This window comes from Cloeon dipterum, chromosome 2 (genome assembly GCF_949628265.1).
Source record: "Cloeon dipterum chromosome 2, ieCloDipt1.1, whole genome shotgun sequence".
In the NCBI taxonomy this organism is placed as follows: domain Eukaryota; kingdom Metazoa; phylum Arthropoda; class Insecta; order Ephemeroptera; family Baetidae; genus Cloeon; species Cloeon dipterum.
In genome coordinates this window covers 1,796,287-1,868,375 of record NC_088787.1, presented here as the reverse complement: position 1 = coordinate 1,868,375, position 72,089 = coordinate 1,796,287, and the positions used below count along the sequence as shown (strand labels likewise).

The following is a 72,089-nucleotide window of genomic DNA, read 5'->3' as shown; positions in this document are numbered from 1 at the left end:
ACAAATCATGATTGTTGTTCCTGATATTGTTAATGAATATTCAAAATTGTACCATTCTTCAATTGGCAAGTCAGTTTAACAGACGTTAATAATTAACGGACCAAAAAAAAGAATTTGGGGTAAGTGTCGTTAATGTGAAAACTATAAATTTAATTGTAATTCATTGAATTGTATTACAGTCGTATTGATGAATTAAACAAAGTCTGTCTAAAGAGAAGAATTATTATTTGGCCAACCCTTCCCCTGCGACTAAATTTGGTGACCCCGACGTGACGCAGGGGAAGGGTTGACCAATTTTAATCGGAAATAAGCAGTGTGCACTTCATTTAATTGACAGCATGGTTGAAACTGAAATATTTTTTAACACAACTTGCGTGTTTACATGTTGAATGCGTTAAGACCGCTACACATATTCAAAATTTACTATTTTACACAACCCGCGCGCGCTATAATCCTCTTACCCTGATTTCTGGCTCTCCCCATTCACATATTATTTCCTCTCTTCTCAAGCCGTGTTTATCCCACGCATTCCTACACTTCTCCCGCAGAGAGCCAACCGCGCCCGCCGTCTGTGGCACACAAACCTGCGGCTACTGTTGTGTAATGTATTTGCGGCCAAGAGTTAATTCAAATAATAAATAATGCTTCCAGTGACTATCAGGAAGGCGCAAAATGCCATAAATTGAATGATTACGATTAGTTTTTGCGAAACAATTGCAAAAATACCATAAAAAGGAGTTAATTTTGATTTTAATCAAAAATTTAACAAGATTATTAATAAAAATCCTCCAAAATGTTCCTCATTGGATGCTTGTCCGGGGTGATTGTAGCCGCTAATGGCCATTCGATAGCGTTCAAACTTAATTACTCCAAATACACGTCTTACAATTATTCGCTGGTACTGTTTTTAAATTTTTAGCAGTGAGAAATTAAGGAAGAAAACACAAAACTTCTTACCAGTTGCGCAGAGGGAGAGAACACACGTAGTGAGCGAGCGAGCGCGAAAACACGACTGCGGTCTCCCTTACGCTTTTAGGGGAGAATCTGGGTGGCCTTTGTCCAGTGCGCATTCTGAGTTGACAAAGGTGATACATCTGGCGGCGGCCTCAAACGCTTCCGCATGAATGGTGAAATATCTTCCCTTGTCCCCATTGAAAAGCGGCGAGAATAAAGCGAGCGTGCGTGGGAAAACGATCGAGTATTTAAAAGAAGGCCGGTCAATGGTGAATGGATAGAGAGCGAGCCAGAAACCGGGTAACAGGATTATAGCGCGCCAGGGTTGTGTAAAATAATAATTTTTGAATAATTGTATTTTTAACTATAAAATGGGTGCATTTATTTCGGAGAACTCTGAATTAATCAGCTCTTGAAGGGCCAGCCTATTCCTCTCCAAGGTAAAGCTAAATAAATGCGTGTGCAGAAAGTTTACCACAAAATGAATCCGATCGGAAACTCTTCAAGCTCCTCAATGTTGTCCTGAAGGCGAAAGGTGAAAACAAATAAGGCTGAAACCTGTACTTGAAAAACGCCTCAAAATTATGAACAGGCACGGTTTTTCAATTTCTGTTGATGTGCTGCGGCCCGGGAGAGAGAACAGAAACACACGCGGCGAGAAACACAACTATGCGAGTCTCCTCGCTTTTAGGGGAGAATTCAGGGGCCTCTTTTCAATGCGCGCAGGGCGAATGCAAGAATTATTTGTTGCCGCAGGTAGTAAATGTGGATGTCGCGTTAAATTGTGAAATCTTCCATTCTTTATCGCTCGACACTTAAATTGCTTTTGACGTAATTTTAACAACATTTTCAGCATAGCTCAAACGATAAATAATATTTTTACACCGCACAGAATTTTTAAGCTCTGTAACAACGCAGGCTCCAAACTCTTGCGGGGAGCAACAGGCTAAATGAACTGCTGAGTAAAATTCCTAAATATTTTTAATTTTAGGTAATACTATAAGATGCTTCTTTATTAAACAATAATTATCCTTTTGATTGAGCGAGCCTTTTTTCCAGATGTGCCGCATCTCGCTGCTTTAATAAAGGCTAGTGCCATCTATTTGTTCTCTTTTCCTTGCTTGGGGCGTGCGCAAACGCATTAATCACAAAATTTGGTCCGGCGGCTACAGCGACGCAGCAATGAAGAAAATCAGTGGCACGGAGAATAGAAAGACGGACCGCGCGATGCAATTTTTTAATTTTTTCTTGCGGGAGTGAGTTATTGAGCATCTTAATAAAATTATCTAAAATGACTTGTAAAAAAGCTGCAAATTATGATCGCAGGTATGCCTATATATTTATCAATTTTTTCAGGAAAGAAGATTTAATATCATTGTATTTAATCATCAAATTGCCACAAAAGTTTAATTTATCTCTATTTTTTATTTTTGCTAAACTGGGTGGTCTTTTGCAGCTCAGAGAGAGATTTCCGAGACATTAAATACGCTCTCATTCCATCTGCTGGCAACGGGATCGATGCAAGTAGGTCAGTTTCGAGGGAAATAAAAGGTCGTTGTTCGTTGAATGAACGGCGAGGGCGAGAATGAAGCGCAGAAGAGGGAAAAGAGGCTGGTGAATGGAGAGAGCGAGCCGGAAATCGGGTAACAGGATTAGAGCGCGCGCGGGTTTAGTAAAATAATAATTTTTGAAGAATTTTATAAACAATATTTTAATCGTGACACAGATTAGATAGTAATTGGCCAGTTGCATAAACCCTTAGTTATTGAAGCCGCCAACAGATGGCGCAACCACAGACTTTCTTAAAAATTTTGTTTTAAGCGGTTTTAAGGCATTTCCGCTGCGATTTCAGACTCAATCTAGCTATTTTGTTTTTTTTTAATTAATTTGCTAATTTTTGACGTGCTGAAAACCAAAATCGGTTCAGCCATTCGCCGTAGAAACGTTGGAAAATATTTTTTTATTTCAAAAAATAGTTTTTCACGATTCTACGGCGATTGGCTGAACCGATTTTGGTTTTCAGCACGTCAAAACATAGAAAATTAATTGAAGAATGCACGGTAGCTAGATTGAGTCTGAAATTAAATCACGTATGATCATAATGTATGATTGAAATATTTTTTTCAAATTTAACCGAAATTCTCAATCTTTATATTAGTTTGAACGTTCTGCAAAAAATCTGCCGCCAGAGCTGCAATAAGATGATCCCTGTTTTATCCTCCAAATTAAAATATTTCCTCCAGTGAAATTAAGTAAATCACAATAGAGAATGTCAACTAAAAACAAAATCTGTATGAAAGGAAACGACTACTTTCCGCAATTTTGGATTATTTGCCAAAAAATTGTCTGATTAACGACATTATCAAGTCACTAATATTTCCATTTAATGAAATTCACATTTGTTATTTATGAATGAAGGAAACAGATTACAAGAAAAGAAAAGGACCTTGCCAACTTTGTTTATATTTTGGACTCTCTCGCCTTGGCAGTTCATCGAGAATTTCAATCCTCCGAGATAACTGCTCTGTTTTGACCTTTGCTATGGATCCTCTTTGTCCTGAACCTTCTCCTTCTCCATTTTCTCCATATCGGCCGCGACTTCAACAAAATTCTCAACGCCTGCTGAGGAAATTGGCTCATTCTGAGACAGAGAAGAGGAAAAGTTCCAATCCTCAAAACTCCAGCGAGTCCAGAGGCTAATGTCCGATTTTCGTGACAACCACGATGACGTCAGCCCCACGGAACGGGTTTTGAAGGAAGTCAAATACAACCAGCAACGCCCCCTTCTTGAAATCTCTAGGAGCAGCTGAAGGGTCTCAGTCCACACGGCTGGCGAAAGTGAATGCCTGAACCTCTTCATATAAAACCAAATAATTTAAAAACATGTCATAATTCTTTAACGTTGCATTTCTTTGTATTGGAAATAAATTTGGTTTTTCACCCTCCTATTTCTATTTTTGTTTAGATCATTCCACCAATTTTTTCTTGTAAAACTGGGCATTTTGCAGCAAAATATGTGTAGCATTGAATATTGAAACAAATTAGATTGCACGTGCTTTCCAACCTGCTGAACACCGAAGCAAAGCAGGTTGCGTTTTGTATTTTTTAGGCTTCACCATGCGATGAAATTCGGGATCTCTGCGGCATTGCGGTGGGACGCAGCCAGCAAATTCTTTTATTTAAAGGCATCTACTGACCTGAAATCTACTTTAAATAAATGTAAATCACTCGGGTTTTAGGAACATAAATTATTTTTTGGCTGTTCAATACTAATTGCATATTTTCATTTAATTATTAATCCAGAGAATGTGCTATTTAATGAGGTTTTTCATTCAAACCGAAATCTTATTTGTTATAATTCAATATTGATCACTCAAAATAGGCTCTTTGGAATGTTAATATTTTCCATTGGGTGACTTTTATTTGTAACTAAATAAGCATGAACTGATATCCCTGCTCACTTGAGAGTTATTCTTCCAAGCGTTAACATCGGGCAGTTTGGTAGAGATAGTGTGAAACAATATTTCACTTACTTAGCTTATTTCGTTACTTCTCTAATAGTTAATTTGGAAGAAAAGTCAATTTCAATTCTTTTTGTTAACATTTGGAAAAGCCTGGAAGAATGTATCCGTTTCTGTGTGCCATTTTCTTGCTCCACCTTTCATCCCTGTCCACCGCTGCCAACTTCACCCTGGTCTACGAATGGCAGGATGAAATTGACTACGAGTGGCCCTCAGAGGCCAGCAGGACAAAGGCCTTAGGAGACGGAACTTTCGAACCAAAGTATATTGAGCCTCGTTTCATGGCTGTCTACGGAACGAGGATTTTCCTCAGCCTTGAGAAGTTGGATGGCATTCCGGCGACCCTGGTGTCCTTGCCTACGAGCAGCGTGGCCTCTGAACCTCCAAAACTCAATCCATTTCCTTCGTGGGACTCGCATGATTATGTAAGAATAAACAATAAATTTTCCCTGTATATTTGAATGTTTGTTAATAATCTGCAAAGAGAAGAATTTATACTTTAAATCCAATTCTTGAGATTACTTTTTCCCGTGGCTCAAGAAACACTAATGTGCTCAGCGTCATTCGTTAAACAGGACACAAATTTAAATTTTTGTCCAAGTATAAAGCCATTGGAAAAGTCAAAATCTTCAGCTGCTTGAATCTGTTTTAAACAAAACCAATAAATTAAACTTTTTGCAGGAAAACTGCGACAAAATTGAATGGGCAGTAGGGCTGCAAGTGGACTCCGTTGGAAGGCTGTGGGTGCTCGACAGCGGTAGCGAGTATTGCAAAGCCAAACTTTGGACCATCGACCTGATCAACAACGATCAAACCAAACTAATTCACCGGTTCCCTTTTTACAACCACTTGTACGACTTGGTGCTCGAAGAAACAGCCGACGGAACCTTTGCCTACATCACTCGGTGGCTTCAGCTACACATTTTCGTATATAGTTTGAAAAGAAATGAATTTTGGAAGGTGAACACGCCCCAAACACGTGCTAGTTCCATTGCTCTTTCCCCTAAGATGGAACCGAGGGAACTCTACCTTAGCAAATACGCATCCAATGAACTGTTTTCAATTTCCGTCGCCTCACTCCGCAGTGGCATAACTCGAAGAGTGAATCCGAAACCAATTGGAAAGTGGAATACAACTGCTTCATATAAAATGCTGATGGACCACCATGGTACAATATATTCCGCTTTTCTCTCCGATAACAACATGCAATCTTGGAACACATCCCAACCATTTAAGGCGCAGCGTTTTCATGAGGTAGGTCACCCAATTTAAAATAACATTTGAGAACAGAATAATTTTTTTCGTTCTAATTTCCCCTGGGTTTTTAAAACGATTATTTGGGTTCCTCTTTTCATTTGTTCTCACTGCAAATAAAAAATATTTTACTCCAATCAGCCAATTCATTAAAAAAGAACATAATTTAATTATTTTAAAATAAAATGAAAGGGAAAATAGTAAAATTCCTTAGTTAGGAAATTGATGTGAATTAAAAACCCACCTACTTTTCAATCCTAAATTTTTTTTCTTAGAAATTCTTGATCATCTTGATTGTGCTTTGCTCTGTTTTAGGCCGTTGGACTGGATTCTTTTTGGCCATTTACTTTTGCCTTGGATCAAAATGGAACATTTTGGATAGTAGTGTTTGATGAAAAAAGAAAACCAAAATACAGGCTTTATAAGTCTTCTCAGTCTAATCAAAATCATCCGAAGGCCTTGCCAGGTAAGAATCCTTTAGTTTATTTTTTTTAATATTTGGGAGGAAACATTATTATTTACCTAAAAATATGTTAATAATTTTAACAACTGGTCAATTACGTTCCGTGGGCCCAGAGGGGTTAATAGAGCATTGCTTTAACTTCGATTAAATGATGGTTGGATTAACTATATTGATGCTAGAATATACGCAACATAATGTTGATTTATTATTTTGTTTCAGTTATGCCATAGTCATTCGAGCTACGACTACTAAAATCTCATCTGTCCGCGATCAGTAAAGAAAATAAATTAAGCGATGCTGCGCTAAGTATAAAAAATGACCCATTTAACATGTAATAATTCTTATATGCATTTCTTTGAAATGGAAATAAATTTAGTGTTTCACCCAACCTTTTTCTATTTTTAATAAAATCCTTCCGTTTATTCTTTATTTTAAAAATAGCCATTTTGCAGCAAAATATGTTTAGTATAATCAGAAAAGGCTTTCATAAAAGTGAGAGATTGTTGTTCTGCAGTAAATATTCACAGAACATGGCGAAAATATAATCAAGAAGCCGACAGGATCGATTTTTTCAAGTATAGACAAATTATTTTAAGGTCGTTGCCAATACTTGAAATAAAATTTCATCTAGAATGTACTATTTTTTGTTCTCCTGATTGTTATGACCCAATTTATTTTTATTTAAATGTTAACAGTTTTTGGACTTCTTTGCTATTCATGTCATAAAATTATTGAAAATATGTATGAACAAATTTTCCTAATTTGTGCTGGAGCAAGCGAGAAATTGTAGCAGCAGGAATGGGCGGCTGTGGGTCATGGACAATGTGTCCATCCAAACTGTGCAGGATGTTACTTGTAACAATACGTTATATTATTTGTCATTCGCACAAACAAATATGGCGAGTCTATTTTTAAATCAAATATGCTCTTTGGAATGAATGTGTTTTCCATCGGGCAACTAGTATATTGTACACATAAGTATAGTGAAACTTATTACTGGCTCAAATTGCTCTTTGGAATGTAAATATTTTCTATCGGGTGACACTTTTTTATATATATGTATAAGCATGGACTAAATAGCCCCACTCCAGTCACTTGAGAGTTATATTCTTCCAAGCGTTAACAACGTGCCAGTGTCGGACTCCGTAGACACATCTTCACAATTTCGGCAGTTAGTGGTAAGAAAAAATATATCGCTGAGCTCTCTCTAAGAATTTATTTTGAAGAAAAAGTCATTTATTACAATTCTGTTACTCCGATCCAAGTTGCATTGCAATTAATTCTCTAAAGTGGTCCAAATGGGGTCTCTATAAATATGTATTAATAAAATTGAAACTCGTTTCGACTTCCTATAGTTGCACGTCCCGTTCAGAATTTTCTCAAAAAATCTGGTGCCTCTTTTTTATTCCTATGCCTTTTGTAAACAGTTGGAAGAGAACAGAAGCATGTCTCCGTTCTTGGTCGCCATTTTCTTGCTCGGCATTTCATCCCCGGCCGCCGCCACCTACGTCACTCGTGTCCTCGAGTTCACTAATTTGGACTTCGAGTGGCCGTCGGAGGCCAGCGGGGCAAAGGCTATGCTAATTAAAATTTTCAAAAAAGGAGAGAATGTTTATCCTCGTTACATGGCTGTCTACGAAGAAAGGATTTTTCTCAGCCTTGAAAATTATAGTGGCATTCCGGCAACTCTGGTGTCTTTCCGATCGAGCAGCGGGTCCTCTACACCTCCAAATCTCACTCCATTTCCTTCTCGGAACATGCATTTTTATGTAAGTATAAAAAAATGTTATTCATTGTGATTTTGAATGAATAAAATCGTTATTAATCTGCAAAGAGAAGCATTCACTATGCTCACATCGAGGTGGCAATGTTCTCCAATAATTGGACAAATGTTCTTTCCTTTTGGCGAAGATATTCATTTGAAGGAAATCATTTGATCTGAAAACCAGATTAATTGGGATATTTGTAATCGACAGACAAAGAAATCCCTGATATATTGAGCGTCATTCATAAAACAGGAAACAAATTGTTGCAATGAAGCCACTGCATGCGGTTGAAGTCACATAAAAATAAAACAATTGTCAGTTTTACACTGATTTAAAACAGTCAACTAATTACACTATTTTACAGGGAGATTGCAACAAAATTGAAGAAGCAAGAGGGCTGCAAGTGGACTCGGTTGGAAGGTTGTGGGTGCTCGACATCGGTAGCTTGAAATGCAATTCCAAAATATCAATCATCGACTTAAACAACAATAAAACCGAATTCATTCATCGGTTTTCTTTTCACGACTACATACACGACTTGGCAATCGATGAAACGCCCAACGGAACTTTTGCCTACATCTCACTGTTAAGTAAAAATTACAAAATTGTCGTGTTTAGTTTGGATAGAAACCAATCTTGGACTGTGGACACGCCAGGAATCAATGGTATTTCCATTGCCATATCTCCTAAGGATCGGGAACCAAGACAGCTCTACCTTTGCCAATCCAACTCCAATGAACTGTATTCAATTTCCGTTGCTGCTCTCCGAAACGGAACTCAAACTGCACAACCAAAGCTAATCGGAGAATGGACTACAACTGATTCGTATAGAATGCTGATGGACAACCAGGGGGCCATATATTCCGCTTTTTTGTTCACAAACTACATACTTTCTTCGGACAGTGTGGTGCCATTTCAGGAGTACCGTTATCATCAGGTAGGTCACCAATTTAAAATAATATTTGAGAACAGGATAATTGATTCCGTTCGGCTTTCGAAACGAGTATTTGGATCCCTCATTTAATTTTTCCCCAATGTAATATAATCCTCAATCTGGCCGTCAAAATGACTAAATATAAAATAATTTCGCTACAACCAGCCGATTAGAAAAAACCATTATTAATTTATTTTAAATTAAACTGCAGAGAAAAATAGGAAAGTTGCATTTCATTAATAAATTGCATCACAGAAATTCTCAGTCATCGAGATCGTGCTTTGCTTTTTGTTCTAGTCTACACTGTATTCTTTTTGGCCATTTACTTTTGCCTTGGACCAAAATGAAACTCTTTGGATTACAGTAAAGTATGGAAAAGCCGAGGTACAGGCTTTTGAAGGCCGCAGTCGGAGCAACTTTCGTACATCTTCGGGATTTTGCTACGTAAGTTTCATTTAGTTTATTTTTTTAATGTTAGGGAAGAAACAAACCAGTAATCAGCCTACCTGTTATATGTACTTAGCTAATATTTTCATTTTTTGAACATCTGGCCAGAGGTGCCAATGGAGCATTTGAAGAGTCTCTCAACTAACCACCTTTGCATTGGGCAGCCAGTATATATTACATCCCAGATCTGCTCCATTGCATTTACCATGATATCCTGTCGAGTTTGTTCATTGTTTGGTGCATCCTATGACAGAAGAAATTTTCCCTGCCGCTAAACAAAAACGAGATGAGCCTGCCATCGAAAACCACTAAGACGTCAATCCCAGGGCCTTCATCTCCTGATCCACAAGCAGCCGAAAACTCCCAGAAATATCTGAAATTCTTGTCAAACTGCAGTTATTAAATAAAATTTTGCTTACTTCCACAATTTTCATAGACTATTCGAATATTAAGTGTCAGAACAAAACAAAACCTTTCTAGGTGAATGAAATTGGGATTTTTTTATTGTAAAATACATAAAAAAATAAAACTCGGGATGTATTCATAAAAATACTTCCCCGATTTTATAAAAATAATTTAAAACATTTTTCTTGCAGCAAAAAGCAAATATTGCCATTTTATACGAACGGTACCAAAGGAATTAGATAAATGCGATAATCAAGAGCGTGCCAAAAGCGGCCATTGGCGTCCAATTATCCCAGCGGGAGGTTGAGGGGGAGTTTGCGTCATTTTCGTGGTTGGGCAGCGAGCACGTGCCGTTCGTCTGAACGGAGTTGCCCTGCTCGTCTTGCAGCCTGAAGGCGAATTCACGGCCGGGTTCGCACGGAGAAAAGTCCCACCTGAGCGTCGGTTCAAACACCCTAAGGTTTATAAGGGTCTTTTCACCCGAGGTCACCGTTATCCTGTCCCAGTGGCACAACTCTCCCAACTGATCCAGAGCATTTGGCCGCCAATTTGCCACTGCGGTTAATGGCGCCTCGAATTTCACCTCCACCGTGTTTTCATCTGTAAAAAATAAGTAATAATTAAGGAATTATTATTGTTTTAAAGAAAGATATTTGTTTATTAAGATTGGGCTGGTTTAATACAGAATGGTTTCTGTATTTTTACTTGGTAAAAATTGGACACAAGTGAAAATTTAAAAACAGTCAAAATATTTTTACCTATTGCGATGCAGAGGCTCGTCTGCTGCTCTATGGCTTCTCCCTGGATTGAGGGGTGGTTTGGCGAACTCCACTCAAAACGGATTAGGTAAGACGTTCCGGGCTTGAGCGAATTCACAGTGAGATATCTGCCCATAGATTTCTCGTAAGTCACGCTCTTCCACTTGCCACTATTTTCCTAGAATAATGTTCTCAACCTACTCGTTCTATTTGCGAAATAAAATAAAATACCTTCTCAAGGAAGTGCACTTGGATTTCTTCGTAATGGACGATTCCACTGAGACTCTGCTCCATATCCAGCTCGATTTTCCTGGCTCCAACTTTCCCAATTATCGGGAGAACATGTCGAAAGGCTAAATCATTGGATATAATTTAGTTTAATTTGTAAAATCAAATTTTAAAACTTACCCCTGTGCTCAAGTGTCCAGCACGCGTGTTTGACCGTTAACTTGTTTCCTTCCTGGTCAACCAGCGTGACGTCATAGGTGGAGCCAATGATGCAATCTCCGAAATCTACTTCGGACCCGAAAGCGTCCATTTGCTTTGTTAAAAGAATTTTTCTAGACGCGGCGAGTGAAATTCTCATTAATATGGGCGCACATACTTTTATTCTGTCCGTGGCGCTTGTGTTAGTGCTGATGAACACTTTAAATGGGTCCTTGATGGTGATGTTAACCAACGACTCATCTAATCAGATTGTTTAAAATAAATATCACATTTTAAACGTTCAACTTACTGATCGGTCTGCATCGGTTAGGAACAAGGGGATCTGCAAAAATAAAATAACAAAAATATATTTATTGTAAAATAACTCATTCTGAGAATACTTGTGGGCGGTGATGAAACTTCTAAATGGTCTTGAGACGTGCAGTTGAGTCTGGCGTTGACTTCGTTTTTGTTTACATCCAAGAGCGTCACGTCGTAGTAGGATCCGGATACGCATGAATTCAATTTATGCTTGTAGTGCGTTTTGTTCACGATGGGTAACGTTTCCAGGAACTGTTCCCCTCTTATTTCAATATCAGTTTTAAGAAATATGTTTAAAGTGTCCAGCTGGCAGTAATCCTCTTCAATTGCAGCAGAAATCAGAGCTGCACCCGAGTCGTCAATTTGGATCTCGACATTTGAGCCATCTAGGGAAATCCGACAACAGAATAAACGCCATGTTTTTAAATTTGCTACTCACCAATTGGCCTGCAAGTTCTAACTGCGACAAATTCGCTAGGTATCAAATTTTGGAGGTACATTTTCAAATCGTGTTCGTAGACAACACAAGCGATCTCGTAGTCCGTGTTGGGTGAAAGATTATCAAGCGTAACAAATTCACCGTCCGTCTCTTTATGAACCTTGGTGTGCAAAAATGGTCCTCCATTAATCTACAAGAAGAGGTTTTATAAATATGCGAGTAATAGTTCATAAAGGTTTTACTATTCTGTACTGCACGGCGATGTGGTCATAACCAGTGAGCTGGCTGCTGTCCGGCATCCTCAATTTAATGGCTGTTCTTGAAACGCTCGCAACAACAGGGTTGACCTTTCTAATTGCTGCATTTAGATTATTAGTAAGGTGATAACCAAATTTTAGATATTCCCCTACGATCGATGCAGAGAGGAAAGGTAAACGTCCCATTTCCACAAGCAACATAGCACGATCCGTCTTTCCGGCTGTATTTGTCGTTGACACAACGGCCAGCTGGGTAATTTTCAGCACAGTCTATTCCATAATTATTTCCGGAACAGGCTGTTGAGGGAAAATTGTTAGAAGATTGTTTTTGAAGGCGTTTATAATATTACGTGTCTCGCAATTTTCTCCTGAATAGCCTGCAAAGCAATGCTGTCTCACTCTCAACTCTGAACAGTCTTTTTTGCCCAGTCGTTCACAAATTTTCCAACTAGCAGCCACTAAAATTTAAAAATTCCAAAAGTCTATTTAAAAATTAATTATTAAATGTATTTTGGTGCACAGAAGATTTCTGTATTCAGAAAAAGAAATCATATACGTGCGGTCTTCTTACTTTCAACAAATCATTACCTTTTTCAACATCATCTCTAGTTGTTTTTGGGCGTTGATCAGACAATATCTGACATTTATAGTGATCGCTGTGATCCTTTGGAACAACCATTAAGTCTCCTGAATATAGAGAAAAATATAAAACAGATATCGTGAGAAAATGATAAAAACACACCTCCTGTGCAGAATTTAACTCCGCCAATTTCCAGGTCTTTCGATCCAACGCTCAACCTGATCGTCACCTTTCCCATAAATCGAGGTTGCGGGTTTTCAAACCTAGCGACTTGCCAGGTGCCAGCAGATTTGCTTGAAGCTTCGTTATGAGTGAAATGCTCCGTTAGGCCGTTCTGCATCGTCAAAGTGACGTTCAAAGGACTTTCTGAACTGTTCAGTTTGTTTTTCAAAATGTAAACAACGTCAACGCAGAATGGACTAACTTCCTTGAAGTCTATTTCTCGCTCCATCCAAGTATTGGAATTTTCGGGCACGAGCACATTGTCTGGAATTTGAATAAATTAAAACCAGGAAAATTATTTTTGACATTGCAAGAGAATTCCAAAGGGCCGTTTTAGGCTAGGCAACAATATCAATTCAATTGGACGAGATTAAAATAAGTTAAAACGCAGTTATATATAGCAGTTATCATCACAACTTAGCAAGTATAGCTTCAAGAACGCCGAGGACCAATAAGCCGTCAATAATATACTCGCTTTTTTTTAAAGACATATGACAATTTGGCAGTTGGTCATAAGAAAATCTTACAAGCATGATGCTTCACCAGACCAGGTCTTCGAAGCAAGATTGTTGGGAAGAAAACATCCACATTCCTAAAGGCATATTTCATATTTGATTAAATTACAAGTACATTCAAATCTCTTTACTTACATTAATGAACTAGCAATTAAAGAACTATGGAATTCCTCGTGAACGATCAATTCTAAATTTTCAGTGTCTGCCGAGTAATTAAGCGTCATGATATGCCATTCATCTTGATTGGGGAAATCTACAGGCTGGTAAACAAATGTCAGACAAATTTTAATTGTAAATTTTTCTTACGTACGCCAAAATTATTAAGTTTATAAAAGAAGTCACGAGAATTCGGAAAATCCCGAACGCTCCGATTACGGATTTCATTGACTTCATCCCCGGGATTACGTTTTGTTAGGAATTTCTGATCCAACAAACTCTCTTGGCCAATAAGAAATTCGTAGCCACCTAAAGTTAGCATTGAATAATGTGAGTTGATTGATTTGTTCTTCCTGATTTCCTCCGTCAGCAGCAAAGTATATTCATCTCCGGAATATACTGGTAGGTCTGTAAAATCCCTAATTATTTCCAATAATTTGGAAAAAAACTCATCAAAACGAACCGTGCCAACGAAAGTCGGTGACAGGCGGGTAATTTCCGTATTTGTTCGATTTCATTGAGAAATTTTGTGTCTGCCACTGTTCACAGCCACCTTTCTTCACCAAATTGCAGTAGAATTCCCCCAGTTCGTTGGAACTTCCGTCCAGGCCAAAGATTTCCACATCGGTGTTGCTAACTTTACATACAGGATTGATATGTTAAACAGAACAAAATGCCGAAATGTAATATGTTAGAAAAAAAACCAGGAGGATAGCTTTGATTATGAAACAGCAATCTTACAAAATAAACGGTGTAGAAATATAATTTGTAACATCAATATAAAAAACAATTAAATAGTTATTGTGTCAGGCTTTTACGAAACTATGACGAAATAGCCTTACATAATTTTTCTCAGCATCTAAATAGTCATCGTCAAATGTTTTTGAATATCGATATATATATCGATTTTTATCGTCTGAAAAACATCGATGGTAAATTATCGTCCTATATAACCAATGTAAAGCCACAAAAAATATCGATAAAAATCGATAAATACCTTCAGAAAAAACATCGATATAAAAAATCGATTTTTATTTGACCATGTCTAAATCTAATAATCAATTATTATGTCTAAATAATCATCAAACATAATACCTTGTGGATTCCATAAATCGACGAAAGCTATCGCGTGTTGGTGATCATCAGTGACGCATGCTTTGATTCCGGCATCAGAGTTAACTTTGACCAAGTATCCAAAAGTATATTGGAACCCTAAATATACGTACATCACGTTTGAATGGTTAAAAAATTTTATTGTCAGGCGGAGTTATAATTACTCACCCAGAAGGAACAGAAGAAACGTCATAAACGTTGGGATCTCCCACACCATGGTGAATCCTTGGCATAAACATTTGTCCAATCAAGATTAAAAATTAATTGTTATCGGGGTTTATTTGTGCTAAGTATGTTTGATTAATTGATTTCATCTTTATTGACTTTTGGCGAGGTCATATTAATCAGATGTGTTTCATTTTAATAATATGCCCCAATTGCAAAAAAATAAATATAAATCAGTTACATATCATATTTTAATGATTAAAATTCTTTCAAGCCAATTAATTAAAACTGTTGGGATATTTTCCAGAATATTCTATTCAAATCATATTTTTCTCTAAAATTATGTCGATTTTAATACAAATTATTTTCATTTTGGAACACCCTATATGATCACGAAAGTTAAAAAATGCGCGGTATACACGTCGTGTTTTGCTCGCATGTGCGCGGCTGTATCTTACGTTTTTGTTTCATTTGGTCGAGGAAGAATGAAGTCTTTGAATGCTACCAAATTCATTCAAGTTCTAACACCCATAGCCGACCAATAACAGACAATTTGACACCTTAGACTCATAGGTACGCGCGCAAGGGAGGCAAATGTTCCTCGCCCATTTCGCCGTCTCTTTCTCAACGCGGAAAAAGGCTAATAAATAATAGAAATCAATATTTTCAATGGAATGGTTGCACATGCAGATGAAAATAGATATTAAAGAAGATCGACTTCAACCACCTAAATACATATATCTAAATATAGTCCAATATATTATCCCGAAAATACCCGTATATAACTCACAGCTTTAATTATAAAAGAAAAGTGTTACCTTTGTCGCTTTATTATTAGAAGCTTCAATGATCGATCAACCTTCTTCGTCCAAGCACAACTAAAGCACTACTGCTCACTGCATATAGAGTAATTTGGTTTTCTTTTCCTCCTCACTTCTTGTCATTTCCCAACGCTCAACGCACGCGTTTGTTAATACTTGAGAAATAATCGTGACGCAATTAGCTTGAGTGTAACTAAAGTTGCGTCTTAATTACGCAACGAAATTTATCGCAAATTTTGGGGTAATTGACCAGTTGCATAAATCCTTAGTGTTCGAAGCCACCAACAGATGGCGCAACCAGACTTTCTTAAAAAATTTTGTTTTAAGCGGTTTTAAGGCATTTCCGCTGCGATTTCTGACCCAGTCTATAGCTACTGTGCATTCTTCAATTAATTTCCTTTTTTTGACGTATTGAAAACCAAAACCGGTTCAGCCATTCGCCGTAGAAACGTTGGAATTTTTTTTTTATTTAAAAAAATTGTCTTTTTACGATTCTACTGCGATTGGTTGAACCGATTTTGGTTTTCAGATCGTAAAAAGAGAGCATATTTAATTAAGAATACACGGTAGCAGGATTGAGTCTGCAATCGCAGCAGAATGTAATATAATCCTCGATCTGGCCGTCCAAATGACTAAATATAAAATAATTTCGCTACAACCAGCCAATTAAAAAATAACACTATTAATTTATTTTAAATTAAAATGCAGAGTAAAATAGGAAAGTTGCATTTCATTAATAAATTGCATCAAAGAAATTCTCAATCATCGAGATCGTGCTTTGCTTTTTGTTCTAGTCTACACTGTATTCCTTTCGGCCATTTACTTTTGCCTTGGACCAAAATGAAACTCTTTGGATTACAGTAAAGTATGGAAGGGGCCGCAAAAGCCGTGGTACAGGCTTTTGAAGGCCGCAGTCGGAGCCACTTTCGTACATCTTCGGGATCTAGCTACGTAAGTTTCATTTAGTTTATTTTTTTAATATTAGGGAAGAATAACAAACCAGTAATCAGCCTACCTGTTATATGTACTTAGCTAATATTTTCATTTTTTGAACATCTGGCCAGAGGTGCCAATGGATTCGAGCATTTGAAGAGTCTCTCAACTAACCACCTTTGCATTGGGCAGCCAGTATATTACATCCCAGATCTGCTCCATTGCATTTACCATGACATCTTGTCGAGTTTGATCATTTTTTGGCGCATCCAATGTCAGAAGAAATTTTCCAGCCGCAAAACAACAAACGAGATGAGCCTGCCATCGAAAATCACTAAGTCCACGAAAACGTCAATCCAAGGGCCTTATCTCCTGTGATCAACAAGCAACCGAAAACTCCCAGAAATATCTGAAATTCTTGTCAAACTGCAGTCATTAAATAAAATTTTGCTCACTTCCACAATTTTCATAGATTATTCGAATATTATAAATTATAAAGTGTCAGAATAAAACAAAAACCTTTCTAGGTGAATGAAATTGGGATTTTTTATTGAAAAATACATTCATAAAAATAAACTCGGGGATATATTCATAAAATTACTTCCCCGCTTAAAAAAAAATAAATTAAAATATTTTTCTTGCAGCAAAAAGCAAATATTCCATTTTATACGAACGGTAGTAAAGGAATTAGATAAGTGCGATAATCAAGAGCGTGCCAAAAGTGGCCATTGGCGTCCAATTATCCCAGCGGGAGGTTGAGGGGGAGTTTGCGTCTTTTTCGTGGTTGGGCAGCGAGCATGTAGCGTTCGTCTGAACGGAGTTGCCCTGCTCGTCTTGCAGCCTGAAGACGAATTCATGGCCGTTTTCGCACGGAGAAAGGTCCCACCTGAGCGTCGATTCAAACACCCTGATGTTTAGAAGGGTCTTTTTACCCGAGGTCACCATTATCCTCTCCCAGTGGCACAACTCCTCCAACTGATCCAGAGCATTTGGCCGCCAATTTGCCACTGCGGTTAATGGCGCCTCGAATTTCACCTCCACCGTGTTTTCATCTGTAAAAAAATATTTATAATTAAGGAATTTTCACTGTTTTTAGGAATGATATTTGTTTATTAAGGTTTGGTTGGTTTAATACAGAATGGTTTCTGTATTTTTACGCGGCAAAAATTGGATTCAAGTGAAAATTTAAAAACAATCAAAATATTTTTACCTATTGCGATGCAGAGGCTTGTCTGCTTCTCTATGGCTTCTCCCTGGATTGAGGGGTGGTTTGGCGAACTCCACTCAAAACGGATTAAGTAAGACGTTCCAGGCTTGAGCGAATTCACAGTGAGATATCTGCCCATGGATTTCTCGTAAGTGACGCTCTTCCAATTGCCACTATTTTCCTAAAATATTGTTCTCAACCTACTCGTTCTATTTGCGAAATAAAATAAAATACCTTCTCAAGGAAATTGACTTGGATTTCTTCGTAATGGACGATTCCACTGAGACTCTGCTCCATATCCAGCTCGATTTTCCTTGCTCCAACTTTCCCAATTATCGGGAGAACATGTCGAAAGGCTAAATTATTGGATATAATTCAGTTTAATTTGTAAAATCCAATTTTAAAACCTTACCCCTGTGCTCAGCTGTCCAGCATGCGTGTTTGACCGTTAACTTGTTTCCTTCCTGGTCAACCAGCGTGACGTCATAGGTGGAGCCAATGTTGCAATCTCCGAAATCTACTTCGGACCCGAAAGCGTCCACTTGCTTTGTGATAAGGATTTTTCTTGATGCGGCGCGTGAAATTCTCATTAATTTGGGCGCGCATACTTTTATTCTGTCCGTGTCGCTAGTGTTAGTGCCGATGAACACTTTAAATGTGTCCTTGATGGTGATTTGAACCAACGACTCATCTAACCAAATTCTTTAAAATAAATAACACATTTTAAACGTTCAACTTACTGATCGGTCTGCATCGGTTAGGAACAAGGGGATCTGCAAAAATAAAATAACAAAAAGATATTTTTTGTAAAATAACTATTTCTGAGAATACTTTTGGGCGGTGATAAAAGTGCCAAATGGTCTTCAGACGTGCAGTTGAGTCTGGCGTTGACTTTGTTTTTGTTAACATCGAGGAGCATCACGTCATAGTAGGAACCGGGAATGCATGAATGTATATCAAGCATGCAGTGTGTTTTGTTCTTGTTTGGAAACGTTTCCTGCAACTGTCCCCTGCTGTTTTTAATGTCAGTTGTAAGGAATAGGCTTAAACTATCCAGCTGGCAGTAATCATTATCAATTGCAGCAGAAATCTGAGCGGCACCTAATTTGTTGATTTGGATCTCGACATTTGAGCCATCTAGAGAAATCCGACAACAGAATAAACGCCATGTTTTTAAATTGGCAACTCACCAATCGGCCTGCAAGTTCTAACTGCGACAAAGTCGCTAGGTATCAAATTTTGGAGGTACATTTCCAAATCGTGTTCGTAGACAACACAAGCGATCTCGTAGTCCGTGTTGGGTGAAAGATTATCAAGCGTAACAAATTCACCGTCCGTCTCTTTATGAACCTTGGTGTGCAAAAATGGTCCTCCATTAATCTACAAGAAGAGGTTTTATAAATATGCGAGTAATAGTTCATAAAGGTTTTACTATTCTGTACTGCACGGCGATTTGGTCATAACCAGTGAGCTGGCTGCTGTCCGGCATCCTCAATTTAATGGCTGTTCTTGAAACGCTCGCAACAACAGGGTTGACCTTTCTAATTGCTGCATTTAGATTATTAGTAAGGTGATAACCAAATTTTAGATATTCCCCTACGATCGATGCAGAGAGGAAAGGTAAACGTCCCATTTCCGCAAGCAACATAGCACGATCCGTCTTTCCGGCTGTATTTGTCGTTGACACAACGGCCTGCTGGGTAATTTTCTGCACAATCCATTCCAAAACTATTTCCGGAACAGCCTGGCGAGGTAAATTGATAAAATATTGTTTTAAAAGGCGTTCACAATATTACGTCTCTCGCATTTTTCTCCTGTATAGCCTGCAAAGCAATGCTGTCTCACTCTCAACTCTGAACAGTCGTTTTTGCCCAGTCGTTCACAAATTTTCCAACTAGCAGCCACTAAAATTTAAAAATTATAAAAAGTCTATTTAAAAATTAATTATCAGATGTATTTTGGTGCACAGACGATTTCTGTATTCATGCAAGATTAAAAAAAAGATGACAAGTGATACAATTGGAGAAATCATATACTTCTTACTTTCAACAAATCATTACCTTTTTTAAAACTTTCTCTAAGTGTGTTTGGGGGTTGATCAGACAATAACTGACATTCATACTGTTCGCTGTGGTCCTTGGGAATGACCATCAAGTCGCCTGAATATAGAGAAAAATATAAAACAATTATCGTGAATAAATCATAAAAACACACCTCCTGTGCAGAATTTGACTCCGCCAATTTCAAGGTCTTTCGATCCAACGCTCAACCTGATCGTCACCTTCCCCTTGAATCGACGTTGCAGATTTTCAAACCTAGTGACTTGCCAGGTGCCAGCAGCTTTGCTTGAAGCTTCGTTATGAGTGAAATGCTCCGTTCGGCCGTCCTGCATCGTCAATGTGACGTTCAAAGGGCTTTCCAGACTGACGAGTTTGTTTTTCAAAAGGTAAACAACGTCAACGCAGAATAGACTTGCTTCTTTGATGTCTATTTCTCGTTCCATCCAAGCATTTAATTTTTCGGGCACGAGCACATTATCTAGAAATAATTTGAATATATCCACAAGAGGAAATTTATTTTTGACAGTGCAATAAGACAATTACAAAGGGCTAATTCAATGGGGTTGATTATGGCAACGCAACATTGACAGAAAATGGCAACGCTGGGCATATTGTTTCAAGTTCGAGCTAAAAAACGGTGCCGTAATCCGCGCCCTTATAACTATGACTTTTGATCTACAAAAATATGTACTGATGGACACCAACATATTAACTTTTACCACCTCATTCAATGACGTCACAGAATGCTGGAAAAACAGCGCTGGCAGTCTGTGATGTCATTGAATGAGGAGCTTGAAGTTTCCCGTATGTATCCGCCAGTCCTACTTACACCGTCCGTTAAATCTACAACATTAAGTCGGGATAATGACCGCGAAAGGGAAGAATGGAGGGAGTGGCAGAAGCCCAGAGATTCACGACTCATGCGTGCCTACTCTCTTGGCCAATGAGATGACGGAATTGAGTCACGTGACTGCTCAGCTTCACTATTGTTGCTGGGTATGAGCAGATCTGTCTCGGTCGCCTGCACACACGCTTTAGAGGTTTCTTCCCAGACATATTTGAACGTAGAGATCTCAGTTGTTTCATTGAGTGCGGTCATGGTTTCGACTTATGACGTAGTTCAACTCGTGCGCCGTTGTTTGACACCTTTTAGGCGTGTATGGATTCATTAATTGTGACATAAAGCCCCTGACGAAAACTAATTTAACATGATGAAATTTAGGGAAATAGATAAAAAGATTGGGTTATTGGACAATTGAAAATCTTACAAGCATGTTGCTTCACCAGAGCAGATCCAGACAGCAAGATGGTTGGGATGAAAACATCCATATTTCTAAAGGCATATTATTTTTTATTTGATTAAATTGTAAGTAAATTCAAATCTTTTTACTTACATTACGTTACTAGCAATTAATGAACGTTGGCCTTCCTTATGAAGAATCATTTCTAATTTTGCAGTGTTTGCCGAGTAATTCAGAGTCATGACATGCCACAGAGCTCGCATGGGGGATCCTCCAGGCTGGCAAACAAATGTCAGAATAATTGTACTGCGTAAATTTTTCATACGTACGTGATAAAAATAATGTCGATTTAGATCAAAGAAGTGACCCAAGTCCGGATAATCCCGAATATTCCGAATAAGAATTTCATTGACCTCATCCTCCGGGATTTTTCTTGTTAGGTTTAACGCATCCACCAAACTCTTTTTGCCAAAGGTCACTTCGTAGCCTGCATCAGTTAGCACTGAGTAATGAGAGTTGGTTGATTTGTTTTTTCTAATTTCCTCCGTGATCATTAAAGTGTATTTTGCTCCGGAATAAACTGGCAGGTCTGTAAAAAAACACATTATTTTCCAATTATTTGGAAAATCTTATGTAAACGAACCGTGCCAACGAAAGTCGGTGACAGGTGGATAACTTCCGTGGTTGCTAGATTTCATCGAGAATTTGCTTGTCTGCCATTGTTCGCAGCCGCCTTTTTTCACCAAATTGCAGTCGAATTGTCCCAGTTCGTTGGAAGTTCCGTCCAGGCCAAAGATTTCCACATCGGTGTTGTTATCAGGCTGTCTTCTTGCATCTTTACAGGAAGTTTAAATAAATGTTGTAGTTCAATATGGTAAAATTCCGAAATTTAACTTCAAAAATACCAGGAAGAAGTTTTGATTAACAAACGGCAATCTTACAAAATTATCAGTTTAGAGAAAAAATGTGTAAATTGCGTAATTTGACTTTCAAAACAAATTTCCAACTTCTGATTAATATGTCAAGGTTTTGCGATATTATGATATAATCATATTTCTTAATATTTCGATCAACATTATCAAACTTAAAAACCTCTTGAGTTCCAGGACTTGACGAAAGCTACCGCATGTTGGTGGTCATCAGTGACGCAGGCTTTGACACTGGCCTCAGAGTTAACTTGGACCAAGTATCCAATGGCAAAGTGGGATCCTGCTTCAAATTTGATAGGTTAAACAATGGTCAATCACAGTGATAATTACTCACGGAGAAGGAAGAGAAGAAATGTCAAGGACGTTTGGATCTTCCACAGCATGGTGATTCCTTAGAATTTTTCCAGTGTGTTTAGTTACAGGATATAATAAAAAAATATGAACGCATCAAATTTAGAAGGTTAAAATTAATTAGAGTAAATGAATGAAAATTGTTGGTTTGTTTTCCTAAAAGTCTAAAACATATTTTTCTCTTAATTGAAATGGATTTTAAAACAGATAATTTCCTATTTGGAAAACTCCGTACAACAAAACGAAAAGAAATTTTGCATCTATAACGTAACACAATACAATAATTATTTAAAGGCGGTGAATTTTAGACGGTGCACCATTTTTCTGAGCTTCAAATCATCAAATGATCTCAATTTACAAAAATCGGTAAATTCATCTAAATACAGCCGACTTATTTCCTGAGAACCACCGTCTAAAACTCACAGCCTTAATTATGAAAAGTGTTACCTTTTTCGCTCCAATTTGAAGCTTCGCAATGATCGATAAACCCTCTTTGTCCAAGCACAACAAGAGCACTACTGCTCACTGAAGAGAGTAATTGGTTTTTTTCCTCCCACTTCTTGGCATTTGCCAACGTTTAAGTTTGTTAAAAATTGACAAATATAATCATGCCGCAATTAGCTTCAGTGTAATAAACTTGCGTCTTAATTACGCAACGAAATTAATTTCAACTTTGGGGATAATTATGAAATTATCATTACACAAATCACTTTCTGGTTTCAATGTGTTTGTATGTAATCGATCTTGGTTTTTTATTTCAAAACCAATTTATTTCATCCATGCGCAAACTAATAATTTATGAATGTGATAATAATTTTATACATGTGTGTTCATTCTTTTCAAAAAATTTGCGCTGCTCTTAAGAAATATTAAAAACATTTCGAATGTTATAGTTTTAATATTTTAGCCAAAATGCTGGTTTTATGTTACATTTTATTTCTCTAGTTCTCAATCATCATTTATCAAAATGTTCGGACTTTTTAATTTTGTTTATGCAATAAAATGTTTGAAAAGATTTTAGAACAAAATTTTCCAATTAATTGTCGCAGAAAGAGTAAAATTTTAGCAGCATCAGGATTGGAAGATGGAAGAGTACACCGGTTGGGCGGCTGTGAGTCTTGGACAACGGAAACGACGTTTTGTCCTCCAAACTGTGCACTACGTTAATTGTAAGAATGTTTATTTATTCACTGTTCATACAAATATAGCGTTCACTCAAATATGCTCTTTGGAATGTTTTCTGTTTGGCGATTGTAGCACTGATCAATAAACAAGCATGGATTTTGAATAGCCCTGGAGTCAGTTGAGTTTTATTCACCCACGCGTTATTAGCGAAGCATTTTGTGACCAGAACCATGTCGTTTTTGTGCGCCATTTTTTTGCTCGGACTTTCATCGCTGACAACCACCGCCAATTTCAATCAAGTCTACAAGTGGACAGAATTAGAATACGAGTGGCCGTCCGAGACGAACAGGACACAGGCCTTGAAAGCTGGAAATTTTCAAGCAGAGAAAATTGAACCACTGTACATGGCTGTACATAGAAAATGGATATTCATGAGCCTTCAGAAAAATAGTATTACTCCGGTGACTTTGGTCTCTTTACCGACTAGTAGCGTGACCCATGCACCCCCGAAGCTCACTTCATTTCCTTCGTGGGACATGCCTGTAAGTAGAAAAAAATGCTATTCTTTGTTAACAGCTTTCTCACTTAGCAAAATATTTCCTGAAATACAAGTAATTTAAATGCCACAAAAACCATCAGCTATTGTCCTGATTTTTCTAAATTTAAATTAAGATTTTTGAGCGAGAGTAAGTTTGGTTCCTCCTTTTTACAGGAATACGACAAATGGGAAAAGTGCAACAAAATTGAAGAAGCAAAAGGGCTGGAAGTGGACTCCATTGGCAGGCTGTGGGTGCTCGATGAGGCCAGCTCCAAATCCAATTGCAGAGCCAAATTATGGATGTTCGATTTAAACTCGAATAAAACCGAACTCGTTCATCATTTCTCTTTTCACGACCCGTTACACGACTTGGTGCTGGATGAAACGCCCAACGGAACCTTCGCCTACATCTCGCAGTGGGAACAACAGCACATTGTCGTGTTTAGTTTGGATCAAAATGAATCTTGGAATGTTTATATGTTGGGAATAGATTTAAAATCCATTGCATTGTCCCCAAAAAACAAGGAGCCGAGAGAGCTCTACCTTGACAAATGGAACTCGACTAATCTGTATACGATTTCCGTTGCCGCTCTTCGCAATGGAACTCGAACTGCAAATCCGGAATTAATCGGAAAATGGACTGGAGTGCCATATAGGATGCTGATGGACAACCAAAGAACCATGTACGCCGCATTTTTGGGAAGCTACATATCCTCGTGGAACACTTCCCAGCCATTTGAGGAGCAGCGTTTTTATGAGGTAAAGTCACCAATTTAAAATAATTAAGTTAAATATATTTATTTATTCCTCTTACACCATATTATACATATCATCAAAATATACATTAAAAAAAGAGTGAAAAGGCATTTGAAAAAGCGATCAGGTCGCTAAAACGCCGGCAATTAAGGGATAGCCGAGCCAAACAAGCAGGCCTATGAAAACACTTTGAGCAGAAAAAAATCATTATGTTTACTTATTATCATGAGAAGTGGAATTTAAATATAAACATTAGAGAACTAAGTTATTTGTTGTATGAAATAGAATCATGATTTTATACATTTCCTAGCTCATGATATATAAAAAAATTTAACAAGATAAAAAATTAGAAAATTTCTCCAAATTATTAATCGTTGGGTCGGTACTTTACTTTTGGTTTTAGGTCGCTGGTCTGGGTTCTTTTACTGCTGCACTGGACAAAACCGGAACTTTCTGGATAATGGTGTTTGATGAACATCGAGAAACAATAAGACTTTTGAACATAGGCGATCGGTGGATTTGGATACACCTCAAGTGGCAGTGGCCAATATCGTGGAAAAAACCGGAAAAAACCATATATATACACACCGTAAATGCTATATACAACAACCTCCCGACCAAATTGTAAAGCAAAAGTACTTATTATATATAACAATTTAATTATTTTAGTTTTGTTTATATTTAAAAGGTAAAAGTGATTTCTTTATTCAAGATCCAAAACTAGATAGTAATAAGAGCGCACAAATTTTATTATTGGAGAAGATCTACTTTTTGACTAAAATAGTAAAATATCCACTTTGTAACTCAATCACTTTTATAAAATAATAGCTCAGCAAATAAAATCAAATTTAATTTTTGTCACAATTGATTAATCAATTGGAGAGTAAAAATTTAGATGTTTGTCGAGCGCGGTGCGCATTTTAAACTCGACGACCACGACAATTTCCCTAACCAAAATGTCTTTGTGCACCATATTTTTATAATATTCAATTCAGCATTTTGACAGACGTGCTTGTTTTGTTTATTCTCAATCACTAATCAGCTTTTCCAATCAATAATTGCACCAAAACAAGTAAAAAATTGAAGTCGCTGTCACATTCACGTGCTCTCCCACCACTTTTAAGTGACTTTGGCTACCACTTGCTGCTTATGGGATTTTACGTGTTAAATTTGGAGGTCGCTGATTGGTCCCAATTTCCCATTTGATTTAACCCGTGGATTCGTGTGGCACTAGCCTAGCACACGGGTCGCTAGTACGCATGCGCTCGTGTGCTTGCGCTCTAGAGCGAGCAGGCGGCAAGCCTGCAGACTCAAATATATAGCGACTAAAGGGAAATTTGGCCAGGAAAATTGAAATTTAGGAATTTTTCCTTCCTCCCTCCTTTGGACACCTCAAGTGACCCTTGACCCACTTACATGCACCGATCGCCTATGCTTTTGAAGGCTGCAGTCGGAGCAACTTCGTACAACTTCAAAGACTCGCCAGGTAATTTTCCTCTAGTGTGTTTATTTAATATAAAGGGCAGTCCAAATAATCAGTCCTGTTAATATTTTTCCGTAAGAGAATATTTGTTTTAGGGCTATTTTTAATTGGGTTAAATGACGGCTAGAAAATCTTTTGGCGCTAGAAAAGTAGCGACATCGTGTATTTTATTTTAGTTATTCCAATTCAAATCACCAATTCCCAAAAATAAAAACCAACGTACGTTATCCCATTCACAGCTCAATCAAGCCAATCACATGAATTTGAAGTGATTCTGATCGTCTCCATGGTATGTACCGCGTGCGTGTTGAGTGTTATCATGTTCTTGTCCATCGTGAAAAAGAAGATATTGAAAGTCAAACCGCTAAATAACAACGAGGACCAGGAAATGTCCATTTTCTGTGGTGTGTGCAACCTGCCGGCTAAAAGTCCGTCTCCGCAACCGGCCAGTAAAGCGAAAGTGATGCCGCGTGGTGTTTGATGATTGTTAACCGTGTTTTATTTGAATCGAAAATAAATAGCGTTTCACCCTACTAATTCTATATCATTAATAAAATCATTGCACCTATTTTTCTTTTAAAGTTGTGTATTTTTGCTGTAATATAAATTTGGTATTAATAAAAGGCTTATAATAATAAAATTTAATAGACTGTTTGAATTAAAATTCCCAGAAAAGAGATTAATAGGAAATTGAATTCAAATTAAATTTTTATCCAATACTGGCAATTTTTCTTTCAGTAATATAGAGGGAGAGAAAGCAGTGTGTTGTGTGGTTCTGCAGTAAATACTCTCAGAAAAACAAGTCGCGCAGCGACTCAGCTATAACAAGCGCTCCACTTGTCAATTTCAAACAAAAAAAGCACGAGTTGACCAAGCCCCTCCTACAATGACGTCAGAGAATGCCAGCAAATCAGCACTGGCAGTCTGTGACATCATTTATGGTAAAGAATCACGTGTGTAAATATGTGTCGGTGTCTACCAGTCCTGCTTACACCGACTATACAATCTACAAAATAAGTCCGGGACATTGGTCGCGAACAGGAAGAATAATGACAAATACATCCAAGAAATTGACGTTTGAAAATTGCCTATTTTGTCTGGTTAAAACCACGAGAGCAGAGAAAAACGCTGATGAGCGTTCACGTGAATCAATCCCGCCACCTCATTTATCCAAGCACAACAAAAGCACGACTGCTCATGCTCACTGAATAAAACAATTATTTTATTTTTCTCCTCACTATACTGGAATTTCCAGCGATCCCATTTGTTAAATCTTGAGAAATAATCGTGCCGCAGCTGGCATGAGTGGAAGTAAACTTAATTTCGCAAAGAAAGGAAATACATATTCGGAGGTATAATTGTGAAACTATCATTACAGAAATCACTTTTTGGTTTGTGTTTTTGAGTAATCCTTAGCGGTACAGAAAATATATATTTACTCAAAGCAAATTAATTTAATGTACATAATATGTGGACTGCGTTTTACATGTTTATGTTTGTGATCGATAAATTATGCGCTGCATATTGAAACATTTAAAGAAATATACAAAACTGTTTTGGAGAATGACAGGTTTTTCGGGAGTTTTAAGATACCGTATAAATAGGGAACGCCCCCTTCTCCGAGCTTGAATTTTGAAATTTTATCATCAATACTTAAAGTGAATATAATAATTGTCACCTAAAAATTTCAACGCTAAAAAATTGCGTCCAATCGACCTCCAAATTCGTGGAAAATTATTCCTTTTTGTTTTTAATTAACACAAATAGCTCTGCCCGACTGTCTCTTCAATGATTACTATCGATATCTTATTGCACCAATAAAACGCTCTTTGTGTCAGAACATTTTTCATCGCACAAGTATATAATCTTTTGGGTAACAAAACAAGACCGCTGCCTAAAGCACTTAACTCTCGACTACCTGGACTGCATTGTGTAAGGATGTTTTATTTGTTCATTGTAAAGGTGTGGTGATATCATCGTTCATTCACATATACTCTCTGCAAAGTATTATCCATCGGGCGGAGCACCCGCGGCTTCTCACAAAACCGTTGATGAAATTTCCCTTGCGCCTCGGGATCAATGGAAAGTTATTTCTCCGCACGATAACACACGGGCAAGTGTGGGAGACGTTCGCAGCGTTGTATATTTTTATTCCTTTTGTGGGCAGTTGGAAGTGGCCAGCAGCGGGCATGACTCCGTATTTCGTCACCATTTTCTTGCTCTGCCTTTTATCCCTGGCCACTGCTGCCAACTTCAATCTAGTCTACGAATGGCCCGATAAATGGGACTGCGAGTGCCCGTCCGAGGCGAACAGCACAAAAGTCCTGAGTATTGAAAGTGCCAATCCAGTGTGCATCGATCCTCAATTCATGGCTGTCTACGGATCAAGGATCTTCTTCATCCTTGAGAAACATGTTGGCATTCCTGTGAGTCTGGTGACTTTGCCGACGAGCAGCGCGTCCCCTGCACCCCCGAAGCTCACCCCATTTCCATCGTGGGAAATGCATGTAAGTAAATAAATTAATAAATATAATTGTGTACATTTAAATGGGGAGAGTTATTGTGAATCTGCAAAGAGAGGAAATCATCTCAATCAATTTATTTTTTAACAAGGACATTTCACTCTTGACAAGCCCAACTGCAAACGTGTTTTGGCTTGATTAATATACAATAATTATATTTAATGTGGCGGCAGAGAACTTAAAATATTTTGGCGATTTCTAGGAATTGAAAAATTAGCCGAAGATTGTCCTTTTGATTGTGAAACCAGATTTATTATGTTCAATGCAATCAACTGACGGAGAAACCCCTGATTTATTGAGCGTCATTCATAAAACAGGACACAAATAAATTGGTACCGAGACGGCACATCAAAATCCCAAATTATCAGTTTGAAAATGCCAATAAATTTCTCTTTTTGTAGGGAAACGATGGAGACTGCGACAAAATTGAAAGCTCAAGAGGACTGGAAGTGGACTCCGTTGGAAAACTGTGGGTGCTGGACAACGGAAGCGACAAATGCAATAATTCCAAAATATGGAGCATTGATTTGGCCAACAAGGATCAAACCAAACTCATTCATCGGTTTCCTTTTTACGGCCACTTGAACGACTTGGTGCTCGACGAAACGCCAAACGGAACCTTTGCCTACATCTCGCGGTGGTTTGAACAAAACATTGTCGTGTTTAGTTTGGAGAGAAACCAATCTTGGACAGTGCACACGCCAAGAATTGATGTTTCTTCCATTGCCCTTTCTCCTAAGGACCAGGAACCTAGACAGCTCTACTTTGGCGGATGGAACTCCAATGGGCTGTATTCAATTTCCGTCGCCGTTCTCCGCAACGGAACTCGAACTGCAAATCCAAAGCTAATTGGAAACTGGACTTCATCTCAATCGTATAGAATGGTGATGGACAAACACGGGACCTTGTATTCCGCCTTTTTCTACAAAGACTACGTACATTCTTGGAACACTTCCCAGCCATTTCTGGAGCAGCGTTTTTTTGAGGTAGGTCACCAATATAAAATGCCGTTTTCTCTTAATATCCAAATGGAAATTATAAACCACTTGAGCCCGTGCCTTGCTTGGTTTTAGGTCGCTGGGCTGAATACTAATACACCGTTTACTATTGCCTCGGACCAAAATGAAACTCTTTGGATGACGGTGTTTGATAACAAAAAGAAGCCAAGATACAGGCTTTTGAAGGCTTCAGGCACAGCAAAATCCTTTGAGGTCTTGTCAGGTGAGATTCCTTAAATCTATATTTTAAAATGTAAGGGGGGAAACCAAACTAAAACAGTCATATTAATATTTACTTAACATATATTAATTGCAATTGTTAAAATTTGTTGAATTCACTTTGATTAATAGATCCTTATGCTAGAATCATAGTAACACTATACCTTGTTGGTGTATTCTTGTTTCAGTTACACCCGCCCCTCCATCCCCTACAACGCCTGCTGAGATGCAGGAGAACAGTTTCCTGACAGAAAAATTGCACCATCATCAGCTGATTAACGTCATTCTTATCTGCTCCATTGTGTTTACCGTGATTCTTTTTTGGTTCATCCTGAGAAAAAAGAGGAACGATAATTCTCTTTCACCAAACACCATTGAGGCCCTCCAAATTACCTTTTTCAGTAACAATCCGGTTGAATACAATGAATTCCAAAATGACGCTATTTAGAGGTCTCCTTTCTCCTGCCGAAAATTCCCAGGACAATGACCTGTTGAACTTATAAATCCAATAATTAAAAAATGTTACAATTGTATTTGAAATAAATAGAGTTTCACCCTACTAATTCTATTTTTATCTAAATTATTGATCCGACCTATTTTTCTTGTAAAACTGGGCATTTTGCAGCAAAAAAAAATTTAGAATTAGAGAAAAGGCTGCCTTAAAAGAGAAAGATATAAAGCATTGTTGTTCTCATTGTTATGATTCATTTATTAATTAATATTCTTTTCCTTCATGCGCAACTTGAATCCCTAATTGTTTTAATTAATTGTTGAAAATTCAATCGCAACCTGCGTTACTTTACTGTCCGAGAGGTTGTATACTTTTATCCTTTATTCAAGCACAGAATATTAAAAAGACGTAGGCATGATTTGTCTGCGCTTTCTTCGGATAAGAATGAAACTTCAAAATCTAAATATATTCTAGAAAATAAAAAATTATTTGAAAATTCTGATCTAGATTTTATTTAAACCAATGCCATGTCATTTCCATTATTTGGATTGTTCTGTTGTTGGATAGCATTTTCTGCTCTTCTAGTTTTGTAGATACTCCGTATGAGGGCGCAGAGTAGTCCCACCAGACCACCTGAAAACAGATATCGAGTGTTATCGTTAGAGCAGACTAATTACTGGAAAAACACTTACTGTTCAAAACACAATCAAAAAATAAATGAAAGTCTTCCTCGGACAAATTATACATAGCAAACGGCCACAGGAGAAAGTCAGAAATAATTACGCCTAAAAATGTAGCCAAAAGGTTCAGGTGGGACCAGCTCATGAACCCGATTACCAGAGCAAATCCTAAAACGTGGTAAATAGAGCAGACTACATGGCCAGCAATTAAATTACAATCAAGGTTTAAGATAATAGTTTCAAATGTACTTATCAACACAAAGATGAAAACGCAGATCTTTTTCAACACCGAATCGCTTTCTGCATGCTGCGAGTTATCCTATATGACGTTAAAGAATCTTGTATTAGCAAACATCGCAAAATATATTTAATAAGAACTCACCGCAGCAACCAGTGGATCGAATTTAAGCTGTATTTTCGTAGCAAATTCCGTAGATTCAGGGTTTGTTCCAGGAGTGTTTGGAACAGCTGGTTGCTGTTTAAATTTAGAAAAATAAATCTAGAGGATATTTTTGCTTTGAATACAAACCATTGGAATGACGCAAGTTGCAGCGTTCGTCCGAGGTTGCTCCATATTTTGTCTGATCAAAAAAAAGTATAAACGATTCAATGGAGGAACGGAATAGTTATAACTAAAATGTTTTCGGTATTTTACGCTACTGCTATAGATTTTAAAAATAGTGGGGAGAAAAAGTTACTAATATTTTAGAGTTTGTCTATTTTCTAAAAAAAGAAAAATAGAGCTTCGAATTATGAGAAACATGAAAAGGCTTCCGCTCCCTGCAGTGTGTTTTGTTGTTTTGTAAAGTAAATTTTTACAGAAAGCGAATGGAATAAATTAATAATTTCACTCACGCGAATTTTGTTTTGGTTTTTATAATTTTAAATTTACTCCATCAAAATAAAAAATTCCTATTGGTCACCTTATTTATCTTACTGAGAAGTTTAAATATCCAAATGCACGCGTACCTTGAACCGAAAACCTTCTGCGAAGCCTCACTCTGGGTTTTAAGGTGCTTAAATTAACTTTTTAATAGTTGTTTAGAAATTCGCCTATTTTGAGCTGCGCAGTAAAATTGGTGCGCATCTTAAGCACGTGCAGAATGTTAAGATCGCTTCTTAATCTAACAGGGAGGCTGCAACTCATTACTGCGCATGCGTGACCCTAATTAAATACTTTTTGATTCAACCAAAAAAACGGAACGCCCCCTTTTCTGAGCTTGAATTTTGGACTTTATCCAATTTATTAACAAATACTGAAAGCGAATATATTTTTAATTGTCACCCAAATATTTCAAGGCCAAAATATTGTATCCAATTGAACCCCAAATTCGTGGAGAACTGGTCTTTTTAAGTTACATCACATCTGTTGTTTTCCTTCAATCACTACTGTGTTTTACCAATACAATAACGTACGCTCTTTGTATCAGAATATTTTCATTGCATAAGTAATCTTTTTCAGTAAAAAAAAGAACCCATTCTAAAGCACTTAATCCTCGACTACATAGACTGCATTGTGCAAGGATGTTTTATTTGTTCATTGTAAAGCTATCGTTAACTCACATGCTCCCTGCAATTAAGGAAGTTAATTTTTTCCTCGAACTCTTGTCATGCAGAGGAAATCAAAATGAGTAAGTCGAAACCAGTCAAAAAAAAAAAAAAAAAAAATCGAAATGCGTGTATTTTCAAAACAATGCGAGTGCAACCTGCGATACTCTATAGTCCGGCAGGTTGCATACTAATCTCCAATTTACAGCACAGATTAAATGTTAAAAAGGCGCGAACGTAATTTATCTGCTTTTCCCGATAAGTAAGGAACTTCAAAACATTTTGTGCATGATTCTACACAATACATTTTCTTAAAAATAAAAAGATTATTCGAAAATCTTGATCTAGATTTTATTGAAGCGAATGCTATATATTATTTCCGTTATTTACATCATTTGGATGGTTCTGTTGTTGGATAGCATTTTCTGCACTAGTTTTGTAGATAAACCACACGAGGAAGCAGATTACTCCCATCAATCCACCTGAAAACAGATAAAAAGTGTTATCGTAAGAGCAGGGACAGATGAGAAATTATCACGCTAGATACTAAAGCCCAAGGGTTCAGGTGAGACTTGCTGATGGGCAAGTAGGTAACATCTACAAAGCTGACAATCAAGCAGGCTAAATAACAAGTAATTAAATTACAATCAAGAAAGTGTACGATATTTTCAAATGTACCTGTGAACAAAAAGATGAAAACACTGATCTTTTTAAACACCGATTTCCTTTTGAATGCGGCACGCTGTGAGTTATCCTAAAATAATATTTTATTAGGAAACACCGCAATATATATATTTAATAAGAACTCACCGCAGCAACCAGTGGATCGAATTTAAGCAGTATTTTCGTGGCAAATTCCGTAGATTCAGGGTTTGGCTCCGATCCAGGAGTGCCTGGAACAGCCGGTTCCTGTTTAAATTAAGAAAAATAAATGTTAAGGATATTTTTGCTCTGAATACAAACCATTGGAATGACGCAAGTCGCAGCGTTCGTCCGAGGTTGCTCCATAATTTTGCCAGATCAAAATATAGAAATGATTCAATGGCGGAATGAAATAACTAAAATGTTTTCGGTATTTTACGCTACTAGCTGCTATAGATTTTAAAAACAGTGGGGAAAAAGGTTTCTAATGTTCCTCTGTTTTCTGAAAACAGAGAAATAGAGTTTCGAACTATGAGAAACATGAAAAGCAAGGCTTCCGCTCCCTGCAGTGTGTTTTGTTGTTTTGTAAAGTAAATTTTTACAGAAAGCGAATGGGATAAATTAATAATTTCGAGTCACTAAACTAACCACTTTTTGCCATCTCTGCGACGCATTATTGGTTAGCCAGTATTAGATCTCCCAACTGCTCAAATACCTTCCATTGCTTTCACACTCCTGAGAGTGCCGCTGAACAATGCGAGCCAACGGGCTATGGCTGAAATCAGAAAATTAGAGTAACACGCATAACTTTTACTTTGGGAATTTTGAGAAACATGTTGATGTTATTCAATGGTAAGGTTACAAATATGCTTTTATTGTATGTAATGTTTGTTTTTGCACCAAGCTTGAACATAAACATAGGAAGAGTTTTATTTATTTTGAATGATTGTCCTCGATTTTTACTTAAATTTTTTTTGCTCTTTTTATCCCTGTCCGAGGACCGGAGGACCGGGAAGGGCGCGCACTGCACTAGCACGAATGCTGAAACCCGGGTCCCAATAACACCGCGAACGGATTGAATGGGCGCACCAGGCCGCACATTTCAGGGACCCAGCCCACTCAAGGGCCACTTGCCTCTGCACCGAGGACTGCATTGAAACGCTAGACATTTGTCCCGTGAAGCCAAATCACGCATGCTGCAAAGGTGCAAACCAGCCCGTTGAGCAATTTGAGCAATTCGAGTCACTAAACTAACCACTTTTTGGCATCTCTGACATTGGGTAGCCAGTATTAGATCTCGGAACTGCTCAAATACCTCTCATTGCTTTGACACTCCTGAGAGTGCCTTAACAATGCGAGCCAACGGGCTGCAAAATACAATGTTTCATTTGACAAGATCCGATGGGATTTCAAACTAGAAGGACCAAACTTTTCCTCAAAATAAAAGAAAAAAATGCTTATATATAACACTCTACTACTTCTGAATATCCGGAAAAATACCCATGCTTTGTCTGTGAACAACGACTTCCAATTTTGTATTTATTTGGCATTTTATAAACAATGCGAGCGCAACATGAGGTACTCTACTGTGTGCATGGCAGGTTGCATAGTATTCTCCCTATATTCAAGCGATAGAATATTAAAATTGCGCATATATAATTTATTTTATTTGACCGCCGGAAAAGAAAGAAATTTCAAAACATATTTGTTCAGAATCCAACATATTTTCTTGAAAATGAAAATTATTTGAAAATCTTGATCTAGATTTTATTGAAGCGAATGCTATAATTTATTTCCGTTATTTGCATCATTATTTGGCTTGTACTGTTGTTGGATAGCATTTTCTGCTCTTCTAGTTTTGTTGATAATCCACACGACACCGCAGAGTGTTCCAATCACTCCACCTGAAAACAGATAAAGAGTGTTATCGTAAGAGTAGGAACAGCTGCGAAATTATCACGCCAGTTACTGCACCCCAAAGGCTCGTCAGGGGATACTCGCTGATGGGAAAGTAGGTAAACTTTACATAGCTTAAAATCGAGCAGGCTAAATAACAAGTAATTAAATTACAATCAAGAAGGCATATTTTCAAATGTACTTATCAACACAAAGATGAAAACACAGGTCTGTTGAAACTCCGATTTCCTTTTGAATGCGGCACGCTGTGAGTTATCCTAAAATAGTATTTTATTAGCAAACACCGCAATATATATTTAATAAGAATTCATCCGCAACAACCAGTGGATCGAATTTAAGTGGTATTTTCGTGGCAAATTCCGTAGATTCAGGGCTTGACTTCGATTCTGGAGAGTGTGGAATAACCTCGGACTCCTGTTTAAATTAAGAAAAATAAATCTAGAGGATACTTTTGCTCCGAATACAAACCATTGGAATGACGCAAGTCGCAGCGTTCGCTTGAGGTTGCTCCATATTTTGCCTGATCAAAAAGTAGAAACGATTCAATGGAGGAACGAAATAGCTATGAATTAAATGTTTTCGGTTTGTTACGCTAGTGTGCTATAGATTTTAAAAACAGTGGGGAAAAAGGTTTCTAATGTTCCTCTGTTTTCTGAAAACAGAGAAATATAGTTTCGAATTATGAGAAACACGAAAAGGCTTCCCTGCAGTGTGTTTTGTTGTTTTGTAAAGTAAATTTTTACAGAAAGCGAATGGGATAAATTAATAATTTCACTCCCACGATTTTTTTTTGCTCTTTAGATTTGTGTCCGAGGACGAGGAGCGGGAAGGGTGCGCACTGCACTAGCACGAATGCTGAAACCCGGGTCCCAATAACACCGCGAACGGATTGAATGGGCACACCAGGCCGCACAGGGACCCAGCCCACTGAAGTGCCACTTGCCTCCGCACCGAGGACTTTTTTTGAAACGCTAGACATTCGTCCCGTGAAGCCAAATCACGCATGCTGGAAAGGTGCAAAGCAGCCCGTTGAGCAATTTGAGCATTTGGAATTCTACATATTTTCTTGAAAATGAAAAATTATTTGAAAATCTTGATCTAGATTTTATTGAAGTGAATGCTATATATTATTTCCGTTATTTGCATCATTGGGATTGTTTTGTTGTTGGATAGCATTTTCTGCACTTTCAATTTTGTAGATAAACCGTATGAGGGCGCAGAGTACTCCCACCAATCCACCTAAAAACAAATAGCATCGTTGTTATCGTTCGAGCGAGTAGACTAATTATTGGAAAGAACACTTACTGTACAAGATGCAATTAAAAAATAAATAAAAGTCTTCCTCGGACAAATTGCTCATTGCAATTGGCCACAGAAACAACTGAGAAATTATTACGCCAAAATATGCTGCCAAAATGTTCAGGTGGGACCAGCTGATGAGCACGATGAAGAAAAACCCTAAAACGTTGTAAATAGAGCAGGCTAGATAACAAGCAATTGAATTACAATCAAGAAGGTATTAGATATTTTCACATGTACTTATCAACACCAAGAGGAAAACGTAGATCTTTTTCAACACCGATTCGCTTTCTGCATGCTGCGAGTTATCCTGTGACAGTAAAAAAACTTTTTATTAGCAAACACCGCGATACATATTTAATAAGAATTAATTCACCGCAACAACGAGTGGATCGAATTTGAGTGTTATTTTCGTGGCAAATTCCAAAGATTCAGGGCTTGTCTTCGATTCCGGAGAGTGTGGAATAACCTCGGACTCCTGTTTAAATTTAGAAAAATAAATCTTGAGGATATTTTTGCTCTGAATATACAAACCATTGGAATGACGTAAGTTGCAGCGTTCGTCCGAGGTTGCTCCATATTTCGCCTGATCAAAAAGTAGAAACGATTCAATGAAGGAAAGAAATAGTTGTGACTAAAGTGTTTTCGGTTTTTTACACTAGTGCTATAGATTTTTAAAATAGTGGGGAAAAAAAGTTACTAATATTCTAGAGTTTGCCTATTTTCTGAAATCAGAAAATTAGAGTTTCGAATTATAAGAAACATGATATATGCAATGTTAAAAATATGCTTTTATTGAATGTAATGTTTTAGTTATTCCGGTGACCGTTGGGAAACTTGAATGAGGCATTGTTTTAGAAGTAATAAGCGACAGTTTATCAGATGATGAAACAAGGAAACAGAAAAAATGGAAAATATAGTACTCCAAATAGACGTGGAGTAGCCGAAGAAAGTTTTATAACAAAACAATTGTTTTTCACTAATCAATCCAAATTAAAAAGGACATTAGAGAACTGCGCGACTTAACATTGTTGGCATTTTCAGACTTCTGCACCATTCTATTTTATTTTAATACTTGAACAACATTGATTTTTCATTCTCTTTGCTCAATTTTGGTATTTTACCCCAGAGAAACATTACTGATACCAAAATTATCCAATTTCACCCTTACACTGATATTCGCTCTCATTTGTTTTAAATTTAATTGAATTTATAGGATTGTTTTTTAAATTTTTATCAGCAAAAATCTCAGCGTGCAGCGAAATTCAATAATATTTTTCACTCTCTCAGAAGGACGACAATCTCGTGATCATGACCTTTGCCATTTTCCCGTTCGGCCCCAAAGCAAAATGTATAAATATGAGAAAAAAACACGTAACTACAGCAGAAAGATAATTTGCGGCAGTCATGCAGGGTGTTCATCAGCAGCTATTTTATTGATTATTTGCAGTCAACGAAATATTTCACGAAAAGGATTTGTTTTTCGAATCGTTATCATAACCAGTTAAAATCAGATATAAAACCTTTTTGAATTAAATTACAGGACTCGCACCGCATTTTCTATTTTTGGTTTCAAGTTTTTCTCTCTTGAATTATTTATCGCAGTTAGAGATGGAGAAAGGTCAAGATCAAAGTCTCAAAAAGGATAGCCTTTTCAACCTCTTGTGATGCTTAAATTTCATGTGGTACGTTAATAATTATTTAATTAATTACACTTCCTAAAAATAATCAATATTATTGGAGAGTCGATGAGTTAAAGTCGCCTAATCATTGACCTCGCTCCCATATCACATATCAGCATAGAATTGATCCAAAACACCGAATTAGGCCATTTATTGCTGCTTGGCAACTGCAAACATTATCTTGCCGTTTGAAACGAAATCGTTTACCCTTTCCTTTGCGGATATTCTCTGATATAAAAAGGCGCTCGTGAATAATGCGATCAGTCTAAAACAGCAGCGGATCATCTCTTCTGGTAAGCTATTCCTTTTTTCTTATTCAATTCATTTCAGTCTATTTAGCTCCGTGAGAATAGCAGGGAAATTGTTGCAATTAATTGAGAAATATTTTTAAATATATCGTAACACATATGACTGTTCATTCTGCGTGGGATATTATTGTATAATCGCCAACAGTAGGTTAGATCACTCATCGAGAGACAATCAAATCACAGTTTTATTTTGTGTGGACAAATTAATATTAATTTATATTTTAATTGCACATTGCTAATTTTATTATTTGTGAGTGTATTCATCGCGTTTTATGCATCATGTTTTCCCTTTTAAAACTTTGTTTCCTCACAATTTCTATATTGCGGCTGCATTTTATCAACGTTTCCTTCCTTTTTTCTATAGTTTAAACATGACTCCGTTTTTCGTCGCAATTTTCCTGCTGGGCCTTTCATCGCTGGCCACCGCCGCCAACTTCACTCAGGTCTTCGAGTGGATAGAATTGGACTTCGAGTGGCCGTCGGAGGCCAGCAGGACACAGGCCTTGGAGGACGGAACTTACAAACCAGCAAAAATTTATCCTCGTTACATGGCTGTCCACGGAACAAGAATCTTCCTCAGCCTGTACAAAAATAGTGGCATTCCGGCGACTCTGGTGTCTCTGCCGACGAGCAGCGCCTCCTCCGCACCCCCGAAGCTCACCCCTTTCCCTTCGTTGGACCTGCATCTAAATGTAAGTAGCAAATAAAACTGCTATTTCAGAGTACAAAAGTATAAAGAGGAATCTATGCCATTTGCGCAATTTCATGATTGTTTTCGGAAAAGTCAACAACTCGATATATCGTTTTGCAGGAATCGGGAAACTGCGAAAAGATCCACACTGCAGAGGGGCTGCAAGTGGACTCCGTTGGCAGGCTGTGGGTGCTCGACGAGGGTAGTTTCAAATGCAATACAAAACTACGGATTTTCGACTTATACAACAGTGAAACCGAAATCATTCATCGGTTTTCCTTCCACGGCAAAATGCACGACTTGGTGATCGACGAAACGGCCAACGGAACCTTCGCCTACATCGCGTGGTGGAGTGACACCAATATCGTCGCGTTTAGTTTGGAGAAAAATGAATCTTGGATCGTGGACACGCCAGGAGTCGAGGTTTTGTCCATCGCCTTGTCCCCTAAGGAGGAACCCAGACAGCTCTACCTTGGTGAATTTTACAACGATTTGTTGTATTCGATTAGTGTCGCCGCACTCCGCAACGGAACTCGAACAGCAGAACCGGAACTAATCGGAAACTGGACTGGAACACCATATCGAATGCTGGTGGACAACCACGGGACCTTGCACGCCGCCATTTTGTCGGAGGATTACGCTTCCTCTTGGAACACATCCCGTGAGCCATTTCAGGAGCAACGTTTTTATGAGGTTTGAAATAAATCAATTTAAATATAATCTTATTTGCGATCAGAATAATTAATTGCCCTGCATCTCACTGTTTTTAATAATTTTCTATTAATTTCAATAAATTTTGATTGTTAATTTTGTTCATTGCTTTGTTTTAGGTAGCTGGACTGGATTATACTTGGCCGTTTACTTTTGCCTTGGACCAAAATGGAACTCTCTGGATGACGGTGTTAGATGACGCGAAAACGCCAAGATTCAGGATTTTAAAGGCGAAATCTTATATCTTCGAGGACTCTCCAGGTAAATTTCCCCTGGACTATATATTGGGAAAATCTGTTATTTAGCAACAATTTTTTTGAATGGGATGAATTATTGCTGCTTTTAATTAGTTAAATTTGTATTTTGCTCACCCTGATATGTTCTCGAAAATTGGTCAAGATATTACGCCCTTAATTGAAACATTTAATTTTAATAGATTTTCCATTCCTTTTTTAGAATGCTCCGGTTCGTGTCCCAAGAGTGATACTGCCTAAGGTCGGGCGTGTCCCTTTGCAAGGTTGGATGGAAGGGTGGAAACTACGACCCACCCCTGCTGCGTCCACGGCACCTGCGACAAACGATTGTAGACTCGAGTAGTGATTTTAGTTGGGATATTAAATGTTTTTGGGAAATTATTTGCGAATTTTATTTTTAACCAAAAACCTGAGCATTGCAAAGTGGTTAAAATTGAACAACTCTTTTAGCAGCTATTAACACGATTGTTTTTATAAAAGGTTATGCAACGGAAGTTTTAAAAATTGACAAGCACACAGTTACAGAGACAAATCTAGAAGAATTTAATCGGCATTCTACTATGAACCAGGATATTTGATATTTTCCCTTGATAAATCTTAGCGCTAAAAAGCTGCCTGTGTCGAGAGTAACTCGATCTAAGTGGGCGTATGCTTCCATGAAATCTTGACAGCAAAAATTCTGCCTCGCGTTCGAAAATGTTTGCAACTGGCTCTACACAAGAAGCGAGCAGGTTGTATAACCAGAGAAAATATTCTGCGTCTTTTATTACAAGATTGACCAACAGAGTAAAAATAAATTAATAAACAAATTGAAATTCAAAATTAAGAAAGGATTGATCCAGCTCACAGCAGTGTCAAGCTGTGTATTTAATTTTTACAGTAAAGCGTATCGCACGCAGGAAATTATATTGATTAAAGGGAAACAAAACCTCTGTTTAATAAATACACGTTTTTGCCAGCAGTCAAGTGAATTCCTAGCTTTATCTTGAGTTTTCTTTTCTGTTAACTATTTTACTAAGAATGATGTAGAACGACCAAGAAATTCTTGCAAAGTTTTATTAGAAACATTTTTATTGAGAAAGATTATTTAACATTTGGCCATGATATCTAGACTTATAAATGGATTAGATAAGAAAACCAACAGTTTAGTTAGGGAATATATTTTATTTACCTAAAAATGTCTTACAAAATAACAAAAAACATAACGTTATGTTGAGCTCTATATTATTTTTAAATAACTATTGATTAAAATGCAACACACAATATTTTATATGATTCTCAGTTTACAACAACTGTTGCTGAAATATTTTTATGCTTAATGAGAAAACAAAATAAATTAGAAGTTCACCACTAAAGCTTGAGTTTAGCCACTTTTAGGCAGCACCTCAAGATATTGCACCGACTCTGTTGGCTTACGTCCCGAGTTTTCGTTCCTTGATGGTCCAGAAGACGGTCCTGGTCCGACGTCATCGTAAATATTTTCCTGCTCCGTTTTACCAACTTCGTCATACACCGGTTCCGATGGATTTCCCGCGTTGGTGTTTCCCAGACGCAAAGGTTCCTCGTAGGGCTCAGGAGAAGGGGTCCTGGCACTTGCGTATTCGTGGTCAGCTGAGGCCAAAGGCTCAGGGAGAACTTCAGCGTACAACGACTCGTCAGGATTCTCAGGTGTGGCTTCTTCGGACGGCGCAGTGTTTGAATTTTCGGGCCCAACGTCGTCGTAAATCGGGTCTTCCGGGAAAACGGACATTTCCGCACGATTGTCCACTGAAATCTGTCTCAAAGAGGTTTGCATTCTTCTCATTTTCAGGGTCAGCCACACGATGACAGTGCCGCTCAAGATCAAAGAAATGAAGCAACATACGAGTAACCAAGTCAGAACTGTGACCAAATACTGACTTTTGCGGTAATCTTCTGCAAGACCAGGAAAATCTCCGCTTGTTTCGTTTGATTCCAGAGCCGGTTGGGGAGTTCCAGTCTTCCTTGTCGGCGTTAGCGTGCTTTTCACGACTTCTGTAGTTTCTTCGTTCACGTCAGTCGTAGACAATGTTTTGAGGGGAAGGGCAGATGAGTGCTGGGTAGAAATCTGCTGGGAAATAGGAATACTCTTCGTTGTCTCAGGAACAGGAATCCGAGAAGACGTGGTCACTGATGTTGTTCCCTGTGCTGGAGGCGTAGTCATGGTTGTGGAACGATCGGTAATGGGAGGGAGATTAGACTCTGGACGTGCGGTTGGGTCTCCCGAGGAAAATGGCTCCGTAGACTCAGATTTATAAAGAGGACTCCAAGTAGACTGCGTTTTCCTAGTTTTTAAAGAGGGACTAGGGGAAGATTCAAAACGAGAGGATGATGTGGATGATGCTGTGGTTTTCTGCTGTTGCTCTGTGGTCTCTTGGAGAGGTCTTCGGGTTGTTATTGAAACTGTAATCGATTCAATTGTATATATGTACGTTAAGATCTATAGCGTTGAAAATTGTAATATAGAAACTTATACAAATAATAATTAAAAGTAAAAATTAAAGTGTTTTAATCATTGTAGACGGAAAAACTGATTAAGATTTTTAGATTTTAACAAAATTAATTTTTTAAGCTAAAACTGACCAAATTAACTTAGTAAGTCTGTCAGTTGTTGATCAAATCTACCAGAAAATATTTATTTAAATAGGACAATATCAGTTTTTTCATGTAACACAGTAATCTCCGGTTAATTTTTTGAAAATTGATATTATTTGGTGAGTTTTTATCGAACAAAATGTACTAATAAAGGCTAAAAATATTTCAAAATTACATAAGAACGCAGATTTTTTTGACAAAAATCCTCTTAAATTTTAAATACGGGTAAAGTATTGCAATATTGGAGGCAAAATAAATAAATTAATCGTAAATATATGGCTTCCCTATATAGGATTATTTTCCTCTCCAAGTGCAAAACTTTATAATTAAATAAAGACGAATTTTTTTTAATCAAACTAGTCTACATTATTGTAGAACCGAGAATCAGTTTTGATATATCATAAAGTTTATGTAGATTAAATGTAAATTAAATAAATATTTGGTGTTAAAGATCAAATTTCATCGTATTATCCTCACAATAAGAATTGGAATTGGATTTTATTTACCTGTGGACGTGCTGAATTGATACGATCTTGTGCCGACTGCAGTCTTGAGTAGTTTGTGCGTAGCCTTATAATAACCAAAATAACCCCCAGTTTCTTTTCTCTCCGTCACCCATAAATTGCCGTTCGTGTCCAAGGCAAAAGTAAATGGCCACCAAGAACTGCCCAGTTCTCCGACCTAAAAGAGTGCAGTGGTTTGATATTTTTAACTTGACAAAGCACAAATTTTCGGGAATATATAAGGAGACTTTTAACATTTAAATTAAATTTCTACTTTCAAATTTCCACGAAAATTTACCCGTATGACGTAGATCTGTATTGGGTTGCAACAAACAGGGTTTGCCAAATGTGTTTCAATGTTTGAAAAAGGCAATTAGAAATCTTGAAAAACTTATTTCGTGATTTAAAGGTAAACTAATCCCATTCAAAATCATTTTTCTCGATTGTGCAGTTCTAATACAATTTTTTTACATTTTTCTGGCAGGACAAAAATTTTGATATTTTTAGGGAAATATTACCTGATGAAACCGCTGCTCGCGAAAGGGCTCCGAAATATTCCATTTGGAGAGGTAATTCTCGTACCAAAATGCGACATACAAGACATTGGCGCCGTCGATTAACATTCTGTAAGGGTTATATTCAGTCCATTTGCCGATTAATTTGACAGCAGCGCTTCCGCCTTCATTCTTCAGCTCAGAAACAGACACTGAATAGAGTTCATTGGAAATATATCTTATCAGGTACAACTGTCTCGCTTCGCTGTTAGGAGAGAGGGCCAAGGAAAACCATTTTCTCCCTGGTGTTTTGACTGACCAGGATTTGTCGGTTTCTCGGTTGTACACGATTATGTGCTCAGAATAATACTCCGCGATGTACGCAAGGTAATCGTCTGGGGTTTTGTCCAGCACGATATCACGCAGGTACCTTTTTGAATATGAATTAGAGACGACTGTGTTCGGGAACTGGTGAACGCGCTCGATTTTGTTGTTGAGCAGGTTGAATATCCAAATTTTGCTTGGACAATCGTCGCTACCTTGATCAAGCACCCACAACCGACCCTCAGGGTCGATTTCCATTCCTTTGGCAAACTGAATAGAATCGCAGTTGTCTTTTTTCTGGCAACAGAGGTAAATTAAGTTAATATTCAAGCAGAATATCTATAATTGATGTTTCAACGATTCAAAATTTTGCGATAAATTATATAATTTTAGCAATTCTAAAAATTAAAGACTTTTATTAACTAATTTTTATTACATCAAATTAAATACAATTGTATGTGCTGAATAATCTTTGGCTTTTGGCTCTTCCAAGTACGTGACACCAAAAGTAACACCATTATAAAACTCGCTTTTTATTTTTTATTTTTGCATAAGTGAAAAAAATTAAAATATAGAGAGACAATGCTACTTAGATGTAATCAAGTAATATATTGTCAAATTTTTACTGAATCATTTCGAGGAATGAAGGTTCCGAGTCTTGTTTTTTCCCCCACAAATATTTTGGGTGTATTATAAAGTAAAGCACAGTAAAGAAATGCAGTGAAATTTGACGCTTTTGTCCAACATTTTAGATGTCACTTTAAAAAAATTAGTTGCTTTTGTTAGAAATTTTCCCAGATTATTCTAAAAGAAGCTGAAAATAGTTTTTTCATTGAGAGACTTACATGTAAATGCCAGGAAGGGAAAGGAGCAAGCTTTGGAGGTGAGGTCGACGTGCCGCTTGTTGGCAGCCACACCAAAGTGGCGGGAATTCCGGGATTTTTATCAAGGCTTAGAAACAGCCTTTCTCCATAAACAGCCATGTAACGAAGATAAACATAATTCGGATCAAAAATTGGTTTAATCTGTCCATTCGAGATGAAATCGAATTTGTCCCACTCGTAAACGGTTGTGAAGTTGAAGGCGTTGGCCAGGCAAAGGCCAAGCAAAAAGATGGCAGAAAATAACGGAGACATTGCACTTGAGCTGAAAAAATCAAATTTAAACAGTTTATTAACATTTTATGAGTTTGGGGGCGCGAACCCCAGGGGTTAGACGAGGGATGGGACCGTGCACTCACAGAAAAATTTTTCACTATGAGTATCAAAATTCGGCTCTCAAATTGATAATGCAACTTTGAGTCTCACAGTGAGTATCAAATGCGTCCGGACGCTTCTCGTACTCACTGTGATGACCAAACACTCGTTCTCACTTGATAATGAAGCGAGCGAGCATTTTGGTCATCACAGTGAGTACGAGAAGCGGCCGGACGCTTTTGGTTCTCACTGTGATGACCAAACGTTCATTCTCAGTTGAGACTGACGCGAGCGACGATTTTCGTCATCACAGTGAGTACGAGAAGCCTCCGGACGCTTTTGATACTCACTGTGATGACCAAACGCTCGCTCTCAGTTGATACTGAAGCGAGCGAGCATTTTGGTCATCACAGTGAGACTGAAAAGCGGCCGACCGCTTTTGATACTCACTGTGATGACCAAAACGCTCGCTCGCTTTTCAGTCTCAATCTGAGAGCGAGCGCACATCTCTTTAATGTACTCACAGGCCCTGCAGATCATGGTTTCAGTCATTTTTAATCATTTTATTAAATCATTATTTTGGATTAGACCTCAGCGGCATCCATGTTTGTTTTGATTGACATTCTCGCGAGTAGTGTCAAGGACGAGGAACTTAGGACAAGCACTTACTTAAGTCGCTAATGAACATTTTTTATCATTTTTATTATGTTTTGGCCGATATAAATTGCCTTAATTACGTATAATCGCAGCCAAAACAGGCTTAAATCAGCAAAATTTAGCCAAAAAATATTGGCAAATGAATAAAAATAAAGAAAAAACGTGAGTGTTCAAATATCTAATGCGCTATCTCCTTTCTCTACATGCATTGTTTTAACAGCTGAGTTTTAATTTTTATGTACACGCCATGGGTGGCGAATACTGTAATTTTTACATATTTTGCTCTAAATCTGAAGCTAACCTGTGTCAATCTTGTACACATAATATTATAAATTGAACAAGAAATGTTGATTATAATTTGATTTGTTCTATTTTATCTTTATGCAAGTAAAACCAGTAGTTGTTGTTTTACATTTAGAGGGGCGTGTACATAAAAATTTAAACAATGTACATATGTAGAGAAAGGAGATAACGCATTAGATATTTGAACACTCACGTTTTTTCTTTATTTTTATTCATTTGCCAATATTTTTTGGCTAAATTTTGCTGATTTAAGCCTGTTTTGGCTGCGATTATACGTAATTAAGGCAATTTATATCGGCCAAAACATAATAAAAATGATAAAAAATGTTCATTAGCGACTTAAGTAAGTACTTGTCCTAAGTTCCTCGTCCTTGACACTACTCGCGAGAATGTCAATCAAAACAAACATGGATGCCGCTGAGGTCTAATCCAAAATAATGATTTAATAAAATGATTAAAAATGACTGAAACCATGATCTGCAGGGCCTGTGAGTACATTAAAGAGATGTGCGCTCGCTCTCAGATTGAGACTGAAAAGCGAGCGAGCGTTTTGGTCATCACAGTGAGTATCAAAAGCGGTCGGCCGCTTTTCAGTCTCACTGTGATGACCAAAATGCTCGCTCGCTTCAGTATCAACTGAGAGCGAGCGTTTGGTCATCACAGTGAGTATCAAAAGCGTCCGGCGGCTTCTCGTACTCACTGTGATGACGAAAATCGTCGCTCGCGTCAGTCTCAACTGAGAATGAACGTTTGGTCATCACAGTGAGAACCAAAAGCGTCCGGCCGCTTCTCGTACTCACTGTGATGACCAAAATGCTCGCTCGCTTCATTATCAAGTGAGAACGAGTGTTTGGTCATCACAGTGAGTACGAGAAGCGTCCGGACGCATTTGATACTCACTGTGAGACTCAAAGTTGCATTATCAATTTGAGAGCCGAATTTTGATACTCATAGTGAAAAATTTTTCTGTGAGTGTGGTAACCCGCGTTGAAAGGCATATCTTATTAGGCAATTAGCAATAAATCAGGCGGATTTTTTACGTCATCAAGGTTCGAGATACTCAGGACGGAAGGTTAAAAAATGGAAAATCCTAATTAACCTACAAAACCAAGTTTTTTTTTATTTAAAAAAATTTAATTTTTAAATATTTTTTCGCACATGGTGAAATTATTTATTTTAATTCTACGAATTTTCAGACTCTTCAAGAGATCTAAAATGAAATGTATCGGATATTACTATCACCTGACTCACCCTGACGACCTGAGACGCACCCTGAGATCAGTCTCAGAGCAACTTTTTGCAATTTTTCCAACGCCACCGACCATTTAAAGTTTTCCGCGAAGATTACGATGCGCTGCGGGCGCACACATCCTGAGATAATGTTTTTCAAATTTTAATGTTGCGATTTTTCTTACGCCGCCAAAAATTGTGACGCGCCGCATGTGCGATTCGAAGCAGGTGAAAAATTGATTTAGCATTGAAAGCTTCATATTTTCGAGATTCTGAACATCTGATCAGGAATTCTCGTTTTATTTTTTTAAATGACAGACGCAAACTACCACTTTATCAAATGGTTCCCAGATTCAAGTAGCTTTTTAACCATAAAATTGACAAAAAAAATTGCAGAATGCGACTCTTGGAAAAATTAAAATTAAATTAGGAACACGTAAAACTTAAAAGAACAAGTGTCCACGCTAACCTTTCACGAGACCTTTCTACCGGCCAAAATTACAGTAGCAAAGGGTAAACGCGTGCCGCGTGATTGTCTCGAGCGACTGAAATTGGGCGCAAAGAAGCCGGAGGCGGAGGGCCCGTCGGCGAGCGCTTGTTAAAAGACTGCGAGCGGATAGAAAAATATAAAAAATACTAGAAAATATACAAAAGAGTGTGCACTTACCTTATTTGGAGGAACAGCCGGAGCGAACGAGAGCGAAATGCTGAATGGCTTTTCCTGCTTTAACTCGAGCCTTTTTAATCAGCCAACGCGGAGCTTTATCTAGACTTTGATAAATCGCGCAACGCACTGATTCGAACTCCTGCACTGCAATACGGCTAAACCGAAAAATATCAGTAAAGTTGGTCCCTAATCTACGCTGCTCGGGGCGGGACCAGCTCGCCAGCATCCCCATCGCTCTCCTTAAAGACTGTCAGGACACGCACCAACAGGAAATATTTTTCTAGAAATCATTAAAATTGGCGGAGATATCGTGTATCGTGCCGTAAAATAATTATTATCAATCTCATTAAAGATTTGAATCCATCTCTACATTTTTTTTAAAAACTGGAGCGATGTGCTTGTTTTAGAAAATACAATTTATTGCTTTCCCCCAAATTGTTGGTACTTAAAAGGCTAAAATTGGACAGACTTTATAGCTTTCACCTGTGTCTCGATTGTGATCTGTGTTGATTTCCGCCGGTCAGAAGTCAATATTTGGCGTCGAAATAATGGAGGCCAGTCAGTAGACATAACTTATTTTTAATTAAATCAGTCAGCTTGAAAAATGCGCCTATTTTGAAGCTGCGCAGTAAACTTGTGCTCATCTTAATCATGCGCACTATCGTCAAATCGCTTTTAAATCTCACAGGGAGGCTGAAACTCATTACTGCGCATGCGTGAACCAAATTAAAACCTTCTGCGCAGTCGTAATTCCCGCCGGAGGCCAGGATTGTGATCTGTGTTGGTTCTCGCCGGTTAAAAGTCAATATGGCGTCGAAATAATGGTGGCCAATCAGGAGACAGTCCACAGAAGCGTCAAAAAGGGGCGTGCCAACCTAACAATTTCATTCCCGCGTATTTTGTTACATTTCCATCAGCTTCATGTGCCATCTAACGGTCGATTCGCCAATTACCGGGATAATCAGCTGTTAGCAAAGATATAAAAACAAAAATTATCATTTTGCTGAAGCTATTTTCATGATAATTTTTTGAAACTTTCCCGCCGCACCGCCATCATATCTGTGCGTGGCGTGCAAGATGAGATAAATTTGAATGAAGCAGCTTTTCCAGTCCTATTTTCTGGAATATTCGTTCACTTTTCCTGCGGAGATTATGTTTCTGGGACTTGATACTAAAAGAGGATGAGCGTTTGTTCAGGAAAGGTCCCCTTTGGTAATTTCCGTCGGCACGCGAAGAGAGCGATTAAAATAATTTAAGTGATCACCCTACAATTATCTCTTAATGAAGGCATGTAATTTAAAAACAAATTAATATTTTTGCATTGCCCAGGGTGTAGCAGAAAGAAAGGAGAATTGCGTTACATTTTTGCTCCAGAAACTCGCACAAGGAAAAGTTGCTATCGATAAATTTTATCAAGCGCCGATATCGACAGCCAGCTGCAAACCGCAAAAACAGTAAAAAAGCCAGCCAAACTGCACACAGAAACTTCCAATATTGGCTGAGAAGTCCAAGAGGGCCTTTTGCGGGGCCTTCGTGAGTCAAAATAAGATGCTTCGATGATATTAAAGCTGAAGGATCAAAGTATTATATATTTAATTTTGTATTGAAGCCGGTGCTTTTTATTAATAGCGAGCGTAGAAACTTGGGAGAAAAGTGGCTCAACCACGCCCAGGTGGGATGACCTGAGGCCTGAGGAAGGTCGGTGCAGAGCGAGGCTGAAAAATCAACGCCGAGTCTATTGAAACTGCAGAAAAAGCATAAAAAAATGCGCTGCGGACGCTATCTCAGGTCGGGGTACCCTGAAAAAGGTTGCCAGGTTATTGCCCTTTAAATCCATCCAGAATACCTATCTGATGAGGGGTCGTGCTCGAAGATCGGGCGAGTGATCGAATTGTAATAAAAATAAAACTATTTTCGGTTGCGCACTTGTCGAGTCGGGTGGCAAAAAAACCCGGAAAAAACGAATTTTAATTTTTCTATGGCCTCAAAAAATCTCAAAATTGGTTTGCAGGCGTGCGTTGGTCCTCCGCGTATGTTAGAACAGTTGGGTACCCTCTGTCGTTCCACGTTTAAAAAAATCACCAATTCTCGATTTCCAATTTTATTCTTTCAGGGAAAATCCGAAAATCACGTTTTTTAACCTCATGGATTTCCCGAGCTGATCTCTAACATAACTTTTGGAAGCGCAAGGTGCCTCCCGTGAGTGGAAAAAGGTGCGGACGAGCGCTGAATTAAAAGAAAAGTAAGGAAACATTTTTAGAGCTAAAAGTGTTGGCAATCAGCGAAAATCTATTGCGTTTCACTTTGAAGCCGGATATTTGATTTCGATAAGGGGCTGACGTACGTAAAGCCACAGCCTGCCTCGGAGTGAGCGCGTACAAGGAAAAAATTGGACCAAAATCCAATCTCAAAATCGATAAAACAAAAAACCTTAGCTGTGTGTGTGCCTGCGTTTGCCGGGCCGGCTATTCTTTTGGTAGCCGAAAATGCTCGGGTAAGCCCCCGCTACCTAGGTAATTTATTTTTTCGTCGGACCGGGTTCGGGTTTAAAAAAAACGATCACCCTTCAACCAAATAAAAACTCAAACCTCATTTTCATACGCTCTCAAAACAAAAAGGGCTGAGTGGGGAAAACCCCGCATTTAAATAAAACTGCAGTCTAATGCAGTTTTTTCAATTTTAACCATTCTTGCAGGCATGTTTGCACCTCAGTTTTCAATAATTTTTAATTATTTTGTCATAACCTCGACTCCGAAAAAATTTGGAACGCACTTCAGAGGAAATTTTGCGGTCGGAGTGGTAAATATTTCCTCAACAGTGCTGATTTTCACCTTTTTTGCAGAATATGTTAATTTTAAAATGCGAATAAAATACTGCTAACATTAAAATGCATCGAAACTAAAAGAAACTTTTAATTAACATTTTTGGGCGGGCGCACTCGGGCCCTGAATGCCTGAATATCGGGTCCAGTTTCCAGTCGGGCTCAAGCAATGAGATGAGCTAAAAATCGTTTACGAGCGGGTGTCCGGGTTGCGTCCCTAGGGAACAATCGTGCCCGGGCAACAAACATTTGGCCCGGTGAACGCACTCTGTGCACCAGCTGCACACTTCTCTGCGCGCTCAAAATTTCAAGTTTTATCCAAAATTGAAATAAATTTAATTTTAATCAGCTAATGATGCAACGCTCTTTTAAAACTTCTTCCCTTTTATTCTTTGGTGTCAGCGATGATTTTCACGCTATTTCTGCTGGCTTTTTTTCTCAGTTTTTGTTTACTCGATTTTGCTTAAAGAGAACGAAAAGGAAAAAATCGCCGCTGTGGGACGATAAGGCGCTCGATTGGTACGTCCTGTTCGCGTTATCGCTCCGGCACCCGTTTCTCCTGGTTGCTCAGTCAAATGCCTCCAACATTTTTAATACACACTCGGTACAGAATTTTGCGCAGCAGCAGAATTAAATAAAAAATAAAACAAAAATCAGCATTTTTGGGGGATTTTTGAGGGGGTTGGAATTTAGGGGGCAGACGGGGTTGGCAATGGTGCCTAATAAATGCATAATTTTATCGCGGGTCTAGCGAAACTCTGAGGTTAGTATTTTACTCGCCAAGACAAAGCTAACGGTGTGCGGAAATAAAAAATCGGGCCCATAGGGAACGAGTTGTTAAGGTTGCAAATGCTTCACCCTGAGCACCCTGGACAAAACTCGAAAAAATGCCGTCATAATCGATGCGAATCTTATCAAGGGACATTTTGAGACCAAATTCGAGCCGATAGATCAAAATCCTAGGACGAGAGAGATTTGGCGCGCGGACCGGAATCGCCATTTAGTTCCTGCCATAAGGATTACATGGGAACTGATCATTTCGAATTTAATTAGTTATTAAATTAACTTGGCTACGATTACTACCCTATCCTCTTCCAATTGATGAACAATGACGGGAAACCGAGTTTGGGAATTTTCCAGCCCATAGGCGAATTACGGCGAATTTTTAAAAATTGTTTTTTTCATTGACGGCAATAGTGTTGAATTTTTTATTTATTTTTTTTTTAAATTCACTCGTTTGTCCTAAAGTAAACCACGACCCCTCATTCGATAGGTATTTTTTCGACTTGAACTTGGCATGCTCAAACGACCTTTTTTCAGGGTTCTCTGACCTGAGATCCTTTCCCGAGACGAATTTTAATTATTTTTCTATGATTTTGAGCACATTTGGAGACGATTTTTAACTCTCTAGAGTTGCCAGCCCTCCTCAGGTCGCACAACCTGACCACTGCTTTCACGCGGATTTTCCAAAGTCGTATCTTTTTTCCTATTTCTATTTTCTCAATGCGGATTTTGCACTCACGGATAGCACGGATAGGGCGTCTTAATAACTTTTTTTAAATTCCGCGGTTTATTCAGAAGCGCTTTGTTGTACGTGGAACCACAAAAATAAACAATTAATTTTTCACGTCACAATTTACGTCTCAGCCAGAACGCAGAGAGTGCAGCACAATTTTTATTTTCTAAAAATTCGACGATTTGGTGTATTTAAAGTCCCAACGGCTCATTCGACCAGGGGAGTGGAAAGCAACGCAAATCTCGATTTTCGTCATTGGCAATTTGCTAAAATTAATTTTTCCGGAGAGCTACAACGTGCACACGGCGCGCAAGCTCGCCGCTTTTTTTATTTCCGCCGCCGGCCGGCAGCGGCGTGAAGGCACGGCCAACTCTTTTATCACGCGCTCTTACGGCCAGCCGTGTTATATTTTCGTCTTAAAAAAATGCAGGGCTTTCTCATGCCCGTGGAATATTTTAAATTAATTTTTAAAATTTTTTTGGCTTTCCGACGTGGAAAGCACACTCGCGGAAAAGGTTTTATTTTTGTTAAAATTCGGCTGTTCGTTCGATCATCGACCCCGACCCCTCATCATTCAAGTCACGGTCTTCGCTTCAACCTGGGGAGCCCTGATGACCTTTCTTTTTCAGGGTACCCCACCCTGAGATCAGTCCCAGAGCCTTTTATCGCGATTTTTCCAACAACGACGTTTTTCAATTCACGATCGAGATATTTCAAGGACGGCGAGCAGCCAGGTGCTTGTGAATACATGAATAATATTAAAAGAGAACAATTGTTGCCACAGAATTTTGCCTTTTTGATCCGGAAATTCAACCACCTTGCTCAGCTTTTCACGATTAATAGACAATTTATTTAAATTGTGTTCAAAATAAAGCTGAGAGGAAAAATAGCTTACTTCATGGTTTACTGAAATAAATTTAGAAATTTTAGACAGAGTGGTTACAAAAATGCGCAGCAACATTTTACTTCCCTCCAGAAATTGTCCGCAAACACGTCAGAGCAAAACAGGAAATTAATTTTCGATAATGGATCGACGTGTGTAGAACCACAGCATTCGTACAACCTGGCGAGCGTGCGAAGTGACCTTTTTGGGCGCATTAATCTTATCACAGGTCACGGAAAGATACAAATTTAAAAATCCTCAAAAAATACATATTAGCAGTTAAAAAAATTGGTTGAGAGGCCAGAAAATCATATTCCGTCGATGTCAGATGTTGGGAAGCATTGGAATTGGTTTGAAACGATCAAAATATTAATTAGATTTTTAATGGGGTGAATTGCGTTTGGTTTGAAGGAGCGAATGGCAAATAAACAACACGTCACGCCAGCCTTGACCACAAATCTGCTGAAAAATCGCTCGTTTCCTAGCGAAATTAACACAGTGACACTCTGAAATTTCTAAAATTAATTGTTAGAAGTTTAGGAGCTGTAGAAACGAATTAAAATATTCGTGCCCAATGCACGCAATAATTTGCAGTTTCTTTGTTGAGTCAAGAGCACTGAAATCCGTCAACCTGCACGACTCCGGCGTCCAGCAGGTTGCATACCCGACTAAAAATATTGATAAGGAAAAGAACGTGCCTTTAGATTTAAAGTGATTTTTACCTTGCACTCGATTGTTTCCTTTCCAGCCTCATTTAATAAAAATTAAATCAAGCAGTTCAATCAAATCAGTACAGAAATTTTGGCTTTATATGTCCTGCAAAAATCCCAAATGTTAGGGAATCGAAACATTTCTTGGAATTAAATTACGATTTTTAATTTTACTCTTATTCAGTCTGCCTAAAATTTGAATTTGTTTCATTCTCTTTCCATTCCGATCGTTCGCAAGCTAAACATAATGACGGTTGCTCCACCCCTTCGCCGGTTTCTTAACCTTTCCCAAAATGAGTACAGTAGAAGAAAAATACTGCAAGTTCATGAGATTTCTGAATGAGGAAATACCAAATAAAACATGGAAGTAGCAGTGCGCTGTGCATATGGGTTAATAAACATCAAAAAGCAAAATGCTATTGTGAAATAAATATCCAAATTGTTTCGAAAACCAGCTTCTGTTTTCTTTGTGTGTGATTGAAGAGTGTTGATTATGGTCTAAACAACTAAAAAGGAGATATATTAAAAAATTTACTTGAAAGGATTATTAACAGGGCAAACAGAGATTTCGGCTGTGCAGTAGAGTCCGCGAATAACAAGACAGATAAAAATAAAATTAAATTGTGACGGCAGCTAGCAAACATATAATAGCTTATTCCCAAAATTTTCTCACAATTTTCGCATCCGCGCGACTTTTGTTAGCTTACCAGCCTTTCTCTTTCACCTCAGTTTTTAAATTTCCCAAAATATTTTCAATTTCCATTTTAACTTATAAAAAAGACTAAATTCCTGAACATATGGGGAATAATTTTTGTACTTTTAATATACAGCGACAGATTCAATTGTATATCAAGGAAAACATCGGTAAGCATTTTCCCCGCAGCTATATCACAAACATTCCCTGAATTTTTACAGGTTAAAAATTTCTACCACCACATCCTTCACGCAATTGTGAGAGCAGCTGCGCAGTTCTTTTAGAGTTCAATGAACTTCCCCTTCTCTTAAACACAATCTGGCTAAATTAACATACTGACGTTCCGAAACTCTAATTTATGAGGAGATTAGGCCCTAAAAGTCAGTCATATGAACGGATTTAAATATTCGTGCCCAAACCACGTGATAACTTGCAGTCTTGGTTGGTTAGAAAATGTCAATTACACTGAAATCCGTCAACGTGCACGACTCCAGCGTCCAGCAGGTTGCATACCCGACTAAATTGATGGTTTCCCTGCTTCTCCCGCCAAAAGATTTGAAATCCCCCGCCGCCATCTTCCGACCTGCCATCTTTCAGGTAAAAGTGAGAACTGCGCCACAAATCAGCTGTGGTGAGACGTTACTGCGCGAGGAAGTCGAAGAGACGCACGCACGAAGTTTTAATTCGAGGAAAATTCGGTTTTAGAGAAATGGAAACCAAGGAACCACTCAGATGGAGGAAGAGAGCGGAGTTAATCGACTATACCGTGGAAAGAGTCGCGAGTCTGGCCGATTTTTCAAGGCGGTATTTCAGCTTACAAGAAGTTTGGGATTTGCGTGAGTAGCTCTGACCATATTTCTCGCATTCATGTAGTTTTGGTGGGGAAAAATAGTTTGGCGCTGCACTTCTTGGTCGGAAAAAATGTCCACTTTTCCTAATTCGACCCTCAAGCCCCTCTTGGTGGGCTCAGAAACTTCGTCAAAGACGGTATTTAAATGTAAAACTTGGCTATGTAACAACTAGTCTTCTTAAAATAATTTAAATCCATAATTTAAATAAAACATTTAATTTTGGCTTCAATAACTTAATCCTAATGGATGGGTCCAAGGTTTTCCCAGGATTTTGCAGCAACGTATACCGTTTTAATGTTGTTAATTGAAACTTTCAGCGCAAGAAGACCGATCTTTGTTGTTTTTCCGCTTGATGGGGAACAGGTGTTTGAAACCGATCAGGAACACCGAGGAATTCCAAACACTCATGCTGCCAGCGTTCGAACAGGTGCTGCACACAAACATAACAGTTCTCGACCTGACTGGATTTGTGTCATTTTTCCCTAAATTGCAGAGTGTCGCACTCACCAGAGCGGTAACTTTTTACTAGTTCTTTGTTTAGTTCTTTAATTTAACTATTAAATTTTAGACCATCTTCCGGATTTCCAACTTTGCGCCAGACCTCGAGGAACTAATAATAAAGCGGGACAGAGACCTGAGAGAAGAGCCACACGACAATTATCAGAGTTCAAACGAAGAGGTCTTGGATGCGCTGTGCCAGTTGAAAAAGCTGATCGTGCTGCAAATGGAGGTGCTGGCCTTCGACCTGCAAGACTTGTTTACTTTGGGAAAAAAGCTGCCAAGGTTGAAATACCTGAGCACCAACCTTACCAAAAAATTAAAAATGAACTCCGTCCAAGAGCTGCAGATGAGCTTTACGCAACTCAAAGTGTTTCTTTTCTGCTCGAATGCGGACTGGGAGGAACGCCAGTTATTAAGGCGACTCTTCATCGAAAACCTGAAAAAGATACAAGTCGTTGAGGATTTTTCCAGTCAATTGTGTGCAACGAACGATTGGTTCATTTTACCTGCAGTAGGTGCACCTGGAAAGTCGGATTTGCGACATTTAACCCTCGACTACGATCTTGGACTTGAGCCTGCTGACCTTCACTTGAAGCATCCTCGAGTTACACACCTCAAGGTGAATTTTTAGAGGTCTCAGCCAGCCACCGCCTTGAAGACCGTCTTTGACAAAGTTACTGAGCACACCAAACGATTCCTGAGGGTCGAATTAAATAAAGATAACATTTTTTCCGACCACAACTTCTAGAACTTTTTCCCCGCCAAAACAACATGAATGCAAGAAGGGCGCAGGGCTGGCTGGATCCGGCAAACAAGTCATTCGTACAGGTGGTCTCTCAGCAAGTGCTCAAACCACCTCTGACGCATGCGCAGTTCGGGCATTTATATTGTTTTGGCGGGAAAAAATTTCGACTTTCGCGCTGGACTTTTTGGTTAGAAAAATATCCACTTTACCTTATTCGACCCTCAGGAATCGATTGGTTCTGTCAGAAATTAAATATAATAATTATTTTTTTAATGACTTCAAAACTTTAGATTGACTGGTCGGAATTCGGGAAGTACAAGAACAATAAGCTTCAACTAACCTCTTTATTGAAGTTCTCGAATATTCAAAGTCTGGAATTGACGTACGGAGTGCCTATTGCATTTGTTTACCAACTTATCACGAAATACGGGCCGAATCTACTCGCTCTCTACGTGGCTGACGGTAGCCCTCAAATGGACTTGACATACAATCACGTATTTTACTTTTGCCCAAAGCTGGAGAAACTATGTCTTATTGGTAAAGGCACTGAGGAGCAAATTGACTCGTTTGCTCAACTGAAAGAACTCAAGCTGTGTCTAAATTTCAACTGGTGAGATTTCGTTTGATCATTAGTATGCAATTATACAAAATATATCTATGACGAAAAGTTAAAAAGCATACCTATATCAATTTATTGTTTTATATTACAGCTTTGGAAAACATTCTACGACCTTATTCAATCTCCTGTCTGCACCGGACCTGAAAAAATTGGAGCTAGTAGGGCGATTCAAGGACGTGGAGGACCTAAGAATGCTTACATCCATGATTAAAATCGGTCAAATCTTTCTCAATCTAGAAAATTTGGTCGTCAATATGAATTGGTTCACCCTGATGCACATAACAGCCAAGAAGGAAATTTATTTCAAACGGACGGTTGAGTTTCTCTTTGTTGCGATGAATTATTTGGGAAAAAGGCTGACCAAGGTTAAATTCTCCCTGAACGATTGCATCGAGTACACGCAGCTGGCCAGATGCCTCAGGGAAAACGCTACGGACAAGGAAATGGAAAGAATTAGCCCCTTTTTCAGAGGTGCAAACAGAGATAATCTTGGATGGATTGTAGACGATGAACTAATTGCCATGCTTGAACAGCGCAGGGAGGAGTGATTATAGATTTTGAGCATCGCGATAGTGGAAAAATAATGTATTAATTTACACTAATGGTTTTACTAAAAGCATGAAATTGCAGCTTTTCTGTGACATGAACTAACGCTTTTAGTAAAATAGAAATAAACATTAAGCGATGAATGAAAAAATAAACGGTTCTTTTATTTATATATATGTCTCTACTTTCTAAGTAGTCGATGCATACATCTAAAATTCGATTTTCTTTTTCAAATAAATCAATTTTGTACTTGGCAAACAAATAAATTCTTTCGTTTAAAATGGCTTGTAAGTTTAAATTCAACTCTAAACCCTGTTTATTTTTGTCAATGTGAGAAAGCTTGAATGTTTTAAATACCCAACTGGGTAAAGTCGAATTAACAATAAATTTACGGAAGTTGAGCGATTCAAAACCGGAGGGAGGCGCCCGTGTATTGCGCAGATGCAAAGGTGGAAAAAATTGCTATCAGGGGTCTCCTGAAGTGGCCTAAACTGTACCTCAGATCCGTATTTTTTTCCTCGAAAAATAAATGAAACTAAAAAAAAATTGGAGGTTAAGAGTGTCAAAACCAAAATTGAGAAAGCATTTTAATTTTAAGAATGTCTTACTTGAGCGGATCATTACAGAGACAAAACCTGTATATAGGCCGACGCTATTGCGTCCAAATTACTTGATCGTTTGTGGAACATTGCAATTATGAGAGGTCACTCTTATGGCCCGTTCTCGTCCGAGCAAAGAGCTTCCCTACCCAACCGTTGGTGTCGCGTCGGTCGCTTTAAAACAAGTCCTATCGCCACCATATATGCGGTGTTTCGTGGGATTAAAACTTAGTGACGTCATAAAGTTATGCCCACAAAACACGGAATATTATGGCAGCCAAATTAGACCTTTTTAATGCGACAGACGTGACACCAACGGTTGGGTCGGGGAGCTCTTAGTTGGGACGAGTTTGGGCCATAAGAGTGACTACCCCCTGGATATATCTAACGCCGCATCCTTCACAATTAATAGATTTGTAGCTGCTTAGTTAATTTAGAGTTAAAAAAAACTACCCCTCTTCTCTTAAACACAATCTGGCTGACATTCCGAAACTCTAATTTATAAGGAGATTGGGCCCTAAATGTCAGTCATATGAACGGATTCAATGTTCGTGCACAAACTGCGTGATAATTTGCAGCCTTGGTTGGTTAAAAAATGTCAATTACACTGAAATCCGTCAACCTGCACAACTCCAGCGTCCAGCAGGTTGCATACCCGACTAAATTGATGGTTGTTAAGTGGCATCTCCCGCCAAACGATTTGAAATCCCCCGCCGCCATCTTTCGACCTGCCATCTGTCAGGTAAAAGTGATGACTACGCCACAAATCAGCTGTGAAGAGACGTTACTAAGCGAGGAAAGTCGAGAAGGCGCACGCACGAAGTTTTAATTCGAGGAAAATTCGGTTTTAGAGAAATGGAAACCAAGGAACCACTCAGTTGGAGGAAGAAAGCGAAGTTTATCGACTCTCCCGTGGAAAGAGTCGCGAGTCTGGCCAATTTTTCAAGGCGGTATTTCAGCTTACAAGAAGTTTGGGATTTGCGTGAGTAGATCTGACCATATTTCTCGCATTCATGTAGTTTTGGTGAGGAAAAATAATTTTGCGCTGCACTTCTTGGTCGGAAAAATTGTCCACTTTATCTAACTCGACCCTCAAGAATTGATTGGTGGGCTCAGAAACTTCGTCAAAGATGGTATTTAAATGTAAAACTTGGCTATGTAACAACTAGCCTTCTTAAAAGAATTTAAATCCATAATTTAATTAATTAAACCTTTTAATTTTGGCTTTAACTTAATCCTAAGTGATGGGTCCAAGGTTTCCCTAGGATTATGCAGCAACATACACCTTTTTAATGTTGTTAATTGGAACTTTCAGCACAAGAAGACCGATCCTTGTTGTTTTTCCGCTTGATGGGGATCAGGTGTTTGAAACCGATCAGGAACACCGAGGAATTCCAAACACTCATGCTGCCAGCGTTCGAACAGGTGCTGCACACAAACATAACAGTTCTCGACCTGACTGGATTTGTGTCATTTTTCCCTAAATTGCAGAGTGTCGCACTCACCAGAGCGGTAACCTTTATTATTCAAAACTTTCTTTGTGGTTATTTAATTTATAAATTTTAGACCATCTTCCGGATTTCCAACTTCGCACCAAACCTCGAGAAGCTAATAATAAAGCGGGACAGAGCCCTGAGAAAAGAGCCACATAACAATTATCAGAGTTCTGACGAAGAGGTCCTGGATGCGCTGTGCCAGTTGAAAAAGCTGATCGTACTGCAAATGGAGGTGCTGGCCTTCGACCTGCAAGACTTGTTTACTTTGGGAAAAAAGCTGCCAAGGTTGAAATACCTGAGCACCAACCTTACCAAAAAATTAAAAATGAACTCCGTCCAAGAGCTGCAGATGAGCTTTACGCAACTCAAAGTGTTTCTTTTCTGCTCGAATGTGGAATGGAAAGAACGCCAGGCATTAAGGCTACTCTTCATCGTAAACCTGAAAAAGATACAAGTCGTTGAGGATTTTTCCAGCCAATTGTGCGCCACGAACGATTGGTTCATTTTACCTGGGCTTTGCCCTCATGGAGAGTCAGATTTGCGACATTTAACCCTCGACTTTGACCTTGGACCTGAGTCTGCTGACCTTCATTTGATGTATCCTCGAGTTACACACCTAAAGGTGAATTTTTAGAGGTCTCAGCCAGCCACCGCCTTGAAGACCGTCTTTGACGACGTTTCTGAGCACACCAATCGATTCGAAGTAGATAAATTAGCGATTTGTTCCAAACAAAAAGTGCAGCGTGACGTGCGAATTTTTTCCCCGCCAAAACAATATATGAGTGCGAGAAGTGCGCATGTGTCCGAGCTGAAGAAGTCATTCGTACAGCTGCGGTCTCTCTCCAAGTGCTCAAACCATCTCTGACACATGCGCAGTTCACGCAATAATATTGTTTTTGCGGGAAAGAGTTCGTACGTCGCGCTGGACTTCTTGGTCAGAAAAAATCCACTTTACCCAATTCGACCTTAAGGAATCGATTGGTGCGTTTAGAAATTAAATATAATGATTATTTTTTTAAATGACTTCAAAATTTTAGATTGACTGGTCGGAATTTGGGAAGTACGAGAACAATAAGCTTCAACTAAACACTTTATTGAAATTCTCGAATATTGAAAGTCTGGAATTGACGTACGGAGTGCCTACTGCATTTGTTTACCAACTTATCACGAAATACGGGCCAAATCTGCTCGCTCTCTACGTGGCTGACGGTTGCCCTCAAATGAACTTGACATACAATCACGTATTTTACTTTTGCCCAAAGCTGGAGAAACTATGTCTAGTTGGGAAAGGCACGGAGGAGCAAATCGACTCGTTTGCTCATCTGAAAGAACTCAAGCTGTGTCTAAATTTCAACTGGTGAGATTTCGTTTATTCATTACTACAATAATACAAAATATGTATATCTATGACAATAAGTTTAAAAAAAATCACACCTATCAATTTATTGTTTTATACCACAGCTTTGAAAGAAATTCTCCGACCTTATTCGCTCTCCTGACTGCACCGGACCTGAAAAAATTGGAGCTGGTAGGGCGATTCAAGGACCTGGACGACCTGAGAAGGCTTACATCCATGATTGTAAAAGGTCGAATCTTTCTCAATCTAGAAAATTTGGTCGTCAATTTGAACTGCTTCTCCTTCATGGGCACTTTCCAGAAAATTTATTTCGAAGAGACGGTTGAATTTCTCTTCGTTGCGATGAATTATTTGGGAAAAAGGCTGACCAAGGTTAAATTCTTCTTGAACAATTACATCGAGTACACGCAGCTGGCCATATGCGTCAGGGAAAACGCTTGGGAAAAGGAAATGGAAAGAATCAGCCTCTTTTTCGAAGGTGCAAACAGAGAGTATCTTGGATGTATTGTAGACGAAGACCTAATCGCCATGCTTGAACAGCGCAGGGAGGAGTGATTATATATAGATTTTGAGCATCACGATAGCGGAAAAATGTATAAATTTACACTTAAGGTTTTACTAAAAGCATGAAATTGCAGCTTTTCTGTGACATGAACTAACGCTTCTTGTGAAATTGAAATAAACAAGAAGCGATAAATGAAAAAATAAACGATTCTTTTATTTTTTATTTATATTATTATAAGAGCTCCCCTTGGGTAAGAAAATTCACATTAATGAAATGATGCTAGGATTAAATTTGAATTGTTTTTATTAATCAAAATATGCTTTAGATTCCACTATTTGATCACGTGGCAGCATTTTTGGCGCCAACATTATTCTGATGACGAGGCAGCACCTGATTGGTTCATGAAACACCAAACAAGGGATTAGGAAAGGAGCTAAATACAATAACCTATTATTTTTCGATATTGACCACAACATATAATCAAACTATTTGAGTATGATTTATGTAGTTGACAACATTCTTAAACTCAAATTAAACATCTTAACTCTGTTGAGAGAAAAGATTTTTACTTTTCGCGTTAACTCCGTTTCTCACCTCCACAAAGCCAGATGTTCAACCCGATCTCAGTTGAATCTTCACAGATCAAACCTGATACCTGCTGTGTTTTTGGTTATGGACACTCTGGACAGCGCGAACTTCAATGTGTACGAAGGCATGGACTATAGCTGAAGACTTGTTCCTCAATTATTTCCAAAATCTGTAAAAATTAGGATGGACAAGGAATTTTAGGAATGTTGATAGCAAAATTCGCAAAATTAGGGTCCTGGTTCAATTTATACAACCAGTTTTTAGTCTTTAACGTACTGATAAGGTTGCTAGTGAAGATAGTATCTTATTTTACTAAATATGATTTTGCTAATATAATGAAGTTTAGCTAAAAGAAACATATGCAGTGGGCCGTCTGCTGTCACTGATTTTAGAATATTTAGGAACAACCGATTTACTTTATCAAATCTGTCAGGACCAACAGCTATCAATTAATCCCTGAATTTTGATTTCTTTAATTTGGGGATAAAGCACATGTTCGTAAATGCCTCGGTGCGTGAGTTAATGTCTTCTACTTCCTCTTTTGATGTCTACAAACTACTGGCAAGTCACTTTTTCCTAAAGTTTTTTCCTCAACAGAGAAGCTGAAATTATTTCAAGATGCATATATTATTGGAAGAATATCACGTAATTTTGTTAGTCTCTCTTGGTGGTCCGATTCCTCGAGGAACCATTTGATGTTTTTCACTATTTTCTGCGTTGAAAGTTCAAGCAAACTCTCTTATCCCGACTAAGATGAAGCAATCTTCTTTTGGCCGCAAAAAGTTTCGTTGCATCGTCCATGGTGGAATAAATGTAAATGAGACAAATCGAGCCGATGAGTTGCTAATATTTTTATTGATAGGTTCATGCTGTTTATGAATAATCGTATTCATATAGACCTATATTTTGAAAGCATTGATTTTATTCAAAACTTATTATTCGGAACTTTCATATTCGGATAATAAATTTTTAATTGATAATTGATTTTTATTTTTTTACCTCTAAGGCAACTTGGCAATATAATGAAAATATTATCATAACCTTAATAGTTTTTTTTGTGGAATAATTCTCCACTTGTTGTTCTATTCGCTTCGCTACTGACAATAATATCAAAAAGTATGTATTTCTTAATCTATTGTTTAAAGTCTTTCAAATTTAATATAGTTGACGTAAAAAGGATTGGATCAAATTCGAAAGTCATTTGTTAGGACTTCTTAGGAATTATTATTCGCTGCCATGAAATGTTGAGCTCGTGGATCGGTTCCGATTACGCTAAGAATATTCGATCTTGTTACACTGAAAGTTAACGTTGAAATCAGAATATTTTTAAAATAATTACCTCTTGTAAATTTCTAATGTGACGCGACTAAAAAAATATCCGCTGTTTCTTTCTTGAGGAAAACTTTCACCTTTCCGAGTTTATCGAGAAACGATCGGATCTGCTAGCAAATATAGTTGCGCAAGGACTGGAAAGATCTTACACCCACTATCACGTTTGACAAGCGAATTTGTCACAATGCGTGCAGCTTCACACAGCGGATAAAAACAGCTGATATCCTCCTGAACTTTTCCTGTGCCGACATATCCGGCGAGTTTTTGAAGGTCGGGCGTGAAGTGACGGAACATCTGCATGATGTTTAATGAATAGCTTTTTTTAAATATAATTGCAAGCCTTTAAGAAAACATCTATCATTTTGTCCTTGAATGAGTTTTGTTTTTTATTCAAATAATCAATACACGAATAAGAACATATTAATTATCTCATGAAGAATGCAAACATTCGGTTTTGTTATTAAAATTGTGCAGGTGGTGAAATAATATACGGCTGAATCTTAAGCGAGCGTTTCCACCTGCTTGACACAATTATCTCGCTCTCTCGTGATGCACTAAGCATTTATAAATAATAATGAAATTCATATTAATAAGAACACCTTTTCTTACATGATAAAACAATGCATCCTCAGCCCCTTCTGATTAATTAGCAAAATAATTTCTCTGCAAATAAGCAATAAGGAAGTCGAGAAGATTCGTATCTAATATTCTGAGAGCGGACGCAATGTTCTTATCGATATACCTGGAGTTGGAGACGAGTGGTTGCTCATTTAAATCCACACCTGTGCAATTTAATTTCAATACAAGATCAAAATGATTTAAAACCGGGAGGAAAGCTGAAGCATTTTTAATCATTTCACTAACTGCTCGAAAAGAGGCCATAAAATTTTGGTTCTCCAATGCATTGTTCAATTCATAAACATCAACGTTTACCGCGTACAAGGAATTAAGTTTTCTGAGGATAGTCTTCTCTGCAATCATGTTCGAAACCTTCGACAGGTCATCCACGTCGAAGCTGTTGTATAGGAATACTACAGTTCGTAGATCAGGAGCTTGGATAACGTTGGACAGGCAGAAAGATCTCCCACTAAAAGAATAATTGAATTATCAATAATATGATTTACTAAGTATAATGTCTTAATAGTTCGTACTCTTTGGGAAACCAATTCAGCTCCTTTAGTTTTGAGAAGAAGTGCAAGGGTTCTCCATCGTCAACCATGTTGACATTCATCAATGTCAGGATTTCTAGACGTGGGCAGGACTTGAAGATGCTCTTGAACTTCAGCCGTATGTCATTATGATTAGGAGCTGACAAAAAGAGAGTCTGCAGCTTCGGACCGAAACATCTGAAGAATTTATTTACTGTCTCCAGTGACTTAAGATCGAGTAACATTAATCTTTTTATATGTTCGTACTGAAGCAATGTGTCTATTTTTATTCCACTTTCGTCTTCGTCCAAACATATCTAAAAACAAAATAAATTTTCGATAGCTCAATTAAAAAATGATCCATTCTACCTTGAGTGTAGTAATGTTCGGGAAATTCTTGTGGATCTCAATTGTGCTTGACATCACGCTCAAATATCGCAGAGAAGATTCTTCCGAGGGGGTGTCAGTGATATATCTGTCTTCAATGTTCAGTTGAGATACATCTTGTGGAATCTTTTCCACAGCAATGAGATTTGGCAAGTGTTTGATGCACATTTTCCAAAGCATTTTACCGTATTTCCTGGGAGAAAAACTTTCATCCCGTGAGTATGAATCAAAGAGGAAATATTGTAAGTCGGAAAAGCTTGCTTTAAAGTCTTCAACATCCTCGAAGCTTGTCTCAGAGTCAAAATTCAAACTGACGTCAAGGTATCGCAGATTCCTCAGCTCATTCCTGCACATTTCCTTCACCTGCTTGTAGTCAACAATACTCGACCTCAACACCAGCTTCTTAAGCTTTCCCAGCTTTCCTATTTCCTTGATGGACACCAGATATTCAATGGGCATCGGAAAGTCCGGCGGCGGGATCATTTTTAGAGAGATTAGGTTCGGTGCACGATTCGTGATTATTTTCATAATCTGTTAAATCGATCAACATTTAAATATATTTTTTTGGATAGTGAAGGAATTTTAGGAATGTCGATAAAAAATAAACATCCTTGTTTTTTATAATTATAAAAAACCAGGGTTTGAGTTTTTAGTCTTAAACATGCTGAGAAGGTAGACGATTTAGAGTATCTTATTTTACTAAAGAGAATTTCTGTGCTCATTTCAAATTAAGTTTAATAAGAAGAAACATGTAGTGGGTCTGTGATTACTGATTTTGGAATTATTTGAAACAGTTAATAAACAATCGATTTACCTCATCAAACCTGCCAGGACCAACGGCCATCAATCCCTCTAGATTTATTTCTTTAATTTGGGGACAGAGCAAAAGTTCAAAAGCCTCGATGCGTAAATTTAGGTCTTTCTCTTCCTCATCGATGTCCACAAACGTCTGGCCAGTCACCTTGTCCAACAATTTTTTCCTCAATAGAGAAGCTGAAATTATTTCAAGGTTTCTTTTGAAACAAGAAAATCCATAAATCTACTTACGTAATCTTGTTAATTTCTCTTGGTGGGTTATGTCCTCGAGAAACCATTTGATGTTTTTCACTATTTTAAGCGTTGAATGTGCAAGCAAACTTTTATCCCGACCAAGATTAAGCAATCGTCTTTTTGCCACAAGAAGTTTCGTTGCGTCGTCCATGGTGGAATAATAACTAATGAGACAAATGGAGCCATTCAGTTGCATATTATATAGTATTATTAAAAATGTCATGCTGTTTATGATTTTTCGTATCCGAAAAGTAAAAAATTGGTAGTTGAAAACGACGCTTTTTTAAAAACTTATTATTCGGACCGGTTGTAACGAGTATTTGGATACTCGTTTAGTTGATTTGTAAAAGATATTGTTTGTGCCATCTGTTAGAGTGTTTGAGAAAGATTTGTATTTGTGAATTCGTGAAATTTGTAAGCCGACAGGGGGCTTTATGCTCAGCTCGGCATAATGAGAGCATATTTTATATAATTTTGTATAAATTCTGACTGTTTGCTTTGATTGCTGTCTTTCCACAATGTCTGTGAATACATATTGGCCGCACCAGGGGTTACGAAGGAGCCGCGCCAATAAAATTAAAAAGAGCACCCAGAAAGTTGCTCAATTTGTAAGTCGCCCAGAAATATGTTTTGAATAAGTTAATTTAACTTATTCCACTCGTAAACGAACTTCTATTAGATCCGTCCTGTCCACGGACGAAACATTTCGGAACCTTATGGTGAAACCATCAAGAAGGTCGGCTGTCCGAGGTTATTGGGCGACTGACTGACTTTCGTGCGGGAGGTCGCACCCTTTCCCCTCGTTGCAGACCTATTTCCCGCGCAGCTCAGGTGTGGGAGTCTTCTCCTTCCTGCTGCACTCTGCACGCACTGTTTTACACTCGTTGTACGTGCGGCGCAATTTATTAAAAAAGATATAGAGGCAGGGGATGTGGAAAGCTCAATAATTTTTTTTTAATTTACCATATTAAAGTTATTACTCAACTTGGAAATTTAATAAAAATATGAAAAATACTATCAAAGCCTTAAAAAATTTGTTATTGAACTTACTCTCCGCATGTTATTTCACTCGCTGTGCTAAAAACAATATTATTAAAAATCATGTAATTCATAATTTGTTGATTTAAATCTCTCAATTTTAATAAGGACGAAATTTAAAGGATAAATTTGATCCAAAATTTGTTCGTAATGGATGTATAAAGTTTGCTATATTCTCTTTTTTTCTAATTCATATGAGAGTTTACGAGTTTAGAAATTGTTTTTACCACGGAAGAATGATACCCTTGACATTGCACACTTTGCAGAACTTAAAACTAATGAATTAGACTATATTTTTACCCTAAATAATCAGGCACTGGAAATGATGAGCTACGAAGTGTTGAAACGATCGGATCTGCCAGCAGATGATTGCGCAAGGGCTGGAAAGAGCTTTTCCACCCACTCTCACAGTTGCAAAGCGAATGGTCACAATACGTGCAGCGTAACAAACGGGGTTAAAACAGCTGATATATCCTCCTAAATTTTTTCCTGTGCCACCTTCCGGCGAGTTTAGGAAGGTTTGGCGTGAAGTGATCAAATGCAGCTAGTCAGATGCTTAACCAATATACTTTTTCAATGTCATAGGAAGCCTGAAGAAAACATCTATCATTTTGTCATTGAATAAAGTATGTTTTTTTATTCTAAATCAATACAAACGGTAATTGAACAAATAAAAACATTATCTTATGAAGAATGCAAACAGTCGGTTTTATTATTAAAAGAGTGCAAATAGTGAAATTTTATAGGACTGAATAAGAAACGAGCATTATTTCCTCCTGCTTGACACATTTATCTCGCTCTCTCGTGATGCACTAAGCATTTACATCAAATCATGAAATACATATATTAATTAGAACTCATTATGACATTGTAAAACATTGCTTCCTCAGCCTTTCAGCCCCTCTAATTAATTAGAAAAATAATTTCTCTTAAAAGCAATAAGGAAATCGAGAAGATTCGTATCTAATATTCTGAGAGCGGCTGCCTCGTTCTTATCGATATACCTGGAGTAGGAGACGAGTGGTTGCTCATTTAAATCCACACCTGTGCATTTTAATTTCAATACAAGATCAAAATGATTTAAAACCGGGAGGAAAGCTGAAGCATTTTTCATCATTTCACTAACTGCTCGAAAAGAGGCCATAAAATTTTGGTTCTCCATTGCATTCTTCAGTTCATATGATTCATATATATTAACGTTAATCACGTTCAGGAATTGAAGTTTTCTTAGGATTTCCTTCTTGGCAATCAGGTCCGAAACTTTCCTCAGGTCATCCACGTCGAAGCTGTTGAATAAGAATAGTAGAACTTGTAAATCAGGAGCTTGGACTACGTTGGACAGGCAGAGAGTTCTCCCACTAAAAAGTTATAATTATCAATATTTAGATTTACTAAGAAGTAGTCTTAACTGTCCGTACCGTTCGGGGATCCAAGTGAGATCCTTCAGTTTTGAAAAGAAGGGAATTGGTTCTCCATCGTCAATCATATCGACACAAATCAATACCAGCGTTTCGAGCCTTGGGCAAGACTTAAAGAGGCTCTTGAACTTGAGCCGTATGTCATTTATAGTTTCAGATGCTACCAAATAGAGAGTCTCCAGCTTCGGACCGTATCTTCTGATGAATTTATTGACAGTCTCCGATGACGTAACATTCAGTAGAAATAACTTTTTTATATTTTGGAACTGAAGCAACTTTTCTATATTTATGTTACTTTCATTGCCGTCAAAACGTATCTAAAATAAAGAAATGCTCAATATTTCCGAAATAAAAAATTGATTTCTTCTACCTTGAGATTGGTAATTTCTGGGAAAGCCCTGTGGATCTCAACTGTGCCTGGCATCACGCTCAAATGTCGCAGGGCAGAGGCTTCCGAGGGAATTTCAGTGATATTTAGATGTAAAGAGGCCATTTGCATTTCTTGATGTACATTCTTTTCCACAGCAATGAGATTTGGCAAGTGTTTCATGCACATTTTCCGAAGCATTTTACCATATTTCCTGGGAGAAACATTTTCATCCCGTCTATATGAATCAAAGAAGAAGTATTGCAAGTTGGAAAAGCTTTCTTTAAAGTCTTTAGTATCTTCGAAGTTGGTATCAGAGTCAAAATTCAAACAGACGTGAAGGTACCGCAGATTCCTCAGCTCATTCCTGCACATTTCCTTCACTTGCTTGTAGTCAACTATGCTTGACCTCAACACCAGCTTTCTAAGCTTTGCCAGCTTTCCTATTTCCTTGATGGACACCGGAAAATTGCGGAGTATTGGAAAATCTTGGTAAGGACCATGTGGCCAGACAATTGTTAGGGAGATTAGGTTTGGTGCACGAGTAGTGATTATTTCCAAAATCTGTAAAATTGTTCCACATAAAATTATATTATTATTTTGGATGGAGAAGGAATTTTAGGAATATGGATGAAAAAAATTTGGCTCCTTGATTAATTTAACTATATACATTTAATTGAGTTCAGGAAGAACAAAAATGTAGTGAGTTTATAGTGTTACTGATTTTGATATTTTTAGAGACAATAAACAATCGATTTACCTTATCAAATCTGGTAGGATCAACGGCCATAAATCCCTGGAGTTTGATCTCTTTAATTTGAGGACAGAGCAAAAGTTCGAAAGCCTTGATGCGTGAGAACATGTCTTTTTCTTCCTCATCGATTACCACAAACCTCTTGCAAGTCACCTTGTCCAACAGTTCTTTCCTCAAAAGAGAAGCTGAAATTTTTTCAAGATGCATATTGTTGGAAGAATATCACAAAAAAATATGCTTACGGAATTTTGTTAGTTTCTCTTGGTGTTCCGAGTCGTTGAGGAACCATTTGATGTTTTTCACTATTTTCAGCGTTGAAAGTTCAATTAAACTCTTATCCCGACTAAGATTAAGCAATCTTCTTTGGGCCAAAAGAAGCTTCGTTGCATCGTCCATGGTGGAATAATTGGAAATGAGACAAATATCGAGCTGCTCGGTTGCATATAATATTATTAATATGTTCATGCTGTTTATGAATATTTGTAATGGAAAATACAAAAGAGGTAGACGATCACATTGCTTTATTAAAAAATATTATTATAAGGAAATTTAATATTAATAATATGTTTATTTCATACCTATGACAATGACTCAACTTGGAAATTGAGTAAAATATTATTAGAGCCTTCAAAATTTCTGTTTTGAACTTATTTTCTGCTTGTTATTTTGTTTTCTGTGCTAAAAACAATATTATCAAAATTATGGAGTTCATAATTTTTCATTTGTATAAATAAGGATTAAAATAAATTCTTCAATTCTTATGGATGCATAAAGTTAGCTCTATAATCTTTCTTATAATTTAAGAAATATGTTTTGTGTGGAAACAAAAGTTATCCTAAACATTATTGCACTGATTTTGAAACATTTACATTTTAAATCAAAATTTGCTTGCGAAAGCACTCATAAAATATTCCGTTCATATATGTCGGTGTCCGCCAGTCCTTCTCCCATCGTCTATGGTCCTTAGCTTTTTCAATGAATTTGCAAGCATGAATATAATCTAACAGGAGATTAAAATTGGATTTAATCAACACAGTTTTGCTGCTATTTATATCTCAAAATAAAGATTTGCTTTCTTTTCCATTCTGAATATTAACCCTTACGTTTTTTTCCAGAGAGTTAGGACAAATAATAATGATTTAGATCAGACAAGATCACGGAGTTGTTAGACTGTTGTCGAATGCCCAAGAAATTCAATTCATTTCTGTTACGCAGGGCATCTTACAATCAGGTGGGTTTCGAATTGATTTTATTATTTCATCGATTGAAGGGGGTTGTTTTCCATATTTCAGCATAAAGTCGGGTGTATTTTATTGAAATGAAAAGCTCTAATATTACAATTATTAACAGATGATTTTATTAGATGTGACACACTAAAAATGAAAACACTAATTAATTAGCAAGATAATTTCTTTTAAAAGCAATGTAGAAATCGATGAGATTTTTATCTAATGTTTTCAGAATGGCTGCCAAATGCCATTCGATAAAATTGCAATCGCAGTCGAGCGCTTCATCGTATTTCTTCCAAAATTCATCGTTAAAATGCAAGCCTAAATCAAAATTGATGAAACAAGGGAGAAAAGCTGAGGCATTTTTAATCAATTCACTAATTGCATTAAAAGGGACCATATAACTTTGGAAATCCATTTGTTCATTCGGGTCAACAATATTAGAGTTTATCGGAATCAGTGCTTCAAGTTTCCTGAGGATTTTCTTCTTGGCAATCAGGTTCGAAACCTTCCTCAGGTCATCCACGTCAAAGCTCCCGAATTGGAATGTAACCATTCGTAAATCCGGAGCTTGGATTACGTTGGACAGGCAGACAGATCTCCCACTAAAAGGTTATAATTATTAATAAGTATGATTTTCTAAGGAGTCTTAATAGTCCGTACTCATTCGGGAACCAAGTGAGCTCCTTTAGTTTTGAGAAGAAGTGCAATGGTTCTCCGTCGTCAACCATGTCGACATTAGTCAATGCCAGCGTTTCGAGCCTTGGGCAGGACTTGAAGAGGCTCTTGAACTTCAGCCGTATGTGAGAAAATTCCGAACCTACTAACATGAGAGTCTCCAGCTTCGGACCGTATCTTCTGATGAATTTATTTACAGTCTCCGATG

At 37.9% G+C, this 72,089-nt stretch overlaps 3 protein-coding genes across 3 annotated transcripts; 1 reads left to right on the top strand and 2 right to left on the bottom strand.

Annotated features, from left to right (window-relative positions):
• Window positions 1–38,775: 38,775 nt before the first annotated feature.
• LOC135937209 (protein yellow-like) lies at window positions 38,776–40,443 on the top strand. The gene is made up of 4 exons (XM_065480311.1): window positions 38,776–39,098; window positions 39,218–39,790; window positions 39,928–40,069; window positions 40,265–40,443. The coding sequence occupies exons 1-4, from the start codon at window positions 38,778–38,780 to the stop codon at window positions 40,300–40,302; spliced, it is 1,074 nt and encodes a 357-aa protein (XP_065336383.1). The 5' UTR covers window positions 38,776–38,777; the 3' UTR covers window positions 40,303–40,443.
• Window positions 40,444–41,149: 706 nt separating this feature from the next.
• LOC135937158 (uncharacterized) lies at window positions 41,150–43,251 on the bottom strand. Its single transcript, XM_065480245.1, has 2 exons — window positions 43,182–43,251; window positions 41,150–42,483 (listed from the first exon to the last, which is right to left on the bottom strand). The coding sequence occupies exon 2, from the start codon at window positions 42,242–42,244 to the stop codon at window positions 41,426–41,428; it is 819 nt and encodes a 272-aa protein (XP_065336317.1). The 5' UTR covers window positions 42,245–42,483; window positions 43,182–43,251; the 3' UTR covers window positions 41,150–41,425.
• A 430-nt stretch (window positions 43,252–43,681) lies between these two features.
• LOC135935972 (protein yellow-like) lies at window positions 43,682–45,462 on the bottom strand. Its single transcript, XM_065478623.1, has 3 exons — window positions 45,443–45,462; window positions 44,842–45,142; window positions 43,682–44,293 (listed from the first exon to the last, which is right to left on the bottom strand). Exons 1-3 carry the CDS (start codon window positions 45,460–45,462, stop codon window positions 43,682–43,684), a joined length of 933 nt encoding a protein of 310 aa, XP_065334695.1.
• Window positions 45,463–72,089: the final 26,627 nt, after the last annotated feature.

Coding starts and splice junctions, on each gene's coding strand:
- LOC135937158 (XM_065480245.1), bottom strand. CDS start 42,244: ATGACTACGCCTCCAGCACAGGGAACAACATCAGTGACCACGTCTTCT.
- LOC135935972 (XM_065478623.1), bottom strand. CDS start 45,462: ATGAACGTTTGGTCATCACA. Junction 45,143..45,442: donor ATGAACGTTTGGTCATCACA/GTGAGAACCAAA, acceptor TGATTTTTTCAG/CTCAAGTGCAATGTCTCCGT. Junction 44,294..44,841: donor TCCCTTCCTGGCATTTACAT/GTAAGTCTCTCA, acceptor CTCTGTTGCCAG/AAAAAAGACAACTGCGATTC.
- LOC135937209 (XM_065480311.1), top strand. CDS start 38,778: ATGACTCCGTTTTTCGTCGCAATTTTCCTGCTGGGCCTTTCATCGCTG. Junction 39,099..39,217: donor CGTTGGACCTGCATCTAAAT/GTAAGTAGCAAA, acceptor ATCGTTTTGCAG/GAATCGGGAAACTGCGAAAA. Junction 40,070..40,264: donor TATCTTCGAGGACTCTCCAG/GTAAATTTCCCC, acceptor TTCCTTTTTTAG/AATGCTCCGGTTCGTGTCCC.